This window comes from Hydra vulgaris, chromosome 13 (genome assembly GCF_038396675.1).
Source record: "Hydra vulgaris chromosome 13, alternate assembly HydraT2T_AEP".
Lineage (NCBI taxonomy): Eukaryota > Metazoa > Cnidaria > Hydrozoa > Anthoathecata > Hydridae > Hydra > Hydra vulgaris.
Window position 1 is genome coordinate 49888195 of NC_088932.1, and position 72089 is coordinate 49960283.

The following is a 72089-nucleotide window of genomic DNA, read 5'->3' on the forward strand; positions in this document are numbered from 1 at the left end:
TTAGTTTAATTGGCAGCTTATCATTAAAGACTTCCCACTTTTTAAGAATTTTTCGAGAAGAATTTCCATTAAAATTTCTACTATGCTTACCAGTCTTAATAATTTGCAACTGTTCGTAAATCTTCTTCATATTCATTTCCGGCCAAATCCGCTCCATGTTATTCATTACATGGTTGACAGTTCCCTCCATTATATAAAGCTCCGTTAAAACAAGTCTATCTTCAAGAAATTTAGAGGGGTTTCCATGTACTAATACAGAGTTTATACGATTCTTAAAATGTTGTGCACACTAAGGTTTTGAACCAGATTCTTTGAATTTTTTATAGTTGTTTTGACAGCTCTCGAAAGTTCTGTATGGAGCATTTGTCCAAGTTTCTCTTATATCCCACTCACATACATAACAGGGATAAATTGAACTGCTTCTTGGAGAAATACCTGTCAGAATTTGACTAAGCTTTATGTTGAATACCCCAATGTGCTCACCTTTTTCAAGATTTTATTTTTCAAATAATATTTTAATGTTTAAATATCTTTCTGGGATTTCTGGAGCTGCCAGAAGAAGAAATGAAGCATTTACTGACGAATCTTTAAATATTTTTTTAGACCATCTTTATATACAGAATCGGATAAAACATGGTGGACAAACTCAAATTTAGAACAAAAGTTGATCAAAAACTAAAAAAAACTAGTAAAACAATTGAACATATTATTTTTTATGTAGTTTATTAAGCTGTTAACAGAATTTAAAACTTTTAAATCATGCTAAAAATTATTAAAAGTTTTTAATTCATTTTCCCTTACAAACTACATTTTTCTTTGGACAAAACAAGGTGGACATTCAAAAAATCAACTGAAAATTCAAAAAATTTCAAAAATTAACATACTATTTTTCAAAAAACTTAAGGGGGAAGATCCCTCAAAAAATTATTTTCTATAGTAAAGCATTTACAAAGTTGTTATATATTTTAAATAAAACTATAATAGTAATCAAAAGATTCATAAAATATAGCACCCTGTTGCTATGGTAACCTGGTAACTAAGGAAAAAAGGGAAATTAGCTCCTTCACCCTGGCAGAGATTTCAGTCGATCAGAAAGGCATTAATAGGTAATTTTTTCCCATTTTATTGATGAAAGATAGATCTACGCAATAAGCTGACAGTTTTTGCTAACAACTTTTCTGTCAGGTGGTAGCCATGTTTAACTCTTGCTACCATTTTAAGCACAAAAATTATAAACGTTTTCTAATTTTTTTTCTGTTTAAAAAACGTTTTAAAAAAGTTGTCTGCTTATTGTATACATCTTTATGAGAGGAACATATCCTGAAAATTTCATATAAATCGGTCAAGCGGTTTTCAAGATACTTCTGCCGGGAGGTTAAAAACCCGCGTTCTGAGAAAAATGACAAATAAGAGAAAGTTCGGATAAAAAACATTATAAATTAACAGTAATAAAAGAAATATAATATAAAACAGCATATTGTTGATAATTTTTAATCATAAACACCAGCCCCATACGTACTTCCTTCTTTCTGTTCAAATTTGTCAGATATTTTATGTTTGCGGCCTCTTAAAATCATTCTTCGTTTCTTGATCATGTCTTTGTTTTTATATACTGACAGGCTGACTCTTCTCTGGTTCAAGTAATTGCATCCAGAAATGGTATGCTGTCCTGGTATCATACAAAGTTTTTCAAATACAAGGATACTAGACTTTAATCCTATATTAAAGACTCCAATAGCATCGTAAAGTCCAAATTTAGTTGTGTAAGCGAAACATATTTGGACTTTGGTATTCTGGACCATATCATTGCGTTGAAGCTTTCATTCTGGTTCTGTGTTTTTCCATGAAGTAATCGATTCAAGTAAGCATCTGAAGTTAGTTCTACATATATAGGCTTCAATCTAAGTACAATATCCATAGGAAGACCAAGTCCTGGTTTATACTCATTCGTACCATTAGCTTTATCACGATTGTATTTACACCAACTGTCTGTACCTGTGGGACAATGCGGGTAATGCCAATTATTTTTTCTGGAAGATGCTACATGAAATAAACTTGCTAAAGCAGATGATCTCATACCTTCAAGATTTCCAGAATTTTTCCTAATAGCAATTCCAAAATAATTTTGCAGACGATCAATTAAAGCGTTTGTTAAACGACCTTTACCATTTAAGCCCTTGACTTGTTTTTTTAATTGTCGACAACGAGATCCAAGACGCTTTTGAAAATGCCCAATACAATCCAGTTTAATTATTTGAACATCCTTGTATGTTCCTTTGACAGCAGTGTAGCTTTTGCTATCACCATCACCTAAGTATTCTGTGTATCGCAAGTTATATTTCTCTAGAAAGCGATTAAATATCTTAAAATTTGAATATCAGCAGTTTCCATCCCACCAGCTGATCCTTCATAGTTTTTATTGCAAATGTGTTTTTTTTTTCCTGCTGGTTGCTGGTTTGAATTAGCTGTATTTTAAATTTTTTCACATATTTTACATTTTCTAGATAATGGTTCAACATCTAAAACCTTCCCATTTGTTATGGACAATGCTGCGGTAACACCATTATTTGAACTATATCCCCTTTTTTGCCATGTTCCATCAACCGAAACTCCAGTATCTACTATTTCATTATGAGATTTGCCTTCTCTGAGTTCTTGCGCAGCTTCATGCATAGTATCATTAGCAACTGTTTGTGCTGCGCTTGTCAATTTCTGAACAATAACATTGTAGTTTTTTTTACATAATCTTTTTGGCATATTCATTAGCATGGCAAACCGATGTAGACCAGATAGGCCTTGACCCAGTGTTCTCATTGCACATATTACTCTTTTATTAATATCATACCCTGCTACATTTTTTGATGTTTCAAAGTCTAATTTAAAACCACAAATGCAGCTTAATAATAAATCTGATGCAAATCCTTTACAAGACTTTTCACTTTCGCTTAACGATAATAGAGACGGTTGCAAACATTCTGGACATGCAAGTTTCATAAATATGGAGGCAAGAATTTCCATGTCAATAAATCTGTAGCCACTAACACAATCTAATTTTCTACTAGGTACCATTACTGGCTTAACTTTCCTTTTTGATGCACTTTCATATACATATTGACTTTCAGTATTTACATAGTTTGTCATATTTACATCATTACTATATTATAATATATTATAATATTTACATTTTTTTCTTGCTTTCTCATTCCATAAAAAGAACTTTTACGTTTTCTAAGACGTTTAGTAGAAAATTTTACTCTATCAGTAACACTTTCATCACATTTTGCTATTATAGATTTGTTCATTTTAACTCAATTACAGTTTTTTAGCTTAAAAAGATGACTTAAAATCATACCCTGCTACATATGGCACGGATTTTTAAATAGGAGGTTTTGAAATATGACTTTAAAGCTTGCATTTCTAACAAAACTGAAGAAATAAAGTGGTCCAGAATGTGTTTTATTTATAATTTTCATGTAACCAGGGACGTTGCTAGGGAAGAATGACACATAGATGACCATACAAAAACGTAATTTATTTAACAAAAAGTTTTGCTTTTTAAAAACTGTTTTGACCATTCAATTTCCTAATAACTTTATTTTTCAGTTAGCAATAAAAAAAAATTCAAAAAATTCCTAAATTTTGAGGGACTTTCCCCCTTAATATAATTAACTTATTATCAATTATTTCCCAGAAATTTTCTATGGGATTCAAGTCAGGGTGGTTCATAATTCCATTAATTTTTTAAATAGGACCAGTTCCTAGTGCTGAGAAACATCCCCAAACCATAGCAGACGTATCATGCTTAACACTTTTCTTGGTATATTTAGTATTGAATCTGGTGTTCTTTGGTCTCCAGACTCGCTTCTTGCCATCGCTTCCAAAAAGGTTATACTTTGATTCATCACTAAAAAGTATGTTTTTTCACTGGTCTACAGTCCAACTTTGGTGTGCTTTTGCAAAGACAAGTCTTAGCTTCCTATTTTTAAAATAAGTTAATGGTTTCTTGGCAGGCATTTTTGTGAGTAAAATTAGTTGTTTTCGGAGTATTCTCAGATCCAATAGATAGTTTCAGTTTACTACCACCCGCTTTCAATGAAATGGTGTTACCACTTTCACTACATAGCTTTTCTTTAATAAAGCGACCCAGTAGGCACGCAACGTTTTATTCACGTTTCAATCACGTGTATTTTAGGTGACTTCGTCCAGGTTACTATTTTACTTGAAAGTTACGTGAAAGTTACGTGCCAAAATATCGCGTCTAACGGAACTTTTTTTATTCTTAATAAAAACCTGTGATAAGAAATATAAAATTATATTTTTTATTATATTATTTATTTTTTTATAGTATAGTTTTTGTATTCATTATATTAGTTATAATTATTTTACTTTTATGATGATATAATTAATTTTTATTGTAGTTTAATCGTAATTAAAAAAAAAAAAAAATTGGTCCATATAATATCTTATAACGCAATGCATTTAAAACAAAACTAAATAGTCCAATATATTTTAAGTTTTAATATCTGATATCCAAATTACAAATCAGCAAATCAAATCAAATCAATATATTTCACTTTAATGATAACTGTATATATACAATCGTGCGGGACATTTACAAACAGTTATAAACTGATGACGCGTAAAGACCTATAAAGGTATAAATATAGCATAATAATAATGATAATAATAATAAGTAATAAAAAATAAATAAAAATAAATAGTAATAATAATAGTAACAAATAGTAATAATAATATTAAATACAGTAATATAATAAGTACTATCTATATATTTTATTATAGGTATATATTTTACTATATATTTATCTATAATATAGACTATATATATTATAGTGATTATCATAACGATAATGCAAAAAAAATAAAAATAAATAAAAAATATAAAAATCATAACAATATCAATAACAAAAAATATAACAGTAAAAAGAAGGAAAGAAAGGAAGAAGAGTCAAAGAAGTAGAAGTCATAGGAGTTTTGTTGTGATCCAGCATTTTTCAAGCATAGAAAAATTGAATATGAATTAAAGAAAAAGAAAAAAAAAAAAAAAAAATTGTTACAGAGAATTAAGCGGGACGATTGCATAGAAAATAGTTTATTGTTTATTTATTACATGTTATATGGTTTAGTAGTGCCACAAATTTTAGAGCCATATAGCTTTACAGGATGATGAAAATGAGGGTACTTGATTGTGACTAAATGAACATTTATATATTTTTATGTTTTATTTTTAGTTTTATGTTTTTATTTCTATTTTATTTTTATTTTATGAATTTTATATTTTTATTTCTATTTTTGGTTTTATATTTTTATTCTTATTTTTATTTTTATTTATGAGTTATTTTTATTTATTTCTATGTTACTTTTATTATATTAAAAATTTAGTTATAGAGAATAACTAGGGGGTGATTGCATAACTGATAGTTCATTGATAATTTTTACTGAAGATAAATTTTTTTACATAGGTTATAAAGGCATTTCTATTTGATATTTTGGATAATATTTTTTTAGTTTCAACAGGGAGAGAGTTCCAACATAGAATTGATTGATACTTGATTGACTTTATGTCATACTTGTGTGTTTGTTTTAAAGGCATAGAAAGACTACAATAAGATACAGACCTAAGTTTATAACTATGAACATCATTTGTGAATTTAAAATAGCTAGTGAAGCAGCTAGGCGTATTATGGTGGACAATGTCCCATACAAGAACACAGTTTGATAAGTAGATAAGTTTGTCAAGCTTTAAAATTTTAGAAAGATTATACAGTATGTCAGAACAAAAACTGTTAGGTTGAAAATGAATTATTCTTAAAGATTTATTCTGGAGATTTGTAAGGTTTTTTTTATAAATGGATGGACTTTGCCCCCATATCTGACAACCATAGCGTAGGTGGGAGTTAAAAATAGCATGCCAAATATTCACAAGGGTTTCATAATTCACAAAATGCCTTATTTTGGTAAGCATTCCATTTGCTCGACTTAATTTGTTTGATATGGACTTAATTTGTTGAATGAACAAAAGATTTTCATCTAATAATATGCCCAGATATTTTATTATATCTACAATATTTAGTTTTTGACCACTAATTCTAAAATTAAGTTTTTTGGTAATTTTTTTGCCTTGAGGTTTAAAAAGAACTAATTCAGTTTTTTTGACATTCAAAGATATTTTGTTTGATCGCAGCCATTGAACCAGTGATGCCAGGTCATAATTTAGGTACTTATTTAGCTTTTTTAAAGACTTATTCACAATCAGAAGGTTAGTGTCATCAGCAAAATGATACACCTTTGAGTATTTAATACAAGTGTTTAAATCATTTATGTAGATAAGGAAAAGAAGCGGACCTAGAGTTGAACCCTGAGGAACACCTATAGATGTAAACTTAGTAGTGGATGAGATATTACCAATAGTAACACTTTGTGGACGATGGTTTAGATATGACTTAAACCAGTTCAGTGCAATTCCCCTTACACCATAATGATACAGTTTTGATAATAAAATTTCATGGTTGACAGTATCAAAAGCTTTTTGCAGGTCAACAAATACTCCACCAGCAAATTGCTTTTGATCCAAAGCCTCACGTATGGTTTCATTTATATCTATGAGTGCTTGGTTAGTAGAGTGTTTCTTTCGGAATCCAAATTGCAGACTATATAAGCTATCTGATAGATTTAAAAAACTGAGCAGCCTGTTATACATAAATTTTTCAATTAGTTTACCTATATTTGAGAGTAAGGATATAGGCCGATAGTTACATGGATCTTGTTTACAGCCGCTTTTAAAAATTGGAACAACTTCTTCAACTTTAAATAAGTCAGGGAATATTCCTGATTGAAAAGATTGATTTATTATAATACTCAAGGGGAAGCTCAATTCTTGAGATGCTAAGGTCATTATTTTTGAAGGAATGCTATTGGGGCCGGTGCTTTTTTTTGGATTCAAGAGGTAAATATAGTCATTTACTTCTTGAGGAGTAACTGGAGATATAAAAAAAGTATCAGGATTTTGATTTTTCAAATAGTGGCTGAAGTGAAATCTAGGAGGTATAATTTCTTTAGAAAGTTTATCTGCAATTAAAAGTGTTTGCAATTATTTTCTTGTTAGTTATAGTTTTATTATTGATATTTAAACTATCTATATTATTGTTGATCTTTGATTTAATATAAATAATACTCCTTATTCCTTTCCAGGTATTTTAAGGTTATTTAAGTTTTCATTAAAGTAGGTTGAATAATATGATTTTTTTGAGTATCGCAGTAGGTTACTAATTTGATTTCTGTAATATTTGAATTTTTGAAAGTATTGTAGCTTTAAATTCTCATTTTTACATTTTATAAACTTCTTGTGCAACTTATTTTTAATTTGTATTGACATAATGATTCCATTAGTAATCCATGGCTTTGATAAAGATTTATTAGCTTTTTTGGTTGACATTTTAAAAGGGGCGTGACTATCAAGTAATCTTTTAAGTGCATCCAAAAACTTTGAAGTAGAGTTATTAACACAGTAGTTTAGATGGTTTATTGAAAGCCAATCAGTTTCTTTAAGGTCTTTTAAAAAACTTTTTTCATCAAAATTTTTAAAACATTTACGATATAATTTGGAATGAGACTGTTTTAAGTTCTTGGATGGAAAGGATATGAACTGAAAAAGATGGTCAGCAAGACATACTGTTAGGTTGCCTGATTTAGTATTTGGAGTGTGAAAGTTTACAAATATATTATCTATGAGAGTTTTTGATTTTGGGGTAGTTCTGGTTGGTCGAGTAATTAATGGGAAGAGGGAGAAAGAGCAGATAAGATCTAGAAAGTTAGAAACATCATTGCAGGAGTCATATTTTAAAAGATTAATGTTGAAGTCTCCTAAAAGAGCTATATTTTTATTCTCTAGTGATAACTTGTCAAGTAAGGTTTGTATATAAGTGATATTAAACTCACTAGTGCTCATACATGGGTGGCGATAAATGCAACCTACAATAATATTTTTTTCTGATGGCAGTAAAATTTCAATAAAGGTTGATTCTAGTTCTTTGTTGTTCTGGATTATGAGGTCAGATCTTAAGTTATAATTTAATTCAGATTTTATATATATAATAGTTCCTCCTTTATTAGAATGTGAATCAGTATGTTCAAAGACATAGCCATTTAAAGCAATATCAGTTCTAAGTGTTATGTTACGATTTAAGCGAGTTTCAGATATAGCAATGATATTAGGTTTATTATTCATAAGGGAAAGCAGAAGTTTTAGATCATCAAGGTAATATGTCAGGGATGATATATTTACATGTAAATAGGTTTTTGAATCAATACTAATAGCTTTGTTATACTCTGTTGTATCATAGTATTTACAATTAATATTATCATTGTCAAGTTTATTTTGAAAAAGATTATTTAGGTTAGATGAAGTGTCATAAAATAAATTATGAGTAGAAGTGTTTGCACCATTTATAGTGACCTTAAAATCCTTATCTGTAAGGGAAGAGTATGGTAGAATGTTATTTAAGCAATTAAAACAGTACCAATAGCCAGTTTCAGTCATCAAAGAGTTGTAGAATTTTTTATCAACATTATTACACCTAATGTGGATCCACTTATTGCAAGAGTCGCACTGTATAGCTTATTGATTGCATGTTACGGTTTTATAACAAACACCACAAGGAGATTTAACAACTATATTATTCACTTCAGCATTTAAGATAATGAAGATGAGAAAAGGGTACTTGGTTGAACTAAATTTATATTTGTATTTTTATTAGGTTTTTATTTCTATTTTTAATTTTGAGTTTTATATTTTTATTTTTAATTTAAGAGTTATATATTTTATTTACAGAATTTTATATTTTTATTTATGACTTTTATACTTTTATTTTATACAAGTTTTATTGTATTATTGGTATCAAATTTTAGTCTATATTTTAATTACAGATACTAGTGAACCCTATGCAATACTGTGTGTGAGATTTTGATAAAAAGTGAGAACGTGACAATATTTTAAAAGTAAAGAATGTAATCCTTTTGAAACTTATATATTCAAACAGAAATAATGTATACATCAAATTAAGTTAAATAAATTAGTACCAAGCGTCCCTATTTGCCACACAAATAAGATTAAACTCAAATACAAGGTATGCTTTTTTTCTGCATACATTATTGGTCAAGAGTCGATTAGATAAAAATCAAAAATAGATTTTCTTCTATTATTTGGTTTTTATCAACAAGGTTAAAGAATTTATCCAAGATAATATCAATAAAAAAATGTGTTATGTTATTTATTATTGATATATGTATATGTTATTATTATATACTTTATCTTTTTGTAATATATGACATCTTGATCTTGTGCTTTACTTGTTAAAAAAGGTTAATACTTATTTATTTCATTTTTTTATATTATTTAAATATTGTATGATTAATATATATATTTGAATTGTATTTATGAAATTATTATTGTATATATTATATGACTTTTATTGCTATTGTTATTATGTACAATATAAAACAGGTTATTAACGCGGATTTGTTCAATGTTTTCCCCACAAAAAGATGATTATGATACTATTGTATTTGAAACTGCATTATACTTATCTTTCAATGTTGACAACCTACCAATATGTAAAGCAAATTTCTCTCAAATAAAGCATTGCTTTTTTTAAAAATTGTTTCATGATTTAGATCAAAGAAATAGCAACACCAGAAAATCTTGTTGCCAAAACAGTTGGCGACTCACCATGTAAGACTTGTGTTAAAAGTATGTGATTTAAGATAATTATTTAATAATCATATTATTATTTAAGTTTTTATTTGTTTCTTTTTAGCTAAATTTGGTGTCGCTAGCTATTATTAGAGAAAATATTGACTTATTCATTAGATAAAGTTTGATGCATGCTCTTACGCGGTTTCCTTCTTCACGTTTCAATCATGTATATTTTAGGTGACCTCGTCCAGGTTACAATTTTACTTGATTGAAGCATGAAAGTTACGTTGCCAAAATATTGTGTATTTTGGATCTTTTTTTATTCTCAATAAAAACCTACGATTAGAAACTTGAAAAGATATTCTTTATTTTATTTACTATTTTTTTATAATTGAGTTTCAGGGATTATTTTTTTTGGGATATTCCCGGAATACCGGATATTTTTCTGAAATTTCTCTTTTTTCAAATATCTGAAAAGTTTTCCATACATGCAAGTTAAAGTATATATTATTGTCATCAACTTGGCTGAATGCAAAATTAAGGGAAAAATTAGGGGGAAAATATTCTGAATTTTTTCAGGATATTTTCCGCAAACAATTTTCAAAATTTTTTAAATATAACGATTATATGAAATATGTAGTTTAAATATTCATTATTTTAATTACTTTTTATTATACTTTTATAATAATACAATTATTTTGCATTGTAGTTTTATAATAATAAAAAAGGTATAAGATATCTTATAACATCAGATATAAGATCAGGGTATAAGATATCTTATAACATCGCAATGCATTTTTGACAAAAATAAAATGTCACATATATAATATTTTATCTAAACATATTATATTATTTTGTATCTAAGTTTTATCAATTTAGGTTTAATAAATATATTACAAAGCTTAGTTCAAAATCGTGTAACGTTATGGCAGATAATTCTCATATTGCAACATGCAACTTATTTAATATTAAATTTATTAAACTACATAACAAATGATAAGTTCTGTATAAAATATTATTGACTTGGAAGATCCAATGGTATTGTTATATTATTGCCTAGGAATATCATTCTGTAGTAAGACATAATAACCTTTTAACTTTTAAAGTTTGAGAAAATTCACTTTTCCCTCTCTTCGTCTTTTTTTGTGATCGCACCCTGTAGCAGGAATTTAAATTAGTTCATATCTTGTTGGAGAATGCAATTTGATTCTGAGTTGAATTTTCAGCACTCGGTATTTATTGGTGACCTAATTTGACAATACTTTATTATACATACTTTTAGTTTTATACTTAATGTATTATATATAATTAGGGGTAGGTAGCTCCTTAGCCGTGGTGAATGTTTCCGCAGCAAAAGGAGCCTCAAGATGAAAATCTCACCATGGGTCGGAAAATCATGATATAAAATCCCCACTATAATGTTGTGTGGTTATGTGGTAACTATTACATTTTTAAAAATTGTTATAATTTTTCTTTGTGCATTCTAAAATTACATTTAATGTTCAAAACTTTGTAGATTACTCATTTAAAGTAACTTTGTGGGCTGTCACCTTTGCATCTAGTGAGTTAATGTATGAATAAGTTAATGCAGAAACAAGTGCAAATATAAGAAGATAGAAAACAAAGAAAACAAATTATTTAATCAGACGTTATCACATAAGGTGAGTACAGGTCTTTTTCTAATCCCGCGCATCAATTATTAACTTTATATATAGATAGATATTTATCTATAGACAGATATTAGGTATAGATATATATAGATAAACAATATATTTTCAGACTTGTATTTATTATTTTGTACTTTTTTTTATTTATCTGTCGACTTTTTTGTTATGTCTTTTTTTATTAAATCCTTGTTTATTTTTTAGCAATAAGAGTATAAAATTAGAAGGCAAATGACTTTTTTTTATTTTTCTACATTGTATGTAGTATTGTTTTCTTAAAATTATTTAATGATTTAGATAAAAGAAAACAACTAGAAAATCTTGTTGCCAAAATGGTTGGCAACTTACCAAGTAAGATAAAAGTTTGTGATTTAAGATAATTATTAAATAATCATATTATTATTTAAGATTTTATTCGTTTCTTTTCAGCTAAATCTGATTCATTAGATAAAGTTTGATGCGTACTCTTATAGGAGAAAATATCGACTGATTCGTTAGATTATGTTTGAAGCGTGCTTTTATGGGAGAATATATCGACTGGTTCGTTAGATTAAGTTTGAAGTGCGCTCTTTGTGGATCGAAGCGTGCTCTTCGTAAGTTGCAGATCTTTGACTTTGTACTTATTGGATATAAGGAGGATATTTAACAAAAGTGCAGCTTTTATTACAAATTCAAAATGTTTATGTCAAGAACTAATATACTAACTAATAAAACCATGTAATTTAATACGTATTAAATATTTCCTCGACGATGAGTTTTTTTTCTTTACACGAATCCAAACACTTCGTTTTTATAAAGCATAGTTATTGCTTAAATATTACGTGCCAAAATTAACGTAAAAAGCACGTCTTTTAGACAGTTCATGGGGACCAAAAGGTCACCTAAATATCACGTGCCAAAAGTAACGTGAAAAACACGTCCATAAATCACGTGAATTGGTCATTTCATGGGGACCAAAAAGACACCTAAATGTCACGTGCCAAAATAACGTGAAATTCACGTTTTTGTCACGTCGCTGTGCCTACTGGGGAGAAGCCATTTGTTCCTTGACATCTAAATAAATTACAAACCTATGGAGATAGAATTAAAAAGGTTTTGACAACTTTACATTGTTAAAAAGGTTATAGGTTTAAAAGCTTACAAAGGTTTTTTTAAATTAAAGTTATTATTTTTGATTTATTATTCTTAACATTTCTTTCACTTATCTTTCTATTAGTAACGGAAATTAATAAGGTTTTTTAAATACCTTGATGCAGCTGATATGTTATTTTTGAAAAAAAAAATACATTTACGAACTTGATTTCTATAGAACATGGTATATAACCTTTCACAGTCAAATAATCAAAGCTATAAAAACGTTTTCTACCTGAGCGTTGTTGCATTGCATTTAAGATGCAATGCTCTTTTAACTTTAGTCAGGCAAGAACTATACCGCGGACTAATAGCTGCCGTTTTAAAACTCTTTATACCAGATTTTTTCTTAGGTATCTTTTCCTGCGTTCTTGCGATTTTGCACATTTCACTGCTGAAAGTTTTTAGTTTCCTGAAATTATATAAAAAATTATAATTTTATATTTCTTTACAACAGATATACAAATAAAATAACATTTTACCGATTAATTATCACCACCAAATCAGAATTAATTAAGTAATTATATTATTAATTACTTAATTAATTCTGATTTGGTGGACTATATACATAGTGTATATAGTGTATATATCAGTAAAATATACTCTTTCAGAAAACGTTGAAATTAATTTGGACATAATTCAGAAAACCTAAATTTAGTTAAGGCTAACCGTGCCCTATGAAGTTTCACATAATAAAAATAGTGGCTCAAAGAAAATACTTTTGAGTCTACAGATATTGTCTTACCTTTTCTTTATTATAATTATAAAACTTATATATAGAAATAAATTACAAAGTAACTAACAATTTTTTTGAATTCTCCGAAAGATTTTTTTTTTATGTTGCAACTTACTCCACTTTTGGGCAAGTTGCAACTTTTTTTTTTCATTTTATTTTCAGCATTGCGAGATAGTTAAGATTTGTATTATATTATTTTTATTTTTTTATTCATTGATTAAAAAACAAAAAAACATATACAATAAATCTGTTTATAGTTTGAGGAAGAGGTGCTACACCAGGCCCTTCTGTACTGACAAAAATAAAAATACAGGCAATAAAAACAAAGCAGCAATTGTATCTCTAAAAGTTGTTTTGTTATGCTGTCTTTGAAAGCATTGATTAGTGGGGCGTTCATTGCTGCTCGGGAACAAAATAAGAAGTGCATTCCATAGGACAACAACTCTATTTAAAAAAAAGGTATGTTGTTCTTCACAATTTCGCACTAGCTGGCGCTCTAGTTTTTTGCTTATGCCCTCTCAAAATATACTTGATCTTACTGTTTGACAGCTTTTGCGGGAAAAAAAAAGTGACAAGTTCTAGTCGACGCGCGATTTTAAATTGCTCGAAAAGATCTGCTCTTTTAAAGCGTTCTTCAAGTGTTATTACACCGAGCTGTTGGAGTCAATTTTCATAGGTCAGGTGTTTAATAGAGGATTTTGCTTTTGTTGCTCGACGTTGGACTTTTTCGAGGATAGTAATGTTATACTTTAAATGCGGCGACCATTTTTGGTCTTGACTGAGGTTTGCACAGAAAACTCAAGGTTGGGCAAATGTAAGTGAGACACAGTGTACGCCATAAATAAAAACTGCAACTGCAAAATGTTTTTTTGAGTCACCCTAGCATTTTATTCGCTATTGATGCAGCTGACTCTGCTTGTGTTCTGATGTTAAGATCATTGGAGACTATCACACCAAGGTCTCGTTTGACTACAATCTTTTTGAGTGGACAATACGTGCCGTCAAGGTTAGCCATAGTATATTCGTACGTCGACTTGTTATATGCGCGGCAAACATGCATTACTTTGCATTTCTCAATTTTGAAATGCATGAACAAATGTGTTACAATTCCACTGCTCTGTCAATGTCAGCTCGGAGAGTGATGCTGTCCGACTCATTTTTAATTAAGCCAATAGTTTTACTGTTGTCAGGATATATTTTTATAAACGATAAACAATGCTGGCCGGTACGTCATTATTAATGAAGATTACGAAGAGCAAAGGGCCCAAGACCGAGCCTTGCAACACAACACTTGTAACCACTTGTCATTCAAATGTAATGCCGTTGATGACCACTTGTTGACTTCGGTTGCTTAATCAAGCTGAGATCCAGTCTACAAGCGTGCATTCAATACCGTAAGCTCTTAACTTATGAAAAAGGCGTTTATGAGGCACTTTGTTAAACGCCTTTGCAAAGTTTGTACATAACCCTGACTGCGTGGTTGCGATGAATCGCTTCCATCATGATGTCCCAAGTTTCTAACTGGTTTGAGACGCAACCCTTGCGATGAACAAAGCCATGTTGTTTTAAAGTAATAAAGTCATTAGCAGCACAGTTTTTCATTATGTTTGTTTGAAAATTACTTTACATCATTTTGCATGGAGTAGATGTGAGCAAGATAGGCTGGTAGTTTGATGCATTTAGTTTACTTCCCTTCTTAAAAATAAACGGTACACTTGATTTTCTCCACAAGTCGGTAACTACACCAGTCGCAAACAAGCACTTATAGATTAGCGAAAGTGGTTTGGCAAAAGTAGCTGCATATTTACCAAGGACCCGTTAATGTAAGCCGTCGTAGCCGGTTGGCTTTTTATCAAGGTGGTTAAGGCACTTTTGTACTATATTGATAAAAAAACTTGCTAAGTCGTCGACACAAATTTCTTCAGTATGACTTTCAAAAGCTGTCACTGAACCTTTGGGCTCCAAAACAAAAACCGATTGAAAATTGTATTTAAACAATAAGCATATATTGCCAGATTCAATAGTTTTGTAGCTGTTAGCTATTTCTAGCAGTGTAAATGTGTTCTTGACGCTCTGTTTGCTTTGCACATGTGCATGTTAGAATTTGGGGTTGCTTTCGGGCTCTCTGGTGAGTTTCTCCTCGTAGTTGTTCCTTTAGCAATGTAATTAAAAAAAAAAATTTGTACGTATCGCAACCTGCATTAATGTACTCGGCCTAAAAGGTGAGTTTAGTCTTGACCCCCTTAAAAAGATCTGGTGTTACCCATTGCTTCTATTTCTCAGTGAAGGGAGTAATTGTTGATGGGATGTGTAGTTTTATGGCTTCATTACACACGTTTACTAGGAACTGGTAGATTTTGCTTGTATTTAGACCAGTGAATTCTGTTTCCCAATTAACAGCTGCAATGTGCGCGGACATTGCTGCGTAGTTTGCTCGGCTATAAATAAGTTGAGGTCGTTGCGGCAAAGTAGGAGAGTTGTCAAGGCCCACATCAGTGAGTTGATCAATGAATCAGTGTGCCCAGCTCATTAAAGTGTTGCCGAAAGTTTTTGATGAAAATGCCCAGTCTGACTCAATTTTAATGATCATATGCTAGTGGGCTCGACGTCTCGACTACTACGGTACGTTGTTATGCAATAAGCTAAGTTAGCTGACAATCATCATGGCAAACTCGGAACCTGATATCGTCCTGAAGCTTATCTCTCACGTGAGCAACTGTTGCAATGCCACCGTTAGCTTCAATAAACTCATAATATGTATGGCCAGAATTGAAGTTGCCCGTTGGTACCATTGCCAAGCAGTTTATATTAGATAGTATTTACTGAGCGGCCGTTATCGATGTGATACACTGAGTTAGAACCTGATTACTAAGGTCGTGAAGGCGATATAAGTAGCCGAGGAAAAATGACTCTTCACCAATTTAAATTTTTTGCCAGATTTGCGTTAAGTTGAATAGAATTAACTTCGTTGGCTATGGTATCGTCTTTTGTGTAAATGGCAATTCCGCCGCCCATATTTTCTCTGTCTTAGCGATGTGTTTGATAGCCGGGTATGGCAACGTCTGATAAATCTATGAACAATGCTTCCGCAAAAAATATTACGTGTGGCCAACTAGATTTAGGCAAAGCAGATAGTCTGGCCAACAGCTCTTGGCGTTTGTCATTATTGAGTGAGCATGGCTTATTTGCCCAGTAGAGTAGATGGCTAGGTTAAACGGCAGAAGCATTGGGCTAGATCAGTTTCACTTTTGCTTTAGTTATTGGTCTAGGAAGTCTAGTTGCCTCCAGCTTAACAAACTCTGTTCTCTTATTGAGACTTTTGAATTCTTTTCTTGAGACATTCGAGTTTGACGTGATTAAATGATCTTTTAGATACAAGGTCTAAAATTTTTTTTTTTTTTGCTGCAACAAGATCATGATTACTATCTAACTTTTTATTTACTTTGTGCTCAAAACATACTCAATTATGATTGAATATACTTTGTGAATGACTCAATAAGAGAATTCGAAAGACTCAATAAGAGAACAGAATTATGTAAGAATGTGCTCCGCGATGGAGATCTTAAGAAAACTATATATTTATGTTAATGTAATTTTGTAAAAGATTATTATATAGAAGTAAGCGATAATAAAGGTTGTTTTACTTCATCAAAAGTTAGTTAAGCTGGAGCCGATAAGTATTCTGCCAGTTCTCTCAAAAGTGTTTGAAATTGTTATTTACGAGCAAATGCGGGTTTTTATAGAGCCAAGCCTTAAAAAATTACTGAGTTGGTTTCGGAGAGAGTACAGTGCACAGCACGCACTTTAATTTAGTTAATAAGTGACAAGAATACTTAGATAAAGGAGGTATAGTTGGCGCTATACTTATGGATTTATCGAAGGCATATGATTTAATTCCACATGATTTGCTTATATCTAAGTTAGAAGGCTATGGGTTTTCTTACGATAGCCTCAAACTCTTATTATCTTACCTTTCTGCTCTCAAGCAGAGGGTAAGACTTGGATCTTTATTTTCTGAATACTTAGATATGGAATCTGATGTACCTCAAGGCTCAATTTTGGAATTAATTTTCTTTAATATTTTTATCAACGATTTTTCTTATTTACAAAAGACTTTTAAATTTGCAACTATACTGATGAGAACACTCTCACTGTAAGTGACAACAGCCTAGAAAGTGTAATTACTCGTCTTCAAATAGAAACATCAAATGCGATTTCATGGTTTACTTTAAATACAATGGTTGCAAATCCGAACAAATTTCAATTCATTTTAGCTGGCTTAAAAAAATGTTATGATAAATTTTTAATGGTCGGAAATGTAAAAATCATGGTTTTCCCTGAGGTTAAACTTCTCGGGGTTACAATTGATAAGGATTTGAAATTTGATGGTCATATTAAAAGTCTGTGTGGAGAAGCGAATAGTAAATGCCTTGCTCTCTCACGAATAAGGAGCTTCAGTAAAACAAGCTACTGTTTCATTCAATGCTTTTATACTGTCAAATTTTTCATATTGTCCTTTGATTTGGATGTTTTGTTCAAAGTATAATAATAACCTAATTAATAAAATTCATCAAAAAGGACTTCGCAATGTCTATAAAAGATTTGATCTCCCATTAGAAGAAATTCAAAAAATAGAAAATAACCAAAATAACCTAAGAAATTTAGGATTTTTATTACCTGAAGTTTTAAATCTATAAATGGTTTAAATCCAGAATTTATGTTAGATCATTTTATTAAAAAATCCCAGCCGTTAAGTCTTCGCTGTAGTAAAAAATTATTACTCCCACCCATAGTCTCTAAACATAAGTTCATGAAAAGCAACTTATATAGAGCAACCTCGCTATGGAACTCCCTAGACAATAAAACTATGTCAATAAATTGTCTAAAGATATTCACAAAAAATATGGAAAATCTTGTTTTGTAAAATCTGTCAAAAAATGTTTATTTTTTCATTTTTTCATTTTTACGTCAAAACCCAGTAAACACGCTTTAGTTGGTCCATCAGACGGGCCAGTTGGCTATAGTTGGCTAACTGTTGGCATTCCGTGCCAACCATTAACCGACTGAATACCGCGTGTTTTTGAATCGTAAAAGTTTCCCGTAAGTTTTATAATTATATTTTAGTTCATATTTATATTTTATTTATAATTATAAGTTTTATAATTATAATTAATGTAAATGTTTAGTCGCGTTAGCATAATAGGAAGCAATTTATAAATTTTTTACTTTCAAACGCTTTTTTACCTTTTAATTAAACTTTTAAACTAAAACTTACCTTCACCTTTTAATATAACCGTTTTGCTGATAAGTACAAATATTTTACTTTTATTCATTAGTTACACATTCAGGTATAAAATTTGACATTTGTTAGAGTTTTTAATTTAACTTTATGATGATTTTATTATGTATTACTAATACTATTATTAATACTATTAGACATTTTAGCCCTATTTTAACTATTAATAAGAGTTAAAATACAGCTAAAATGTATATGTGCGTATAAATATTATGTTTACGTGTGCATTTCTGTGTATATATATATATATATATATATATATATATATATATATATATATATATATATATATATATATATATATATATATATATAAAGTAGTATGCTTATATATATATATATATATATATATATATATATATATATATATATATATATATATATATATATATATATATATATATATATATATATATATATATATATATATATATATATATATATATATATATATATATATATATATATATATATAATATATATATATATATATATATATATATATATATATATATATTTATATATAAGCATACTACTTATATATATATATATATATATATATATATATATAATATATATATATATATATATATATATATATATATATATATATATATATATATATATATATATATATATAAAGTAGTATGCTTATATATAAATATATATATATATATATATATATATATATATATATATATTATATATATATATATATATATATATATATATATATATATATATAAAGTAGTATGCTTATATATAAATATATATATATATATATATATATATATATATATATATATATATATATATATATATTATATATATATATATGTATATATATATGTATGTATATAGGTTATTATATTCTAATATATAAATATATATATGTTATAATATAATAATTTATATGTATGCATTTTGTGTTTGAGAATGACTGAATCTATAAATATAGGTATAGCTTATATGCTATTATTTTTAGCACTTCCCTAAATGACTTCTTCTATGCCCTTATTGCTATTGACAATAATCTATCAATGCATTGATTTTCGATTCATATATGATGTCTTTTTCTTTGTGTTTACTTATTTGTTACATTTTGTCATTTGACGTCTAAACTTCAATGTTGCATATGTCATTTCTAAGTAGTTTCTAGGCTTTTCTAAGCGTGTTTCTTATTCACACTGTTTTACAAGCAAGGTCTGCAAGCAAATTTGAGCTGAAAATTTTTTTTAGCCTTTAAGGAGAATTGATGTTGTTCTTTGTTTAATTTAATTTGTTTAAATATAGTAGTTTTAATAAATAAATGTTTGTTTGTTCTTGGTTTTTTACTTATTTGTTTCCAGATTCTTAGGAACTAGGCAACTTAGCTAAGCAAGTTTTGTTTTATTTTTTAGTGCAATTGGAAAGAGCTGAAAGCTATTTTTTAGTGCAATTGGAAAGAACTGAAGTGTTTTTTAGTCACATCACACAGTATAACTGGTACTGATTTGAGTAAGTTTACTATTTTTTAGTTTATTTTATATTGGATTTATTTTATATTAGATATATATTTTATGTATTTAACATGGAAAATTGACTGTAGTTTATTGACACTAAAGTGATCAACAAATTACAGTCAGTAATTTGTTGATCACTTACTTAAATAATTTTGTGCATTGTAGTCTAGATTCTTTGTTAAATTAAAAATAATTGATGTAAATATTGTTTAATATTTTTAATAAACGACTTATGTATATAAACATAAAAAGATATGGATTTCAATAAATCTTAAGTTTAAATGTAGTCTTAGATTAGAAAAGATCACAATTTATAAGATTCTTTTACATTTTTTTATTATTCAGCTTTAACAATAGTAATGTTACTGGCAGAGGCGGATTTACAGTTTTAGGGGCCCTTGGCCAAAAAAAAGCCTGCGGCCCCATATTTAAAAGTAATATGTTAGTTTAAAAAAATATAATCTTAGTTTAACGTAATTAAAAGTTTTATTTCAACTTTTTAAATATATTTTTTAAAATCTACATAATCTTTTTTCTGTATTTTTCATTAACAAAATCTTTAATCAATGAGTCTATAATAATTGACTTCATTTTTTCTGCATTGCTTGATAATAATGCAAAATTGTTTAACATTTTTTGTGACATAGTTGATCGCAAATCATTTTTTGTTAATTTTAATTTTGAAAATGACCTTTCTCCAGAGCAGTTGGATATTATGATACATTTGAAAATCCTAAGAATGATTTCAGTATTTAGAAATGTAGCCTCTATTTGTTTTTCCTTTATATGTTTGTACAAAAACAAATGGGACAGTTCAGTAACTTGAGTATTAAAATATTTTTTCAAATACAGATGTAGATGTTCAATTTCTGCATATAAATTATCATCAATATCTTCCATATAGTCTTCCACCAGACAATTAGCGCATGTCTTCGGCTTATCTTTGTTGAATCTTGTGTCTATTAAAAATATAAATTTTACATTTAGTTCCTGATAGCATTGAGCTCTTTCTTTTAAATTTGTAGTAAGATTATTGATAGTTTTTAAAAATACGTTTTTCTTAAACTCTTCACGTGGACTTAATTAAGGTTCTTCTGATCAGTTTTCACCTAGTAGCGCTTTCTTATTATGGTGCCTCTTTTGTAAATAATCTATGTCTGGTAACAGTAATTTTGCATCTTGTTCTATTAAATCAAATGTGTTAGTTAATCCAAGAAGATAATCTCCAAGAGATAAATAAAGTTCAGCTCATGTATCTAGAGTAATAGTTGCACTTTGCAATGATTTGGAAACAGCATTCATTCGTTGCAAAATTTGATCCCATATTATTGTTTGTAAAGCAAATTCAAAAGTTTCCATTTTCGATAGTAAATTTCCAGCTGCAGCTCTTGTTTTATGTTTCAAAACTTTCACACTCATTGATTTTGACCAATCCTTCCATTAATTTATTGAAGTTCTGGTGAATGGTTTTGACTGAGTCAGCATGAACGCTCCACCGAGTATTCGATAGTGATTTCAATGAACTACTTGCAAACTGTTCCAAAACACGCCACAACTTTGTAGAAACAGACAAAAAATTGTACAGTTCTCGAACAAAACCAAAAAAATTGATTCCCTCGATGCAGCAATCTACTGCAGCCTCTCTTACCAAGTTAAAAGAATGACCTAAACATGGTAAGAATTTTGCCAGCTTATTGAACTCCAAAATTCTAGTTTTCATTCCTTTATATTTTCCAGTCATATTGCTTGAGTTATCATAAGACTGGGTTCTGCAGTTGCTGATTTCCAAGTTCAATTTTACGTTTAAAAAGTTCACGGTTGCATTTGCTAAATTTTCCCTGGTGTGATTAACGATGATAACGAATGAAGTTGACAAATCTTTTAATAGGCTCATTAGAAATTTGATCGATGTACCTCAAGATCCCATATAGTTGATCTTTGTGACTCGCATCAGGTGTTGAATCTACTGGTAATCCATAATACTTAGATTTTAAAACATTGTTGCTGATTGATTGCAAAACTTTTCTTGCCATCAATACAGTTAATTTATTACATGTATTCTTTGAGAGGTAGTTTATTTTTCCAGAACCACTGTCACCATAATTTTTTATGTGTTTGGCAAATAAAAGATCAAACTGAGCAATCAGCTCAAGCCAAATTTTTCATTTGAACCTCTAAAAGCTAAGTTTCCTTGCGTTCAATGTGCAAATTACAGCTATAACTCTTCTTACAACCTCTTTCCAGTAGTTTTTTTTCTTTGCAAATTTCGTTAAGAAGTTGATCATTTAAAAAAACCTTGTTATTTTTTCTGTGAAAGTATGCGAATGAAGCTTTTCTGTGGTCTGATGAGTGTTAATGCCCCTGAATTGATGCCACTGAATTTTTCCAATCTTTATATCCTGTTGAAGCTAAAGCACATTTTGAGGGTTCAAAAAGCTTGCAGACAAAACAGAATACACAACCTAATGCTGGGGAATATATGAGCCATTCTCTATTAAACGTTTCACCATTTACTTTTTCCCCCATTAACAAGCTTTTTGAGCAATATCGATCGCCATCTTGATACATCATTTTAGAGGATTTAAAATCATAATCTGCATTTTGACATTTTAACAGACCATTCTCTATCCAAAATTGTATATCCTCAGCTGAAAGAATTTCCCAAAGTCCTGGATCTTTTCCTATTTAATGGAAAATCGATAGGGAAACATACTCTCTCCTTATTGAGTTCCAATTGCTTGTTTAAAGTTTGAGTTTCATTAATTGAGTCCTCTAAAAAATCCAATATTTTACCTCTTTACTTATGCCACAGTTCGCAAGATTAGCTGAAGTAGGTGAATTACCACGACATTCTGCTTTTAATAAAAAACTATCAAGTTTTCGATGTTTCTTTATGTTTTTTTCTATTTTTTGTTTTGTTTTGTTTTTTTTGCAGCTCCACTTTCATAGCTTCTTCCCATATCTGTTAAAAGGTTCTGAAAATGGACACATTTAATTAATTTAATTGCTATTGTTTACAAGCACTGATTTTACTAATAGGTAACACTCCACTATTTTATATTATTAAAATTAAGTAAAATACTTACATAAATAAGCGAAAGTTTGTTAAAAATAAACAGGAAAACAAACGTGAAAAATTTATGATTACTTTTTTCCCAGCACGCTTATTTACTTCACTTAAGCGTCCAAAATATTGCTTGTTTAATTAGTTATTATTAAGTTTAATGCAATTTAAAATTTAAAACAATTACTTTCTTTAATTACTAAGATATTTTACTTAAAAGCGTTTTCTTAAAATGAACACATTCATTTTATTTTAAATAGAATATTTTAAAACATTATGCACAAATAATAAAAAAACAAATTTATTAACTACCGTTTTTAATATCAATCTGGAAAATTAATCAGGTTGTTTTGCAAATAAATAATGTTTACTACTATTGTAAACCTTAATTAATTAGAAAAACAGCCCTAATTATAGTTATTTTCTTGGTTTGATAAGTTGAACCAAGTAATTCTAGAAAATAATATTTTAGAAGGTTCTTGGTTGAACTTTAATAAAAAAACATAATGTTATTAAAAAAATGTCAAATGTTAAATAAAATTGTTGAGTTATTATTTATACTAATGAACAAAATTTTGCAAAATGCTTTTTATTTAATTTTCGTCTCAAAATATTTTAATTTTTTTTTAATCATGAAAATATTTAGAAAAAAAAAGTAAAATTTTCGACACAATTACTTTCTAATGAAAATGTATGCACTTTCCAAAAATTAAAATTTAATTTTGTTGCAATTCGATTTTGGGGCCCCTTCTTTTGTGGGGCCCCTAGGCCATGGCGTATTTGGTTACTGGCAATATGTTTAATGATAATAGTGAAATTGAAGTGGATAATATTAGTCTCAAAGAAGTTATTAATGTAAATATTAATAGGCAACTTAAAAATAGTTGTATTTAAGTAACGATTAATTTCATCTAGGCAAGATGAAATTAATCATTGTGGAAATGTTAGAAATAAAAATTCTGGCAAGTAAGTTTTTTACTCAGCGAGCAGAAAGCTTACTTGCCAGAATTAAGTGTCAAGCAGTGTTAATGTCTGTTAATTTGATTTTACTTTAGACAATTTAGAACAAAGGAAAGTATGAATTTTACTATTTATAGTAACAATTAATAACAGTTTTGAATTTAAATGATTTTAAATTTTTTTACAATTTCAAATATAATTATGTTCTTTTTTTTTTAGTTGCCTTTGTCATCACTTGATTAGTTTGCTTACTGTTGAAACATGGTTTTAATTTTGTAAATTTAATATGATGTGAAATTTACTCTATTAATCATTATTCAACAGTTAGAGAGAAGCTGGAGCTTAATTAAGAAATGCTGGAAATTAAAACAAAGGTAAAAATAATTTCGTTTACTGGTAACATAATAAAATCAGTTACTACTATTTATTGCGTTCTTTTACTTTTTTAACATGCTGCTTTGCAAAGACTTTCTCTCTCTCTCTCTCTCTCTATCTCTTAGATGAGAGGGAGAATTAATAAAACTTTTTTCATTACTTGGGAGACAGTATTGTGTGCTTACAAATATTTTATGCTATGCGCTATTGTTGCTGTGTTTTGTGTTGATAGACCTAGGCTGTTATAGCTATTTTTTATTCTTTATATTTTCTGTTATATTATCCTAATTCTACTAACAATAAAATGCAAATGGTACTTTTTTAATTAAGAATTGTAACTTTTTTTTTATTTCTTTTATTAGGTTTTTGCAGGCTTTACTTTACTTTCTTTTTCTGGTAACTTATGTTAATGCGGTCTTTATATCGTTAACTATAAGCAATGATATTGCTGATAGGGAGTCAAAGGTAAAATATTTTTTATAGATAAATTTTTATTTAATTTTTTAAATAATATATCAAGTTATTAATGTGTTTTTGTTATTAATGATTTAATTACTCATAACCCCTATTAAGGGTTGCAACAGTAGCAATAACAAAAAAAACTAGCAGTAGCTAGTTTTTTTTGTTATTGCTACTGTTGTAAATTTCTACTGTTATTATTATAGTTGTCGTTGTTGCTATTATTAGTGTTTTGTTGTTTTAATAATAATAATTTTTATCAATGTAATTATTGTTGTTGTTATATCATTATTGTTACATTATTATAGTATAACTTTTTATAATTACTACTATTATTGATATCTATATTATATTTATTGTTGTTATTATCACTATTTTTATCATTATTGAATTTGACAAGTGTCTAATTAATATTAGTACTCATTACTATTTGTAAATATCCGTGATGTAAGAACTTTTATTCAGAAATATATTTGATTTGATTTTGATTTTAAGTAGCACTATTCGTTAAGCAAATAGCACTATTCCTTAAGCGAATTTCCTTAACGAATTTGCTTAACGAATAGTACTAATCGCTACTATCTAGATCAAACTAATCTTTAAATCAATATATAAGTTGCATTTATTACTTTTTCAAGCAATAATTTATTAAAATAATAAAAATTAAACTATATATAAACAACTTTATTGAAATTAAAACAAACTTTTTTTGTTATTTACAAAACAAGATTTTTTGACATTTAAAACTATAAATTTGAAACTTAAATTTAATTTTGGGTTTATTTAAAAAAAAGAAGAAGTATTTTGGTAAAGTGTTTAATGAAGCGATTTGATTAACGCTTAAACTCGGTCAGGCGTAGCATCTTTTACAAATTCGATTGGATAGTTACTGTGAACTCATTTATGTTGCTTCATTTAATTTAGAAACTATATATCATCATTGTTGCTTAGTTTTATTTCAAACTCAATAACAATTTAATAATTCCAGTTTGCAATATTACAAATTTTTTTTCATACTTGTTTTGTAAAATAGATTTAGTTATTAAATTTTTAAAAGTATTTCAATGATATATTTTCTAGACACGTTATAAAAATTACTATGGCAGCTGTTAGGGTAGTCATTTTATCATTTATGTTTGGTTGGGCATTAGCTGTAATGGAACTAAATGATAACAACTTTTTTGACTATGCTAAACGAAAAGAAGTGCTTTTGGTGGATTTCTATACTCCATGGTAAAATTAGTATTTATGGTATGATTATTTAGGTCAGTAGAATTAAATATGGTATATGGATAAATGTCTCAGAATTAAGTACAATTTGTTGTATACATAGATGCGTTTGCTAAACCAATACCTTACTATTTTTCAAAAACTATATGTTATTAATTATTAAATATTAGGGAGCTGTGACGAATTTTATAAGTTAAAAACATATTTTGGAACCAATATATCAATTTTTACCTTACGTATAACAAATCTTAAAGTTTTATCTGAAACGCTGGTTGTGCAGGCGTGTTTTTATCCATTCGTTTAGATATACCTTACATATATTCTTGGTATCAGTTTCCCAAATTTTCATATCCGTTGCAATAACTCTTCAATGATAACCCTTATTTTTTTCAAAGTATACAAACACAATGAAAAGCGCATTTGCCTTCGCATATACGTCTTTACTAAAAATGTTTTAGTTTACTCATTAGTGTCAAGTTTTCAGCCAATTGAATTTGAGATTAAATTTTTTGCTTAATAAGTTAAACGACTTACCTCACTATAAGAACCCACACGTCACCAAACCAACCCACTACACGCCAAGCCTCTTTAGTCGTCTATTTTAGCACACTAAAACTGTTTTTGACCTCTAGATTCATTTGGCAACTACTAGATTCATTTGGCTAACCAACTGTCAATTAATTTCTTAAACGTATATGTTATTATATCAAGTTTTCTTAGGCTTTCAAAGAACTTATTAGACAAAATTCTTTTTATCAATGCCTGACAACGACCTAAATCATTTGAAATAATTAATTCTAGACCATTTTATTAACCTTCAAAAGATTTCAGAGAGTTTTTATATAAAATACATACAGAACCTGCGTGGTGACTAAAAAAAGACTGCATTTCTGGCATATCATCTATGTAACAGATAACTATATCTATTAAAATACAACCATTCATTTTAAATCCATGTAACATTTAGTATAAATTTATTGAATAACTTTTTTTAGTTAACATTGTTAATTATTTATAAGAATTGAATGTAGTCAAAAAAAAAAAAAAAAGAAAAAAAAAAGTTAATATATTCAATCATTAATCATTTTTTTATATTACAATGAAAGAAATCAAAAAAGTGATGCATTGCGTTACACTAGGTACGTTTTTTTTTTAATATAAATATGCTCGTCGCTAATTTTAATTGTGATCTAGCTGCATAAGTCTACTAACCACAATAATAAACACAACCTTTCAGACTAAATATATGTTATTTAGTTTTACGATTGTAAAGTTTTCTCTGTTAATCACTGTTTTCTTCCTCCGTAGTAAAGTTACTTCATACATTTGTAGCCATATGCAAAGCACGCATGCACTAAATTTAACACACACACATATATATATATATATATACAACGCATATACATATACATAAACATCTTTAACTCACAGGTGTAAAGAATCAAAACGTCTTGCGCCAGAAATGCAATGGGCAGCATTAGAATTGGGTGTTCAAAAATCAAAGAACCTAGCTCAGGTATTATTACTCATAGTACATTTCTAACACCTTATGTTATGCAACTTTAGGTGTAGCGACTGTAAGAGGTTAGCTCCAGAGTTCGAAGGTGCAGCAGCACAACTTCAGGATAGAAGCGCTGATTTGGTGAAGGTACAAGAATCATATTTATATTTATTAGTGATTTAGGTTTAGAAAAATAATTTTAAAATAAAAAAATATTAATTAAAGCGCTATAGAAAAGAGTGCGCCATCTGCCTCACACAACCTTTAGTTGATCTGCATTGCACTAGAAACCTCTGTTGTAGACACAAACTGTTATATTTTGAAGTAGTAGTAAAAAGTGATTTTAAAGAGATATTTTTTATAAAGTAACAGAACACTATCCTAATATGTGAACTTGATTTACAGGTTGATTGCGAAGGTGCGGGAAAAGGACTTTGTCAGATGTACCAAATACGCAGTTGGCCACAGTTGAAGAATTTTCATTATGGAACATATACAGGGGATTACACTGGACCACAGAGTGCTGGTAACTTTGATTATTTTAGGAGAATAGAAAACAAGACTATTTAAAATATGAATAAAGTTAATAGATTTTTTGTTTTTACAAATTCTTTGCAAAAGCAAAAATTGAAAAAAAATTATAGCAACAAATACATAGTTATTAATGTGTTTATTATTTTCTATATTTTTATTTACATTGTAATAGAGTTTAATTTTGATTATTTTGAATATTGACTACTTATAGATTTAAAGTTGTTTTATCAAGCTACAAAGCTACGATATGTAGCTACTAATATATGGATGCCACTGTCCCGGGTTTTAAGTAGGAGAGCGCAGAGCTAATCTAATTAAAACTGAAATTTTCTTTGCGTTCTCCTACAGAAAAACCGGAACAATGGCATCTAATATCCATAAACTAAATAAAAAAACCTTAATGCTGGTCAAAAAAAAAGTAAAAATTAGAGACTCAAAGCATGTAATTCCTGAAGCTCCTCTTCATATTTTGCTACAGGTGGTTCAATGTTGGAATCTAAAACAACAGCGTACAATTTTTAAAAACACACTTGAAGAAAACGTTCCTAAATAAAATGATACTTTTTTATCTCTCTTAGTTTATATTTTTACTTTAAATACAAACTAAGAAAAAAGTAAAATATATTTTATAAATCGCCCTCTGTAAATATATTTTACAGAGGGTGAACAATAAAATAATAATAATAATAATAATAATAATAATAATAATAATAATAATAATAATAATAATAATAATAATAATAATAGTAATAATATATATATATATATATATATATATATATATATATATATATATATATATATATATATATATATATATATATATATATATATATATATATAGTAGTATATTTTTTTTAAATAGCTGTCTAAAAACTCGCGATATGTATATGCATATTGCTATAGTGATAGGTGGCTATAGTTACATAGTAGAATTGTCGTTATGTAGTAGCTTGCGAAAAAAAGACGGTGTGTAGCTATTAATATTTTGTTATAATATCGCTAGCTACAAAGTTGCGATATGTAGCCATTGACGAGCTACAGATTTGTCGTTAGGTTGTAGCTAAAATATGTAGCTAACCATATATCGTAGTAATATCGATAGCTAGATTGCGACATGTCGTAATGAAATTGCAGTGTTACAAGTTCAATTATTATAATATAAATATTAGATTCAATACTAGAAATCGAAGGTGTAATCTAGATGTGTTTGTTGTTAACTTTTACTGGCACCAAAACTTGTTTGATAAAAGCTTTGTTGAACTAATCAACTTCATGAGAGATAAATGCATCAGTAATGAAGATAGCTACACTGCCACCTCGACATCCGTCTTAGCACTTTTTTTTATTACTTTATGCTAAGATGTCCCATATGTTTTCGATGGATTTTAAATCGAGTGAGAGCGCTGGCCATTCCATTTAAATTTTCTTGCTTTGTGAATTGGAGCATTATCATTACTCCTCCATAGCTCTTTTTTTTTAAAATATTTTCTTTTTTCTAATGTCATGGCAAGAATAATAAGCACCATGCACAATTCGTCGCAGTTAGCGAGCTTTTAGCATCGGTCTTCTACCATTTCAATGCTCTGTGTAATAATTCCTTGGATAATTTATAAAATTATTGATCAAACATGGTCTCAGCTTACAAGCGAATATCCTATTTGATAAACGCAATGACCTGTAGGCTTCAATATTGTCTAATTTTCAACGGAGAGTGTAATTCCTCTTGACATTCAATATAATGTATATAATTAAATAAATTTAATTTGAAAACGGAATTCCGTACTATTTATTTTAAAGCTTTTGGTGTAATTTAGATAACGAGGTTATAATAATGCACCACGGTTTTAAACGATTTTATAATTTGAATTAATTAAATTATAAATGAATTCAATCAAAGTATTTCGTTTATTTCAAAAAATGGTTTACAAATAGAATTTGATCAACAAACTTTGAAACTTTGCTGGGAAGTGTTACATTATTATGTCTACTCGCTTCACTTAGCGTCAATAGATTATACTTTTTTTGATCACCAGAGAACAGCTAGTACAATGAAACGTTTGTGACGAGGAGGCGCACCACCAGCACCTCTTAACGTTTTAAGAACGTCCTACAGATTAGTAACGTCAATAAGATGTCGAATAAACATCTTACGGACGTCTGTGCCCACTGGGATTGTTTCTTTTCTTCAAAGCCTAAAGTTTTAGGTTTGCAACATTCGTTAATATTCTATGCGTTGGTCATAAACAACAATGTTGCATATATATTTGAAGATTAGTTATGGAATCAAAAATAAACTTAAAAAATTTCTCTTGAAAAAACACTACTTTTGTCATCAAACTCGCTTAAGACTAAGGCGGACACCAAATCTCAAACCTCTCCGAAGCCAGCACTCTAACCATTGCTCCATGGCTGCTCGTATCTTAACAATATAAATATATAGCAGTATTTTGTTGGTAAAATGGGTTAATGTTGGTGTCATCATAGAAGCATAATCTTAGCGATGTTTGTTGTTAGAAGATTAATTTAGTAAGCTTATACTTAAACTTATTTTTGAATGTTTAAAACTAAAATTGTTGCTGAGTGAAAAACTAAGATTTTCTCCGAGTTATTTGACTTGGTGTTTAACTGTTTCATTGTTAATAATATGGGATATGCATATACATACAGTTATTTATATTACATTGAAAAGTTCTGAAAACCGTGGCACAGTTTGTAAAACTTTACCTCTATATTATCAATACCGAAAACAAGATTTAAATTTTTTTATTTTGTTTTGTGAAAACAGAAAAATTAAACAAAGTAAAATAAAATTTTTATTCAACTTTCAATTAATTTCCTCAAACTTATCAATTTAAAATATGAAATGTAATTTATTATTTTTAATTTAGAGGCAATTGCTTCATACATCAATACCGTTGAACAATCAAGCAGCAACTTTGTTCCTGGTTATTATCCAAACGTCGGCTACGCCATGGCACCAAAAGATAGTTTGGTTGAACCAGCACCACCAGTAGTTGGGGCACTCAGCTGCGCAAGATGCAATATTGGCAAAGGAAGTAAGTTTTAATCAAAATAATTTATAACCCATTAAACAAATATTTATTTAAATTAAAATTGTTTTAAAATTATATTTATTTTTACAAAAAACTCGATTTTGCCATAAATAAATATTTCTTTCCGCAAAGTGGAAAGTGAATGTTGCGCATTTTTTGTTACTAATAAATATTTTTTTGTTAACATTATATTAATATATAATGTTATAATGTGGTACTACAACAATTTTTATTACAATAACTTATAATTTAATACATTTTTCACGTAATGTGTATTTTTAGTATAGTGTTTATGCCATTATGGTAATGCAATGTTGTTACTGTAATGTTGTTTTTGCTACTCTAACGCAATGTTTGTTATTATAATTTGTTGTTTCTAGAGATAGAGTTTATTCATTTGATATGGCATTTGTAACTATAATCTGCTGCTTGTAACTTATACATAGTGCTTTAGCGTAATGTATTATGTTAGCGAAATTTGTAGCTTGTTTATATGATTTTTTACTTTTAGCTAAATGCACTAAAGTTGTAAAGAAAGCTTGCGTCGAATTACAGTTGAGAGAAAAAGCAAAAAAAGAAGAAGCAAAACAAAATGACGATGATAAAAAAAGAAGTGTGTTAGTGAAAAAAGCTGATAATAAAAAGAAAACAAATAATTAGTAACACGAACTTTTCGAATGTACATGTTCAGATTATTTTCAAGATCTAATAAACATATATGCATGTTATATATATATAAATATCTATAGTAAATTAAAATAATTCTTTTTTTTTAGTTATGTAAAGTAAAATGTATTTTAAGAAAATCTGATATCATAAGCTCTTAAAAAAATAAGGTTTGCTATTTAAAAAAATCAATTACTAAGAAAGACAACCTTAACAACAGTCCGTTGAACAGAGGTCAGATTAACAGACGCCTGGGGTAAAGTCGCACTGTAATAAAACAGTTCTACTATTTTGTTTTAAAAGGCTCAAATTTAAAAGTAAAAATTTGAAATTATTAACAAATATTCCGAATGATTTTGCAAAATTTTAATTTTAGACAAAAAATGAACATTTAAAACTTTATCAAAAAGTAAGATTTTTTGATAAAGATGATACTTAAGAAAAGAATGCTAAGTTACTAACAAACTCGGCCTACAAAAAATTTATAGACATATTCCTAACTCACTACAATTTATAGACATATTCCTAACTCACTACAATAAATTTATAAACATATTCCTCACTTACTGTAATAATCACTTTCCAAAAATAGAACAGAAATAAAAACAAATTTAATTTACCTGTTCATGAATTACCGGGGGAATAAAAAAAATATCATAGTAAAACAAAAACTCTGCATTAAGTATCTAAAAAATCAAAGTAAAGGAAATACGAAAATATATTTTAAAAAACTAAAAAAGAAATCTAAAAAATTGTCTTATTTAAAAAAAATTGAAAATTATAAGAGAGATAATAAAAAAACCAGTAATATTATGAAAGGAATAATTGGTAAAAGTAAAACAACTACCACCCAAAAATACTCATAAATGAAAAAGAGTTTAAGGATAAATTATTTCTAAATAATTTAACAATTACATTGCAAATGTTGACTCTGAACTTGCTTTAAAAGTACAGTGTACAAATAGATCATTTAAAAGTTATATTAGAGATTTTCACGGCTACTTAGTTTTTGGAGAATTTAAATACAAAGAACTTATAATGGAAATCAAAACATTAAATAAATAAATAATAATAAAGGTTTAGGTATTGATTATTACCCAAAAACTGCCTAATCATATGTGTTAGTAACTAGTTTAAATTTGTGAATTGTTAGAAATGTTTTATTTAAACATGAAACGTATAATGTATTTAGAACGTTATCTTTGAAACAGAATTCAATTTTTTAAATATTACTTAACATTCAAACTTTAAGATAAATGAGTAAAGAAAAGTTTGTACTGAACATGAAAAAAGTGAGCTATTTAGAAAAAAAAACTTCAAATTCTGCTTCAAATACCACATTCTGAATATGTTCATTTTCAAATCTGCAAATTTGCACCCCATTATCTATTTTCCAATAACCTATTTTTTTTCTGTTTTAGCTTTGTGACAACCTTTTAAGTTGTTACAAAGCTAAAACAGTTAAAAAAGATATGTATCGTAATTAAATAACAAACAATTTAATGTTGATCATAGCTATATTTGTCTCTCTCTACAAATTTTTTTTATTTTTCATTTAAGAAAATCTGCAGATATATGATCAGATTGTTTGACACGAGGAATTTTTGTATTTTGACCTCCCTCAGCAGTATAAAAACCACAAAATACACTTAGTTTGTAATACTCTAGAAGTACTTCCTTAGAGCCCTAATTGAGCTACTGATATTTCTAACATACTGATCTCAACATAAACTCAAATAAGTAATTTTGTCGCTCTGAAATTAATCCAGGTTTCAGCTGTACAATGGCATTACTGATATTATTACCTTTTTTCCGTGTACCGGCATAGTAGAAGTAAGATGGCGTAAATTTTTAAAACCAGCTAAAGCCACGTGTCAAATAATATCCAAATAAATCTTTCCAATATATTACCGCTATGAAATAAAAATAAAAAAAAGTGAATCGAAGTCAATTAATCAACCTATCTATATAAAAATTAAAATTCACAATGTCGATTAATCAAGAAATATCGATAAAATACATTAAAGCACTATTAGATGCACAATAAAAAGAAATTACACAAGCATTAAACATAAGTCCTTCTAAAATAACAAGCGATATAGGCTCAACTAAAAATTGCATATACTAATATTAAATCTACAGTACAAAAAAATACTGATGATATTAATGAAATACGACAGAAACTGCTCAATCTGACCTCAGATAATAAAACATTTTTGGAAGACATTATTAAGCTTAGTGCGGCATTAGATGACCAAGTAAACAGAAATTTAAGAAAGACACTGTTTTTTAAAAACATTCCTATTAACACAAACAAATCCAAGGAATCCTGGTCTGATACCAAACTAATTATTGCAGGTACCATCGCAAAAGCGGCTAACATAGACCCGAAAAATGCCCATGACATGATCGAACACTGTCGTCGAGGAAAAGTTAACGAAAACAGCGCCAAGTCAAGCCATATTTTTGTTAAATTTCATAAATGGGCTAATAGTGAACACACAGAAATTATCTTTTTTATGTCCAAAAACAATATACGGGTTGAACAAATGTATTCACCATCACTAACTCGACGCCGCAATGAGAAAAGAACATCGTCGCCTTATAGAAAACAAAACAATAGTAAGCGGGTACCTCGAATACCCAGTTCTACTTAATGTTAAGAAAAATAAAGAGGATCCCAGGTATGTTTTACTAAAATCTTATTGAGTCGACATAAATCGCTCATAGCTTTGGAGTTCGAGAAATGGTACCTTTGATTTGGACGTGTTTTTCTTTTTTTCTTTTGTTGGTTTGTTTTGTTTTATTTTGATTTGCGGCACTATATTTGAACTTCATTCAAGCATTTTATATTATATAAAAATTTAGCGATATAGTAATAAAAATTACTTTTCGTGATGTTTATTATATTTTTACTTTCTATTTTTATTCTGTTTCTGGTGTTTTTGAGTTGAAGACGTTGCAAAGGATAAATACCATAAAATTCTTTTGTTAGAAAATGTGCGCTTGGTTGGTTTCGTTGAAAGATCAAAAGTCTCAATCCTTGTGATTTTTTTTTGGTTCTTTTTTATTTGGAAAAAAAAATAAATAAAAAAAAATAACAAAGAAAGCTTAACGTGTTTAAAATATAATGTAAATAGCTCGAAAACCGAAAATTGTATAATTTTTGCATATATTTTTTTTTTGTAATTTTTGTTTGTTTGTTTGTTTCTATTTTTGCATTTTTTCGTAATGTTCTGTACTTCTTTTTTTTTTTTTTTAATTTTTATTATTTTTTGATTTCTAATAGATTGCAGTTACTTACATTCATATAAATAATCTTACTTTTATATTTTATCGCCATATCAATTCACCGTAATGAAAACTACACATAGCAAATGTGCTGTTTTTCTATAAAAATCAGAAAGCTATTTTTTGTGATAACTGCCTCAATTGGGTCCACTTAAAATGTAACAACCTCAATGATATTGACTACCAATTACTAAAAAACTCCTCAAAAATTTGTTCATGGTTTTGTATAAATCGCTTAGCTAGTACATTTCCCTTCAATAACGAAACTATAACTGACAATGAAAATCTTACTAATGGTGACACTAAAATAACAAAAATTATTAAGTATCAGGTTTTCCCATAGAGAGTTTTCACTCAATCTTCAACACATTTAATCACATATTGATAACAACAACAAAACTCGAAAAACCTCAATAAACAGTTACTACACCAATGTTGATGATTTAAAATATATAGCAGCTAACAAATCCTCATTCAATGTCCTTCTTATCAATATATCATCACTCTCTAAATATTTTGATGACCTTGAAAATCTACTCCAATCAACAAAACTTGAATTTGACATAAATGGTATATCGGAAACCAGATTGAATAAAAAAAGCCCAAAAACTAGCAACTTAACACTTAATGGGTATTCCTATGAACACACACAAACTGAATCACATGCAGGTGGTGCATTATTATATATAAATAATAGGCTTGCCTATAAACCCAGAAACAATCTCCACATCTATAAACCAAAAAAACTAAAATCTAACTTCATTGAAATTATAAATCCAAAAAAATTGAATATTATTGCTGGTTGTGTTTACAGGCATCCAAAAATGTCTTTAGACAACTTCCTATCATTCATTAGGTTTTTGAGTAACGGATTAAGTAACATCTTAATCCGTTACTCAAAAACCTAACAAAAAAAAAAAAAATCCATTCATTTTATGGGATTTCAACATTGATCTGTTAAAGTATGACACAGATTCGTATACTAGAGACTTTTTAGTTTCACTCACCTCAAATTACTTTCTACCTCACATTGTCCACCCTACTTGTATCTGTAAAACATCAAAAACACTAATAGACAACATCTTTTCAAATATTAAATAAAATAAATATAAAGCAGGGAATCTTACCATCATAATCTCAGATCACCTTCCCCAATTTCTGATAGCTTATAATATTCTCAAACCACCACCTAATAAAAAGTTCTTAATCCAGGAAAAAAACTGGAAAAGGTTCATTGAAGTTGCATTTAGAAACGATTTTCACAATCTTAGTTTAGACAGAGAATCAAAAATATACCCTGATAATTATACCCAGTCTCTTGAGAATACTATTTCCAACAATTATCCATGCGCCTTTGAAAAAGCTTAACAAACAAAACATTAAATTCAAGACTAACCCATGGATATCAGATGAACTCAAGCACTCTATACAGCACAAAAATTATCTCTTTAAAAAATATATTAGGTTTAAAAATCAAACAAATAAAACCATATTTCATAATGAGTATAAAACATTTCGTAATAAGCTCGAATCTAAACTCAAAGAAATCAAAAAAAAAGATACTACGATAATTATTTTACTGAAAACATAAAAAATATAAAAGCAACCAGCAAAGCCATTAAAAACATTATTAATATTAAAAATTAATATTTAAACATTATTAATATTACATTATTAATATTTAAAGTAACTCTCAAATAACTTCTAATGTAATCATACATAACAATAAAACAATGACAAACCCCTTTGATATTTGTAATGCTTTCAACAACTACTTTACTAACAATGGTTAGGATGTCCACACAACAATTCCTACATCCATGAATCATTTTACATATTACTTATGAAATCCTTTTCAAAAATCTATCTTTATAAAACCTACTGACGAACATGAAATTTCAAAAATTATCAACTCTTTAGACGCAAATAAAGCTTCTGGACCAAATGGTCTGCCTGTTAAAATTCTAAAACTATTAAAAACGGAACTCTCAAGAATTCTTTTTAACTTTTTTAATATCTCGTTCTCAAGTGGTATTTTCCCAGAAAACTTAAAAACTCCCGAAGTTGTATCTATTTTTAAAACTGATTCAAAACTATTAACCTCAAACTATAGGCCAATTTCCCTCCTCTCCAACATTGATAAAATAAACTCAACAAAAATTCTTCAATGAAAATAAACTGTTTTGTGAATTACAATTTGGTTTTCGAACGAACTACTCTACATTGCTTGCTTCATTAAGTCTAACAGAAAAAGTTAAAGATTCTCTGGATGAAGGAATGTTTGGATGTGGCATTTTTATTGACCTTCAAAAGGCATTTGACACTGTAGATGTTGACATTTTACTTTATAAGCTATCCTACTATGGTATTAGTGGAGTCTCAAACTCTTGGTTCAAATCTTGTGGTGGACTGATTGTGCAAAAATATAATACAAAATCCTACGGCAAACATTCCTTTAAATAATCTGCATTAATGGACTGGAATCAAATTCAAAATAAATTAAAATCAATTTTGTTCATGGTCGCTCTCTTCGAGAGAGCGACCATGAACAAAATTTTTTTGTTCATGGTCGCTCTCTCAAACTGTACAAATATTTTTTATAACTTATAACATTCTTATGTAAAACATCTATATTTCTGGTAAATATATTGCTTTCTGTTGTTGTTGTTGTTCTTATTCAGGATCATTAAAAATAAAATATTTTTAAAAAATAGCAAAAGTAAACAATTCTTTTTATAATAGTGTCAGAATATTTCACAAATGTGTGAAAATTTACAGTAGATAAGACATTTATAACTTTCTGTAATTTAGTTTTTGCAAAAGTTGAAGTTTTGTTAATTTGAACATTCATTTTTGAAGAGTCTTAATTGATGAAACACAGTGTTAAATGAAAAAAGTTTGACAAGTGATTTTCTACTAATTTATCATTGCTCTGTTCTTTATATATACAACTTTTTAAAATATAATATAGCTTAATTAAATTGCGGTGCATATGATAAAACCATAAAATGTGAGACAAATCTAACATAAAGTTATATATATATATATATATATATATATATATATATATATATATATATATATATATATATATGATGGCAAAAATAAGATATAAATTGAGAAATTGGGCAAAAAAAGTCAACAAAATTACAAAAATTTAAACACCCAGTGAACTTCAAATACAAAATTTATGCAAAATGAATACAAAATTTAAAAACAAGCAGCTATCATAATCATCCTAACCATCTAAAGTATAAAAAAAAAATTACTCTAAAAATTTAAGTTTTTTTATTTCTAATAAATTTGTGTAATTGATATTTAGTGTCATTACTTAGTAATTGACACTAAATATCACTTACACAATTGTCGCTAGACAACTCTTGAATTATAGTTTATATATTATATATTAAAAAAACACTTAATTATGTATAAATCTTATTAAAAATTATTTACATTTAAAAATCACTTAATATACAATATAAAAAAATAATATTTTATGTTGTACAAATACCTTAATTATAAATAATTTATGTATTATGCAATAGTGGTGGTCAATCACACCCAAAAGTTCAAAAACTGACACTAGTCTATTTATAAAGTTTAAAAAAGTTAATATGATGCGAGTAAACAAGAATAGAAAAAAACAAGAAAAATATAAAATAACAGCGTTAATAACCAGGAAGAAATAATTAAGAATGGGAAATAATGAAAGAAAACAGAAGAATCGAAGAATAAGAAGTATAAACGATATATGTAATAAACTTTCTCAAGTTTACATAATCAAGCAAACGCTACTATTTGGATTTTGTTTTAAATTTTTTCCAGTTTGCTTATTTAAGTCACCAGATTCATTCCATACTAATTGATCATTATACTCTGAGTTTAATAGACTTTTTTTATTATAACTTTCTATATAAATTTCGTCGCCTTGTATTACGTCTGCTTTTTTTTTAATTGGCTTTTGTTGACTATTTTTTACATTATCAAATGATTCAGCTTCAGTAAATTCTATGTGATCATCTTCTTCCAAACCCTTTGCTACTAAAGTATTCTGTCTTTGATCTTTTACATACCTTGGTCTTCCTTTAGTTGAAAAATTCTTGCATTTTTCATTTTTATTATCGAGATTTTCATTAAGTAACTTACATTTTATAGCATCAGTAAGTTTATTTACAATACGATCAGCACAATCATCTAGATTATCACAATTATCGCTGCAAGATGTATACGATATTAAACGTAAAGCATTTTTGTATGTAGAAATTGCTTTGTCATAATCATTTAAGCGAAAAAAAATGGCAGCCAAACCTAGATAATAATAGTAAATGAAACAACAATGACTTTTTTTTTATTTATCCGTTATCATTAATACTTTATTATTTATAAAAGGTAAAAAATTGGCATGTTTTATTATACAAATACCATTAACTAATATTAATAACTGAAATTTCAACATAAAAACATAACAATAAAAACATTTTAATAAAAAAAGTACAATATCCAAAATTTAAAAAATAAAAGTACAATATGCAAAAAAAAAATTTGTATGTATATATGTATGTGCGTGTGTAAGTATATATGTATGTATTTATGTATGTGTGTATATATGTATGTGTGTATATATGTATGTGTGTATGTATGCATGTATGTATGTTTGTATGTTTGTATGTATGTATGTATGTATGTATGTATGTACGTACGTACGTATGTATGTATGTGTATGTATGTATGTATGTATGTATGTATGTATGTACTCTCGAGTCCCTAATACAAGGAGGGGGTGACGTTTACTAATTTTTGGAACATTTTCCTACCCACCCCAAGCTTATTTAGAGCCCTCGCCCTCCCCGTTTATTAATTTATTATATATATAATTTTATAATACATATATATATATATATATATATATATATATATATATATATATATATATATATATATATATATATATATATATATATATATATATATGTATATATATATATATATATATATATATATATATATATATATATATATATATATATATATATATATATATATATATATATATATATATAAATATATATTAATTTAATAAAAGGTGAAAATCGGCCTTAAAAATTAGAAAATATTTATTACAGTCACTGATAAAAACAAAATTTTTCAGTGTAAATAAGCTTTAAAAATCACCAAGTAAATCCCGATTTATCGAAAATGAGCTTTTAATTTATTTTTCACAAAAGTATAAAACATATTAAATCCTATTGAAATTATTATAAAACAGCTGTTAGAAAATGCACATTTGACCGCAAACCACACTAAATTTAAATAGTTCTATGGGTGTTTTTTAAAAAATATTAGTTTGGATTTATAAACTGAAATTTTTTATAAAAAATACTTATATTGTAACATAAAAAAATCCCCACCCCCCATTTTTTTAAAAACCTCCGGTTTATTAAATCTGGACTAAAATTCCCCCCTTCCTTTATTTCCCCCTCCTCCCTTGTCTTAAGGATTCGAGAGTATGTATGTATGTATGTATGCAAGCATGTATGTACTTATGTATGTATGTATGTATGTATGTATGTATGTATGTATGTATGTATGTATGTATGTATGTAAGTTTGTTTGTATGTATGTATGTATGTATGTATGTATGTATGTATGTATGTATGTATGTATGTATGTATGTATGTATGTATGTATGTATGTATGTATGTGTGCATGCATGCATTTATATTAAGGTGATGACTTTTTTACATTCTCGTTTTCCTGTATCATAATTTGATAAGCTTTCATTAAAGATTAGATAAAATCTTACTTTCAAGGTGATTTGATAAAAAATGTTACGCACAAAATGATTCACTGGTTGCTTTGAGCAATTTTGATTGGAGATTCGCACTGCAGAAAGTTCATCAAAATCTTCAGCACAGAACAATTGACTGCTAAACCAATGGTAGGCCCATGAGTAGGAAATGAATGAACAGATTTTACGCAGCCTGTTAGAGGTTTCAGGCATCAGCATAAATGCAAGAAAAGCTAGAATGGCTTGTGAGTTCCAGTGTGCATTGCTGATGTTTGGATCTGTTGAAACTTTATGTCTCATCTCAGTGTGGCAACAAAAGACATGAGTGGGATGGTAAAGAAACTTTATGTCGTTTCTTCAGCTGTCTGTTTCCTTAATCTCATTTTTACGATTGCTGAAGGCTGATTTCAAGTTATCACAATTGCTCGTCAAATCTTTTACAAAGAAGTACTCAATGTTTGGTGATTTAGTCAATCCATTGAGCTCTTCATTCATGACAACGCAAAGAATGTGATTCAGCACATAGTGTTGGTAACTAATGAACTTGGGTTTGTGGTAATCTTTCCCTTCAAAAATTTGGTGCAGCCGAACAACAATGCCTGTCTTCTAGCAAGTATTCACACTTGCTGTACCATCAAAAATCATCACAATTGATCCCCACAGGTTGAATTCCTTTAACACATTATGAAGTCCTTCTGCAATTGTTTTCCACCTTTTAATTTGAGCGTAGTCAACTTAATTTTTTTTGCTTTATTTTTGAGGTCTACTGCCTGATATTCGAAGCCATCAATGTGTTTGCTGTCAAAGTGTATACTCCGTTTCTCCAGTTGAAGCGTGCTCACCAAGTGTTTTTTCACCTGAGCAGGTTTTATGTATAGAGCTTTGTACATTGTTGGGGTTGTATATGGGGTATGGGGTTGGGATTTCCATGCAATCTCATCTTCCCAAAAGGGGTCTTTGCTGTTTTGGGATGAGTCAAGTTCATGCTACTCTTAAACCAATCAGGTGGCGCTGAGCGAGCTGTTGACGATGTCGCTTTGATTACCTTCATTTGCTTGGATGGAAGGATGGTCTTGGCACTAACAGGTTTGCCACTGGAATAACCAACCTGGCCTTTGCTCTCAATTTGCAGTTTATACAGGTTCTCATCCACTTTGCACAACCATATGCTTTTAATCTTAGTGATGTCAAACAGTTCATTCAATGCATTAAAGTTTTGCTTCTTTCTGCAGCGCTCGTAGTCTTTCAAAAGTTTTGCTAATTTTGCACAAACAACTTGATCAGGTACTTGTGGCCCTTGAGTTTAAAGCCCTATGAACAAAACATCAATGTTTTGCTCATAGGGCTTTAAACTCAACAACAATTACACTGATTCTCTCTCTCACTGTACTTTTGGATTCAAGAAATTTGAAGCATCCAATGACTTGGTTTTTCTGGGGCATGCAACTCCTTTCACTCAAGAACGCTTATAAACATTTAAACTTCAGCCTTTTTTATTTCGACCAATGTTTGCTTGAAGTCCGTAGTCTAAAAGTTTGTTTGTCTAGACATTGCTTTTGTAAATTAAATCAAAAGTAAATTGCTTTCTTTTGCCTATTTTTGATAGCGCTTGAAACTGGATTAAGTTCTTTGTCCAAGTTTCCTCGTTCTTCTCAGTTTTAAAAGGGCTCCTTTTAACTGACATGTATTCTACACAGCAAATAAAATTGAAAGGGCATAAATGCAGATATTAGGCGCATAACAAATTAAAAAAACTGTTACTGAGTTTTTATATATTTTATTTAAAAACAAGCAATTCAAAACTATAGAAAATAAAAAAAGTAAGACACAAAATATTATATGCACAGTTATATGTTTGTATATAAAGCACAAATACCAATGTAGCTCAATAAATAATACGAGACCTCTTTTAATTAGACAACAATAGTGTTGACACAAAATTAAGCTAATTTAAACTTAACTATCTGCTTTAAACAGCTCACTTATATATCAGTTTATAGCACACTGCAAAACAGCTAAAATTTTTACATCTCTACAGGAGCTCCTCAAATGCACAACGTTCTACAATATTCCTACCCCCTGGTACAAGCCTGTCTCAATAATAATATTTAGTATATAAATTATTATACAAGTTGATTTAATGACTTATATTATAAATATTGTTGAAACAACTATATATTACGCTAAAATGGCTTATATTACATTTCCAATTGATTTGTGCAAGACTTTTTTCAATATTTTATTGGTATTAAGGTCATTTTAGTCATTAATAGGCAAAGGTTCATCCATTCTTACTACAGAAAATGATTTTTGAGAAAAAAAAGTTAAAAAGTCATCACCTTAATGTATATTTATTCAAAATTAACATTGACATACTCTTGTAGTAAAAACTTTGTTTTCAAGGTAAATGCCAACAAAAAAATGATTAAGAAGACATGATCTGGTCATGGTTTGCTATTTTAAAATACTTACAACAATAATGCCATAAAACATAATAGTTTTACAGCCTGCTAGAAGGAATATTTTTGTTAAACAAAACTTTCTCACTTTAAGAAAAAACAGTTATGCAAAAGCAATGTCTAGACAAGTAAACTTTTAGACAACTAATTTCAAGCAAACATTGGTCGAGGTAAAAAAGGCTGAACTTTAAACATTTATAATTAAATTAAAGACATTTTAAAAATATATTTAGTAGAAGATTATATTAAATTTCATGAAAACATTTTAGTAACACACTCAATTATTGGCATCTTGGAAAAATGCTGATCAATGCTAACAATGTTTCCAAAGCAAAAATAAATAAATAATAACTTCATATTTATTTATACAGCTTTATAACACAGTTAAATAATTAAAAATTTCATTTTAAGAAAGTAAAAGTATCAAGCTAATTTTGCTGCAAAAAAAAAAAAAAAATTAATTCCTTGAATCTTTTGTAGGTCAAATTTACAAAAAAGGTCCATATTTAGATTGAGTTTATTATTTATATAGTGGTTTTACCTATGGTGTTTAATTTATCACAAAACTTGTTTTCCTGAGCCAAATATTGGCACACCTATTGTCAAGAGCCTAATACCTGGGAGTGGATGTTTATTGGTTTTTGAAAAATTTTACCACCCACTTCAAGCTTATTAAAACCCCTTTTGTAGAATAATTTTTACTATTTATCATTAGAGAAATTGGATCTCAAAATTAAAAAATATCAGCCTTAAAAATCAGAAAATATCAACACACTGATAAAAACTTTCAATGTAATCAGGCTATAAAAATCGTTGACCTCTAAAAAACTTTCAATGTAATCATAAAAATCGTTAACCTCTAAAAAAAATTTTGTAACTTTGGATTTAGTTGAAAATGATCTTTTGGTTTCACCTATCAAGTACATAATATTCCTCCCCATAAAATTTATATAAGCATATTAAACCCTAATAAAATTATGATAAAATTTTTTGGCTAAAAGCCAAAATCAATACAACAATAGACACTCCCCCCCCCCCCAATTATTAGATATGAGAAAAATATTCTTTCCCATCCTTTTATCAAGCCCTCCTCCCCTTTCTATTAGATCAAGTCAAAAATTTCTACCCATCTTTTTATTCCCCCCCCCCCACCTTGTATTAAGCACCTTAGAGTACTGTGTCAAATAAAAAAAAATTAAAAAAAATTGACACATTAAGTAACTTTTTGAGTAATAATAAGTGCTGTATCTACTCATTCATACCCATATTACCAACCCATGGTTATATGATAAACCACTGAACAGTATATAATATATAATATTATTATATGATACTGAACCTTCAGTAGCTCTAAATTCTGCATTTTTATCTCCACTGTTATTTGCTGCTTGAATAGCAAGTTGAAAAGAATTTAATGATTTAACGTCATCATGAATCTGTGCATATGCAAAAGCCATATTACAAAAAACTTGTGCTTGCTTGCTCAAATCACCTAATTCAACTAATAATATAAAACAAGAAATTGATAGAAATAAAATTATTTGATAAAAATAAAAGTTAATTTTTATACATTAGGATTTTTAACTCACCATATATATCAGCAGCTTTTGTGTGATAGCTTATTGCCTTTTCATAGTTAAATGTAGAATTTAATAGAGCTCCCAAATTTTGATAAACCATTGCAAGCAATATCTTGTCTTGATTACTTTCACATTCAATAGATTTTTTGGCTTGCTCAAAACATTCAACACCAGATTCTAATAAATTCTCAGATATGTACAAAAGCCCAATTTCATGATAGATCTTAGCTTAAAAAAATATAATAGATTTACAGAAATACCAAGAAAATAAAATAAAAAAAAACAAACAAAAAAATAATGACCCAATAAGTAGATAAAAAAAAAAAAAGGAAAATAATTTAACAAAGAAAAAGATTTTTTAAATTGATAAAGCTAAAAAAAAACCTTGCAAATTTTTATCATTCAACTCATGACAAAGATCTAATAAAATATCAAGTATTTTTGCACATTCTTCAATCTCTTGCATTTCCGCTGCAACAGTCGCAGCATTAACCAAGTTTAAACATTCATTACTCCTATCATTTAAAATACTGTAACTGTTTCTTGCATTTTTATACATTTCAAATGAATCTTGTAGTTGGTTTTGAAGATGATAACATGTTCCCAGTTTTGATTCACATTCTGCTTGTAGATTTAATACCTTAAGGTCACAGTAAACTTTACGTGCTTTTTCATATGCTTCAACAGCTTGATCAATATCATTTAGTGCATGATGTGCTATGCCAATGTTGTACCACAAATCTGCATAATTTTCAGGCTGAATATTATCAAAGGATGCAATTTGTTTCAAATATATCAATCCATTTTTTGGTGATCCAGTTGCTATATAACATGCGCCAAGATTGAAACTACAGCTCTGAAGAATGAATACGTTACTAACTGACTTTGACTGATTATATGCTTTTAAAAAAAGTTCTATAGCTTGAGTAGTCTGCCCCTTTTTTAATGAATCATGCCCAAGTTCTGTAAGTTGTTGAATTTGTTCTATTTCACTACCATTTATTAAATTTATTTTGTCATCTGTCATTGCAATCTTTAATTAAAAGTCATATTTTATTACAACATTTATTTATGTAAAGATTGAAGTTCACCATTTATCAAATAAAAATATTAAATTATATATATATATATATATATATATATATATATATATATATATATATATATATATATATATACGTATATATATACATACATATACAATATACATATAACATATATATATATACATATACATATACATATATATATATATATATATATATATATATATATATATATATATATATATATATATATATATATATATATGTATATATATATATACATATATATATATACATATATATATTATATATATATACATAAAAAAACTGCATTTTCCAGCGTAGTAAATTTTTGTTATTGGTTCAATAATTTTTTTTTGAAGGTGAAAAACATCCTCTTCAAAAAAAAAATTTACTTGAACCATTAACAAAAATTTACTATGGGGAAAATGCAGTTTTTTTTTAGTTTACTGAAAGTTTACATTATTGGACTTCCGCCCTTTTAACATTCACCAACAAAAAAAAATATATATATACATATATATGTATATATATATGTATATACATATGTAAATATATATATATATATATATATGTATATACATATGTAAATATATATATATATATATATATATATATATATATATATATATATATATATATATATATATATATATATATGTATTCAGAGTTTGGGCTGGGCAGCAATTAAAAATATAAATATCATTTGGAGCAAAGTGACAAAATCAGACACAGAGGAATGATTTTAATGAAAGAAAACTGAAGAAGTGGTATGATAAATACCAGCTGTTGAAGGTGAATAGGACAAGTCCTAAAAATTATTGTATATTAAGCATTATAAAATTTTTTTCTAGCCCTGGCTATCAACCCCTCTTAAATCTTATAATTTTGCTGAGGCCTGTTATGCAAAAAGCCTCATTTTTAGCCATTTTTGGCATCCGCCAAACAGAAAACTTCCTAGTTAAAGGTAAAGAAAAATTTTTAAAATGGATACAGAAACTCTTTGAAAGGAGATGGTTATCTTTTACAGCAGAGCCATAGGACAAAAGCAGCCTTGGGAGGATTAGCTTCTTTGGCTTAGTAAGTAACTGGGGCCCTGGCTAAAAATGAGACTTTTTGCAAACTCCGCCCCAGCAAAATTATAAGATTTAGCAGGGGTTAATAGCTGGGACTAAAAAAAAATTTATAATACTTAATATATAATAATTTCATGCTTACATTTACTATTTATTAAATACTGGCATACATTTATATATTTTTAAACTCTAGTTTATTTCCAACAAGATTGCAAGCAACCGCTAATAAGTTATGAGTTACTTTAAAAAAGAGAGTCAGTTAAAATATTAAGAAACATATAACTAAAGACTTAAAAAAGTTGTAAGTTGTATAAAAAAGGAAAAAATGAAGATGGGTAAGAGTTATTAGGTTTTTTTGACGTGCAAGGAAAAAAACTAGATTAATAAAAGTTTCTTTAGTGTCAAGGGACAGAATTAGTAAAAGGATGCACCTTGTTGAATAAAAAGCCAAGCACGATTAAGTTTTGGTTTATCGTTGATATTGATGATAGTTCGTTTGAGCATTGACCATGACTGTATGACCATGACTGTATTTGCAGAAAAAAGAAAGAAATGCAGCCTTACAACAATGGGAGAGTAGCTCAAGCTTGGCAGATAAAGCAGGTCTTATTACATTTACAATGTGCTTTTAGACTTTGTCTGAGAGTAAGAGGGTTGTTATTTGTCAATATAGGCCAACGGTATTGCAATATCATTTTTCCAGTAAATAAATGAGTTTGTTGTCTAACAAAAATTGTGGATTTTTAAGTCCAGAATTTAAATCTATAAGCCACTGCAAGCCTTAGGCTGTTACTGAAAAGAGATCAGATTTAAAATCAGCTGCCTGTTCTAAGCAGTTAAAAAGTGAAGATTTTTAGTCAAGACAAGAGTATAAAGTTGAGTTGTCAGCAAATAGAGTAACTTTAGATTTCATGAAGATTGTTATTGTAGATAAGAAACAATACAGGAGCAAAGATAGGACCTTGTGGTACCCTTAAAGTTACTTGAAGTATAGAAAAGGGTAGGCCTTCAAGAAGTACATTTACTATTGCAGTTAGAAAAAAATAATTTAATAACCTCAAAACCTTTATATAAAGAAACAGAATGAAAACTAATCATAGGATAGTTGGAGAGGTCAAAGTGTTTTGAAAAATAGAACCATTTATTTAGCACTTTTTAAAAATTTAGCAAAAATTTAAGAGAGTTCTGGAGAACACTTGATTGATGGAAATCTATTCTGGAGTACAAACTGTAGAAGTCTTTAATTGAGAATTAACTTTAGCATTAAAAGACAGAGTGATTTTAATGTTTAAGAATGGGTTAATCTGTTTAACTGCCAGGAAGAGTATAGCCATTATAATCAAGAGTCAAAATAGAGTAAGATTTCTTTGCAAATAACTCTGCTTTATTCTGGGGAGAAGTAAAAAGATCAGACCCATGAATTAGATATTAAATATCAGACTTACTTTAGTTAATGACATTGTTGAAGACTAACCAAAAGTTTCTAGGAACTAACATCTGAGATAAGATACAAGATTTAGTAAAATGAGAATAACAGAGCTTAATATCAGACAGGACTTTTTTATATTGGCTTCATGCAATAATAACAGGACATTTGTTCTTAAGAGAGATGCTCTTGTAAAAAAGATGAAAAAAATGATTAATGTTTAAAAATGCAACTGCTCAAAATGTTGAATAATGTTGAGTAGAATGAGGCTTGACTTAATGAATGAGGCTTGACTTAATGAATGAGGCTTGACTTAATGAATGAGGCTTGACTTAATGAATGAGGCTTGACTTAATGAATGAGGCTTGACTTAATGAATGAGGCTTTACTTAATGAATGAGGCTTGACTTAATGAATGAGGCTTGACTTAATGAATGAGACTTGACTTAAAATTGAAAAGTAGTAATAAAAGCTTTCAAACTTTTATTTCAATAAAAGTTTCCACATCCACAGATGCACTTTATGCATACATATTATGGATATAAACATATATATTTGCTATTTATTTAGATGCTGGCATACAATATTCTTTCATTGTTATATAAACTTTAGTATTTATATTGTGAAGTATTTGCTGAAAGAGAAGATGATCAGATGGATGTGTAGTGTGATTCTAGAGTCACACTACACATCCATATGCTTTTTTCTCAGAACACCTTGGACTTTCTTTGACAATCGAGTACCTCTAAATGTCAATAAAGCCAACCTCAAACTTCAAAGACTTGGAAAGCTCTGGAGAGAATAAGTATCTGTGGCACAGCCTTTAACAGTCTTAAAAAGTTTGTGACCCAAAGAATACTCCATCTCTTCAAAGTGCTTTGTATCAATAGAAAAGAGAATGCCATGAACTTCTTATTAATGATGTTTCAAAAGATTTTAGCAAATTAGAATAAAAGTTTTTACTACGCACCTTAAATGTCATACTTTTGAAATTACATTTTCAATTTAAATAAAAACTTTAATACAAAAATACCAAATTAAAGTTTTCCTTTTTGACATATGTTTGTATATATGTGTGTATATATATATATATATATATATATATATATATATATATATATATATATATATATATATATTTAATATATATATATATATATATATATATATATATATATATATATATATATACACACACATAGGGTGCGGAAAAAGTTCTCGCACAAAAGTATAATTTTAAAAAATTATCTGTATGGTGTTTTCTTTCAATATATAATGTGATTTTAGTATTCTTTTGTATTCCTTCATATTCTTTTAGTATTATTTTGTTTTAAATTAAAGTGTAATTTGTTTCTCATCTTGCACAGGAACTTTTGCATCTTTGCTGTTTATATTTTTGTACAGAAACTTTTTCCGCACCCTGAATATATACACACACACACACACACATATATTTATACTTATACATATCTATATCTGTATATCTATATATCTATATGTATTTCTCTCTCTTTATATATATATATATATATATATATATATATATATATATATATATATATATATGTATATATATATATATATATATATGTATATATATATATATATATATATATATATATATATATATATATATATATATATATATACATATATGTATATATATATATATATATATATATATATATATATATATTATATATATATATTAAGGTGGTTCTAAAAACAACTTTTTCTGAAAATGACTGCTGGCACCCCCTGAATATGTTGTATATAATTACAAAAATGCTAGATTTAAGAAATTTTTGAATAAAAAATATTTTAAGGGGTTGCTACCGACCCTCGAACATTATATAGGTCCCTAATATTATTAAAAAAAAATTTTTTCAAAATTATGTCATGTTGGGTCTCAAATGAAGGGAAATTATATAAAAATTTTAAAAATATAAATCATTTTATAATTAAATTTTTATTTTAGATTTTAGTAAACAAAAAGTTACGTTTTTTAACTAAAAATGAAAAATAGGAAATTTAACAAGATTTTTTGATTATAATTTTTTTTATCTATGTTTTTTTTATAAAATGAATATTATTTTTGAAATTTGTATATGATTTTGCTTTGTTTGAGACCCAACATGACATAATTTTGAAAATTTTTTTTTTAATAATATTAGGGACCTATATAATGTTCGAGGGTCGGTAGCAACCCCTTAAAATATTTTTTATTCAAAAATTTCTTAAATTTAGCATTTTTTTAATTATATACAACATATTCAGGGGGTGCCAGCAGTCTTTTTCAGAAAAAGTTATTTTTAGAACCACCTTAATACATATATATATATATATATATATATATATATATATATATATATATATATATATATACATATATAAAACATATATATAACACAAAAATGTGCTCTACTGAAATAGAGAGAATAGATAGAATAGAAATAGAGAGAATAGACTAAAATGGTCTTCAGTAAATACATCAACTGACATAGGGTAAGCATGTAAGGAAGTTGCTGCTAAATTGACTGAGGGTTTGGGTTGGAGCAGCAATAAGTCTTTTTCATTATTCTTTGTTTTCTTTTTCTATCTCTGAAAAAAACTGTATGGTTTAAGGTCAGTCAGAAATGTATATCCTGTATAGTGTGTATGTATATAAGGAAGAGGGAAGCGAAGAGTGGTGTTTCCCCATATTTAGTTTTTTTCTTTACATATATTTAATAAGATTTCTAATATTTATTGCAAACAACACCAAAACATTCTGCCCTCTTATTAATATACATTTCCATTTCCACCTCAAAACAATATTCATGTTGGTTGACTGGGCAACTGAGTAGGGAAAAAATTTTTACATAGAAAAATGTGCAGTTCATAATTTAGCTAAAACTTGATCACAAAAACAAGTACCATATTTATTCTTTGTGCGATCCAGTGCAAAGATGAAGGTTCAATATTAAATTTACTCAGAAACTTACTTTGGAACATACAGAAAGTAACTTGTTATTCTCCAAACATTTCATGGAAGCTAATAAAGCAATGTAATTGGTAAATCTAATAAGACTTTTCTGCTATCCAAACTCATTATGTTTAAGATTATTCTCAGCATTATGCCATCAAAAAATTATAAAGATTATTAAAGAATAAAATGACAATCATGGAATACAGAACTATTCAAGAAGTTTTAATAAACGTCTCCTTTTTGGTACAAATCTCATTCTAAGTTTTGAAAAAAAACTGTGAAAAAAAAAAAATGAATAGAAATGGAATTCCATTAGCTAAAACAAACTAAAGGTACTTCGCACAAGTTAAGCACAAAATCTAAAAGTTTATATAAAAGATAACATAAACCAATAATTATATTAGTAAATCTAAATTTAAAAATTTTTGTAACAAGATATTTATTTATAACTTATAATGAAGCGCTTATGTGTAAAACAAATTAATTGTCATGTAAAGAGTTTTACAACTTCTCTGATTTTGCATCACGTATATTTTTACGTCATATTGCTAAATATGATTTATAGTTACCAAGATAACATTAAAAACCCGTCACGTTCCAACTCGATCACCCGATAACTCGAACTTTAATTGTTTTTTAACAACAGACCGGGTGAATAAAAAAAGCAATAACTCGGAAGCAATTACTTTGAGTAAATGTAAAAGCTAAAAAGCAAATGCTCGTAGCAAAAGCAATTGCTAAAAAATACGTGAATAAAGTAGGGATGTACCGGAATTCCGTTCTGACCGGAATTCCGTTCTAGCTGGAATTCCGGCCGACATTTGTGATTTTTAGATCAATTCAGTTCCGGCCGGAATTACAATATTTCAGGCCGAAATGCCGGATTTTTTTTACTTTTTTTAATGATTTACTTTGTTCAAGTGAAGCTTATTTTTTAAATTATTGAAATTTAAAAAATAAGCTTTACTTGAACAAAATAAACATATTTTATACCAAACATTAGGCAAACAAAACAATTTTTTTCAGACTTATCTTAAAGAATGTGGATTTTCCTTACAAAAGAGCCCTATATATATATATATATATATATATATATATATATATATATATATATATATATATATATATATATATATATATATATATATATATATGTATATATATATATATATATATATATATATATATATATATATATATATATATATATATATATATATATATATATATATATATATATATATATATATATATATATATATATATGTATATATATATATATATATATATATATATATATATATATATATATATATATATATATATATATGTATATATATATATATATATATATATATATATATATATATATATATATATATATATATATATATATATATATATATATATATATATATATATATATATATATATAGGGCCGGGTTAAGTACTTCTTAGGCTAATGGCGCTATAGGCCTTTTGGGCCCTGTTGACCTTATAGTATTCAAATTTAACATCGGTTTAAAATAAAAAAAAACCTTTGTAACTGTTGCGCTATGGTTTTATTATGTATTTTCTTTTGTATTTAAACAAGCATTTCGCGTTATTTATTATTAAAAATACGCTCCGATTAGTATAGGTTTTAAAACACCTTTCGTCTGCATTTTAAGCTTGCAAATGCAGATATGATACCTTTCAGGTCAATAGAATCCAATACCCCTAATAAAGATAAACTTCCATTTGAACAACAGATAGGTTTGATAGACATTCCTGAAAAAATGCTCCAAAATGACAAATGTCAAAAATTTGACAAATAGACACAAATGACATTTGACAAATGTCATTTTGACAAATAGACACAAATCACATTTGACAAATGTCATTTGTGTCTATTTGTCAAAACCATGTTTACATTTTTTTTTTTTACTTGGATTTTAATAAATTTGTTTTCAAAAATTGTTAAATTTCTCGTCTCGTCTCGTTCTCGATCTCACGAGAAGTACTAACTTCTCGTCTCGGTCTCGGCTTGGTTTGAAAAACCTAGTCTCGCTCATGATTAACCTTATTAAAGCTTTATTGTAAAAAAATAAATTTTTGTAAATAAAAGTTCTTAAAATTGCTCTTTTCTAGCACTTAAGCTGCGTTGTGATGGAAACAGTTGGAATTGAAGTTGGTTAGGAAATCCTTGTAGGCCGGAAGAATAAAAATAAGCATTTGCTTTTACTCCGAATCATTGGAGCAATTATTTAAATTACGTGAATAAAAATTTTGAGCAATTGCATTTTTTTTGTTCGAAAGCTTTTACTCTCAGCAATTATTCATATAAGAGAAAAAGGCGTGAATAAAAAAGCTTTAACCTATGAAACGGCGAGCAATTGCTTCAAATTTTACAAGCACGTATAATAGTTGCTTTTTGTTTTATTTTTTGATAATGGGACATTCATTTTATTATTTTACTACTTTATTTTACTATTTTTTGACTATATATATATACATATGTATATATATATATATATATATATATATATAAATATATATATTCGCTATAATTACATAATTACACAAATAATGTTACATTTTGTATATGTCTTAAATTAATTTATTTCTCTTAAACTCATTGTTTCATTAAATATGCCAATATTACATAGCGTAGCACGCAACCTACAAAACTTATAAAAATACTTAGTGTTCAAAAACTTATAAGAATTATAAACGGGAAGCGAGGGTAGCACACTAAACCCTCGATGAAAGACATGAAAAGGATGAATGTTTATGAAATAAATATTTATCAACACCTAATATTCATGTATAAATATACAAATAAACTTACTCCAGCTAACTTTATTTTTAAGTTTGAAAAAAATACAAATGAAAAGTATTACCTAAGAACAAATTAATCAAGTTTCTTTAAATTGCCTAAGAAATTAAATAAATATACAAAGTTTTCTATAGCATTTCGAGGACATGGAATTATTTTCAAAAAAAATCCTAAATAGGATATGGCAAAATCATTAAACTCATTTAAGTTTCAAGCAAAAATAAACATTAATTCTGAGGAATAATAATGACTCCGATGAGTTTTTTCTAAATAGTTTTACTTTTTATTCTTTAAAGGAAGTAATTGTACACTAATTCTTTTAGTTATATATCTATTGGTTTATCATATATTTTAAATCTTTGACTATTTAAATTGGAAACTTTACATCTTACAATTATCTGCAGACTTTTTGAACGTTTTGAAGATTTATTTTTTAAAGAGCTATATGAAAATATTATTATATATATTGCACCATCCATATCTTCTTTGAGTACCGGTCTGTTTTTTTAATTGTCTTTTTTAATTGACTTTTTTTTACGTGCAACTCTTATACAACATATTTTATCATTAAACAGCAAAATATATACTGCTAAAAATATATACTACTAAAAAAAGAAAAAAAACCCTCAAACTGTGAGGGTTTAACAAAAATAATATATGTATATATAAAGCGATTGCAAAGTTTTGTTTGCTAAATGTTAGCATTTCTAGCCAGCGATCATCGTGGCCAAGCTGCTGTTTTTATCGTTAAGAGTTATCACTAGTTGTTAGCTAATGTAACTAGCGATCCTCGTTACTAAATTGTTATCTTTATCGCTACGAATATCGGTAGCTAGTCTTTAGCCGATTATCCGCCGGGTAGGGCTTAAGGATAAAGAACGCAATTAAGCTCAACAAAACTTTAAATGAAAATTGTTTCAATAAATTATTAGTTATTAATTGATTATACAACTTTTTTAGTTAAAGTTCAATTAATCCAATTAAAGTAATGAAGTGAAAACGTAGCAATAAAAAATTCTTTCTAAAAATTATGACCAAACTATGACAGAAAATCAAACTTTGACCTTTTTTCTAAAATAAACCAAAAAAATTAATAATAAATAGTTCAATAGTTTGCACAGTTTTCTAAAGAACCAGACAACCACACAATTGCCACATTGTACATGTTACAGAAACTTAGCTATATAAATTAACAGTGGTAGGCTGGCTCATTGGGATACTGGAAAATTTTCCGGTTGGCCTATGTAAAAACTTATAACATGTGGGCTGGTGGGCTAGTTTAAAAACATAAAATAATTAATTTTTACTCGACAAAATTTTAACAATTATGTTTTAAAAACAACACCTCTGCCAAATTTATCTACAAACCAGTGGTTTAGGTTACATGGAAGCTAATCACATCGAAGAAGAACTTTTGAATCCATAAAATTTTTTTTTTACACAATTCTGAATTTATCAGCATCGCTGCAAAACTGCATTTTGGCTTCCAAAATAAATTGATAAATGAAGATTTAAAAGAAACTCTCAAAAAACTTCAATTTAAAGTTTTTCTAATATTATAATAAATCAGTCATTGTAAAGTATTAAAACAAGATTTTTCAAGTATGTTGAACCTTATTAAGCAATGGCTGTCTTTGATCTCAGAAAATTTCTCTTAGTCGAAAATACCTTAGCAAATCTGGATAAATTATGTTCCTATATCAGTTAGTTTGTGTCAGAAAAAACCGCGGATTATGGCGGACCTGAGCAATTAGCGGAGCAATTAAAAAATGAACTGTTAAGCTTTGTAAAAAAAATGGAAATGCTTGTCAATGAGATTAACAGAACATTTGGAATTAAATCACAAAGTTGCTTTGGATCAGATTTTTGAGGAGCAAGAGATTGGAAAAGATTTATTCAATATACCTTAATGGTTGTATCAAATTGTGTTTGAGTTGCTTAAATTGTGTATACTATAGCATTTATGATTAATTACAAGTTTCTTCTAACCATCTCTGTCGATCAAGTTGAGTGTGTAAGATTTTTCTCAATATTATATCTCTTTAAATCGAAAACAAGATCTTGCTTTACCTGCACTAAGTTAGAGGCATTCATTTTCAAGTATAAAAGACAAGAATTTTATGCTTTCACAACGACAATGCTAGCAGAACTACAAAAATAAAAAACTTGAGCAAGATAGTTTATATAACTACCTTGTTGTACAATTCTAAGCGAATCATAGCAAGTAACATTCAAATAAGATGATTCTTATAATAGTGATTTTTAGAAGTTTACTATGCAAACGACGTAAATCAGCTTATATTCAAAGATAAAACTTAATAGATTTATTATTAACTAACAACAATAATAATTTATTTGTTGTAGAAACTATTGCTCCATTTACAAGCAGGTACAAGCACTTGCTCAATTAAAAAAATAGTTATTTAGGAATCACGATACTAAAAAAAAGGAATAATCAACTCAAAATTTTGCAGAGCAGTAAGTTAATGCACCTAACAAAGCAATTCCAAACCCACTTCCCTCTTATATTAACAACATTAAAAAAAAAGATTAAAAAAATCAAATTGATATAAGACCAAATTAATTTTGTTCTCAGTGAATGATTAGTAAAGAATACTGCTTAATCCATAAAAAAATGAATATTATAAATGAATACTTATTAAAGTACTTAAATAAAAACTAATTTTTAATTTTAATGATTATTGTCCTTCCATTGTGGATCACCACATGCAGATTTAGAGAGATTAAGGAAGCGTGTAGGGTTAGAGGTAGATATTTTGTTAAGATTACAAAAAATATGAGTTTTAGCCAAAATGAAATTAAAATATAATAGAGAAAAACACAATAAACTATCTTTTTGATGTTATATGTATCTCAGAAACTTGGGAAGATGCAAAACTGCCTTTGTCAGAAAATTCTTTGCACAATTTATCATCTTATAAAATAATGTCAACCACGTGTTGAAAACATGGGAGGCGGTGTTGCAATCTCTATTCTTGACAAGTTTGTATTTAAAGCAAAAAAAGACTTTTTGTAAAGCAAACATATTTAAACATTATGTATTGAAATTCTAGATAAAACTAGTAAACCTTTTTTAATCTCGCTTTATTGACCGCCATGCGGTAAGCAAATTAACTTTCATAATAGCCTAAGAACAATTATATCGCAAATGAGCATTTAGAATAAGCATATTTTTTCACTGGTGATTTAAACTTGGATGCAATGTGTCATGAAAAGTTTGTAAATACAAAAAACTTTTTTAACTTATTACTGGATTTTAACATTATATCTACCATTTTTAAGCCTACGCGTATCACAAAAACTACTTTTGTCTGCAATTGATAATATTTTAACTAATAATTTTTCAGATACTCATTTTGAATCAGATATTCTTATTACAGATTTCTCTAATCATTTTCCTATCTATTACATTGCGCACGGAGTTTCATCTAACGACGGCAATAAAAAATAATTGTTACTAAAAGAAATCTTTGTTTTAAATACCTAGATAAACTTAAAAAGAAGCTGTACGAAGAGCGATGAGAAGATGCCTATTCCTCTGCAGACCCCAATTGCGCGTTTGGCAATTTTTAGAATATTTTTCAAAATATTTATGACAATGTCTGCCGAAAATTAACCAGTAAAATAAAAAACAAGCAACTTAAAAACCCATGGATGACAAATAATTTGATAAAATCATCAAAAAGAAAACAAAAGCTTTATATAAACAAAAGCTTTATACAATATTTCTAAAATCTAAAAAGGAAAACGATGAAAATGCGTACAAATCATATAAAAAGTTTTATCAAAATAACTTAAAACAAGCTAAAATAAAGTACTATTCTAACCAGCTGGATAAAAATAAATTTTATTTCAAAAAAACTTGGTCTATTATAAATGAAGTAACTGGAAGAGAGAAAAAGAAACTCTCTTGCTTACCAAAAAATGTAATTATTAACAACAAAACTATAACAAGTGAAAAAAAATATGTCAAGAATTTAACAAATGTTTTGTTAGTGTAGGCGCCTCTCTTGCATCTAACATTGTTCAGTCAACTAAGCGTAACAAGTCATGTGGATATGACGATTGTTACATTACTGGTAATGTCGACATTACCAGTAATGTAACTATCTGTGTCATGGATAGTATAAGTAAACCGTTATTTTATTTAATACCATTTTTATTTGAGAATAGTAAATTTTTTGATAAATCGTCCTATATCACTACTCCTTGTCTTTTCAAAAATATTTGAAAGGGTAATTTTTAATAGAATTTATGATTACATGACATTAAATACGCTTTCATACAAAAATCAATTTGGATTTCAGAGATACTGCTCTACTGAACATGCTATAATTGAACTTCCCAATAAAATATCTATGTCCTTTAATAAAGGGGGACAAGTACTAGGAGTATTTATCGATCTCTCTAAGACATTCGATACTTTTGATCATGGAATTTTTCATTACAAAGTTAAAGCATTACGAAATTAAACATATTGCCTAGCATATAAGTGGATTAAAAGCTTCTTTTTAATAGAAAACAGTTTGTTTTCCTGGAGGAGTCAGGAGCTCTTGATATTGTTTTCGGAGTCCCACAGGGATCAATCGCAGGACCTTTATTATTTTTAAAATATGTTAATGATATTAATAAAGCTTCTCATACAATATCGTCAATTATGTTTGCAGGCGATACAAATTTATTCTACTACTATTCTGATGTAAAAATATTGTTCGAAACAATGAACACTGAACTAGAAAGCTATCTAAATCTATTAACCACTAAAACTTTCTGATACATTTAGAAACAAATTAAAATAAGAGTAAGTTTTCATAATCATTGAAAAAATAAAAATAGAAAACATAATCTCTCTAACTCTTTGGATGATTTAAAAAAAATAAATTAAAAAAACACCTTTTGTTTATAAAAAATTATTTTTCATAAACACATTGATATATTAACTATTGCAAAAAGGTGTGGGCAAGTAATCAATTATTTTTACAAGAAAAAATCTATACTAAAAAAAGGCACGCAAATCAATTAATCTTGAACTCTAATAAACATACATTCGCTAGACGATAACTGAACTTAAAAGTTATTATTGATGTTTAAACTTCAAATATTTTCAGCGCAATTTTCTTACTCCAACAACGTTGTTTTAAAATTAGATTGTTTAATTAAATATTGAGAGAAACGTATGTGAAACTTGATTCTGAATAAAAATAATAAAAAACATTACCTCAAAACACATGAAATAACAAAAAAATAATATTCATTAAATTTAGCCAAACAAAAATTGCTTTATATTTAATTCAAATACAATAGCTTGTGTTAAAAAAATTTTGTATCCATTTATTTTACCAAAAGTTGAAAAATTACAAGTTTTTTATAATTTAACAAAATTAGGTTAAGTGTCACTCATATAGTTAAAAACTAGTCATTGGAGTGACACTTAAATAAATTAAACAAACAAAAAAATTAACAACAATAATAAATAAAAGTATGCGTAAATTAAATTAATTTAAAAAAAATAATAATAATAATTAAGCTATAATAAGTTAAATAAAAAACAAAAAATATGAAAATAATTAAAAATTTTGTTGAACACTGTAAAATATATATTTATGCAAAATAAGTTACTATTAGAGTATACCTAATTAAAAATCTTATTTGAACTACAGCATTTTGGAAAAGAAGAAAAGTCAAAAAATTAGTAACTAAAAACTTTTACGAATTCATTTGGTTTAATTTAATAATTCACAAAACTAATGTCTTTGTTGTTAAAAATATTTTTAAGTATTGTATAGGACCTTTTGGCTTGGGTCAAAAGTCAGAAAGACTCAAGAAGCTTGGTATAAAAGTTATTAAAACGAAAAAAACAGTCTAAAATATAAATAAAGTAGAAATAGGCTTTTAGGACTTCTCTGTCTGATTGTGCTAACTTTCTGTCTATTTACTTCCTATCTTTTACAACTTACGTTTCTTGTTTTTTCAAACTTCTTACTTTTGATCCGCAGTTGTTATTACTCTCTTGTTAGAGTTGAGCCTGATTTCGTTAGACTTGGTTTCTGTGGTTTTTAAAAAGCAAGCTGGAAGAGAATAAACCACTTAGAGAGAAACGAATTACGCCAGTAATTAGTTTTGCTGTTTAATGACTTGCAAGTTAAATCTTTTGAATTAGCTTTGTTTTTAAAATGAATTTATTTCGTAGGAAAAAAGCCTTTTAAAGGTTGCAACGTTATGAACTGCCACGCCCAGTTAGTCCAATAGTAGCTCAACAAAACGTCAGACTACAAATGCATTCCTGAAAGAAACGTTTTGTTGTTTAACGTTTTATTAAGTTAATCAACCAATTATCTATTTTTTTATCTCTTCATTTGAATAATATGAAATAGATCAAATTTTCTTATTTTTAATAATATTCTTATTCAAATTTTCTCCTCCTTTTTTTTATATTGTTTATCTAATGAAATAAATACTTTCTATTTTTATTCTCTATCTCATTAACTACAACAGTGAAAGACTTTAGTTTAAAAAAATGTAATGTAACTCCTGTCAAAAAAAATTTCTTGTTAAGTTTTTTGTAAGAAATAAATTTTTAATAAAATTAGTTTTTTTTTACAGAAAAATAAAATTCTTTATCTTTTGAAAAAACTTTCGAAAAATATGTTTTTCATCAAAAATAAATTAAATCTTCCGATTGGTGACCAAAACTTACCCGATAAAGATATAACATTTCTATAAAGAATAATAAATATTTTTAATAAAGAAATGGAAATAAATAGTATAATGTAAAATGTATATATAAAAAGTATATGAATAAACAGTAAGGTCTAATTTAAACTTACTCTAGAATTCAATGTTTGATTAAATTTTTTTTTTTTTACATTAGTTGGTCGTATTACAATTATATATTGCCAAAAACGAAAACAATAAACTTTCATAAATTTTTGATAAGCGATATAACAAATATGAAACAAGGTATCTGAAAGATGATCAAAGGATCTTGTCGCCTGAACCTTAAATAAGTTCAAACAAGCATATAACAAAGGCAAACATATATAAACAAACAATAATATTAAACTTCTACAAATTTCCAAAAGTAAATGTTATATAATCAAAAGAGAGTTCACGCGGATCAACTCACCGATATTTTATATAAACGTATACGTACCAAACTATAATAAAGTGTTAAGTAAAAAGTATAAAAATTGACAAAATAAGTAAGATAAGAATAAACGTTTTATTAATGTAAATAAGTAAAGGCAGAGTCATTAATTCATATTATTAATAATAACATTATATGTCATTCTGAAGAAAAAAATTATGGTTTTTAATTTACTTTTAAAAAATTGAAAAAAAATGGGTAGTTAAAAATCAATATTCGGCAGAACAATTTTATTCCAAAGGTGTGGTGCCCGACAGATAATACAAAATTAATTAAAATTTAAGCAAAAAACGCTGGAAAGCGGTTGGAAAGCAAGTGGAATAAGATCCATTCTGTTTTATTAGTATATAGAGTTAACTTATTACACTTAAACCAACTCGATGCATATTTAAGTTATTTTTTGATTAATTTAAAAAGTTCAAAGATATCACTCTTAGATAAAAATAAATTAGTATCATCTGCAGACATTATACTTGTTAGTTTAGAGGCTTTATTTAAATCATTAATATAAATTAGGAAAAGAAGCGGTCCAAGAATTGAGCCTTGTGGGACTCGACATGTTATAGAAAGACAAGTGGTGGGATAACCGTCATTACTCAGAACAAATTGTTTACAATTTGACAAATAACTTTCAAGCCATTTTAAAAGTTAATTTTTTATTACATAGTGTTTAAGTTTATAGATTAAAATTTGGTGAATGACCGTATCATAAGCTTTTGATGGGTCAATAAAAAGTCCTAAAGTATATTGTGATTTTTCAAATGACTTTGCAATTTCACGTACAAATTGGATAATTACACGTTCAGTTGAACTATCCTTTTTAAAACGGAGTTAATTAATGTAAAGTAATTTATAATCATGAAAATATTTCTATACTCTGTTATATGTAATTCTTTCTAAAATTTTTGAAAATGTGGAAAGAACAGAAACAGGGCGATAGTTACTAATAATTGATTTGTTTCCGTCTTTGAAAATAGAAGTAATTTTGGCAATTTTAATTGTTCGGAGAATTCACCTTGATGTATAGAAACTTAAAAACTTTAAAAGGAACAACTTTTAGCTGTTTAAAACAGTATAATAACGTTTCCATTTAATTGGTCTGCTCCAGTTGCTTTATCTTTTTATAAAGATTTAAAGTCTCTTTCAAACTCTTCAAACAATAATTTAGAAGACAACTCATCTGAACTAAACTATCATAAGAAATGTTGATGTTTTATATATATTTTTGCTTGTGAGTTTATAAAAATTCGTGAAGTATTATGTTTGCATAATTGACCAAAAAAACGTAGAGTTAAACGGAATATTTCGTACAATTCCGGAAAAATAAAATTCTTTCGAAAGGATATTGAGAATCAGGAATTTTTTTTTTTGTACAAAATTTTACGAAACAAAAAAACCCGTCGATGTTCATTTCGCAAATGCTACTTACGAAATGTAGCCTTTCGCAAGTTGAATTACAAAATAATAGTCGCACTTGCGATACGAGCTCTTTTGCTAAACGACGTTTCGAAGTCTATAAAAAAACTTTGTTGGTCAAGCGGATATAATTGTGAAAAAGAAAATTTTTATATACCTCAATTATATAATAAAATCCCTAAAAATAGCTCTTAATTGTTTTCAAATAGTATAATTTTATGTATAGTCAGTTTCAATTTTTTTATTTTTGAGATGCTCTGTTATATGCTCCTTTGCTTTCATTACCTCAATAACAACAAGTAAATTAAAAAAAAGTTTAAACACATTCTTGATTTAACACATCAATGATTTTTTCTTAAATGTTTTCCTTAATAAATAAATAAAAAAATTCAGGGTGGTTGGTTGGGAAGGTGGGAAGGGCATTTGTCGTCCCTTGTACCGTTGGCCCTGGAAAATGCTTTGATTTTCAACATCCCAACGTTATTGGGACTATACAACTGCTGAAAGTTTTAAAGCTCTAGCTGTTTCAGAGAGCAGTAGCAAATTAGTTGCAAGATTTTGTAGCATAGAAATGGGCACGTACAATGCGACCCTTCCCCGGGTCTTTGCCCCTGGAAAAAATTTTTACATAGAAGCTCACCAAGACTATACATACAATAAAAGATTCAGAGCTGTAGCTAGTCTGAGAGGTAGTGATAAATTAGTTGCAAGATTCAGTAAGAAGTAACAACGGCCAAACAAAGCTTAAAATTCAATTAAAATTTGTAATGGAACCAAATATTTTACTTAATACTTACTTTAAGTAGTAAACCTCCATCTCTGCTTAGCCAAAGGCAATAAACAACCGAGTTGGAAGTTAACTAAAGTCGGTACTTGGTAAATATAAATATATATAAACATTGGCATAGAGATATGTTGCGGAGGAAGCGTTACCGTTTGCCTTAAAACTAACTCAAAGTTTCATTTTTTCTATTTAAATTTTAGCTGCGTTAAGCCCCCTTAGTTTCTGATTCAGCCCCCCCCTTCCTCCCTGCATCCTAACTTTCTCAACCTTTCTAAGTCACTATATATATATATATATATATATATATATATATATATATATATATATATATATATATATATATATATATATATATATATATATATATATATATATATATATATATATATATATATATATATTTATATATATATATACATATATATATATATATATATATATATATATATATATATATATATATATATATATATATATATATATATATATATATATATATATATATATATATGTATATATATATATATATATACATATACATATACAGCAAAAAAATAAAGTTATCGATTACTTCCATCAAAAATGATCTATGGTTTTTCACAAAAACCAACGCGTTAATTGGTATTTGAATTTATAATAAAAAATAATAAGGCCTGCTCTTATAGATTATTTATATGATTGAATATCACATTGACCATGAACCAAAGTAAAATTGAAGGAATTGATTAGTTCCGAGGCTTTATGAAAAGCCTCGGAATTTTATTTTGGTTTAATTCATTCAAAAACCAGAATTATTTTTTTAGTTTAATTCATCTCCTCAAGTTGTTAAGTTTAGTTCCGAATCTCTATAAAAAAACGTTGGAATTTTATTTTAGTTTAATTCATTCATAACCAAAACTATATTTTCTATAGTTTAATTTTTCTTCTTAAGTCTCAATATTCATTTCCCCAAGGCTCAACATTCGAGGTGGCTACTCTTTTTTTTTATTACTTTTTTTTATTAAAACTTAAAGTAAATATAGATGAAAGTTTTATTAAAAGTAAAGTAAACGTAAAAATTAAAAGTAAATTTTGAGCTTTTTACCTTTAGGCCCACCCTTTGAGGGCCATCCTATTTCTCCAACAATTATAGGCACTGAACCAGCTCCAATCTTTTTAAGTGCTTCTCGAAAACCTAACAGCATAGCTTCAAATAAAAGGTTTGTCTTTACCAAGAGCTAAGTCTAATGGAATGTTATTATCACTAATATAAGCAAAATAAGGGTAGATGTTAATGCTGAACACTGATCCAGTGTTTTTGATCGTATTGACTATGTCCCTCATTTCCCCTATTACATCGGGAAGAAATCATAGAATAACATCGTGTAAAAAAATTCTTTTTTATTGTAATACTTTTTTACAGTACTCTTTATGAGAATTAATTTTTAACTAGAAATTAAAATACACCTTAATATGCTCTTTTAAGCCATTATCGTTGAGAAGTTTTACCATACTGTTAAAAGCAGGAAGAAGATGTGGCATAGCCAAAGCATGGTTATCTTCATGGAACGGCTCATTTCCAAAAGACAGTAAAACGAATACAATTAATTTTGACAAATCTCCTGCGAGGCAAAAGAGAACAACATCATTTTTATAACAAATAACATTAGGGTAGAGAAAAAAACGAAAGGATGAAAGGTAGACATTTAGAATCACAATGCGTGACAAAGGTTTTTATGATTTTGATTTTTTTCTTTTTGATGCTTATTATTAATTATAATTTTTTTTATGTGTGTTGATATTTTACCAATTTATTGTACTTTCCATTAAATTAGCCGTTTTTTCCTGACATTTACTGTTCTTTTTAAAACTAATGTGCCACCTAGTCTAACAGTGGAGGTCTAATAGTGTCTAATAGTGGCAAACAGAAAAAACCAACTTTGATAAAAAAGAACTTAACAGTACATAGGTATGTAGGAGTAGCATTAGTTATCAAATTAATCTCAGGGGTTAACTGTCATTTTATCTATTTAAACCAAAGCGGTCTAGTACCATTTATCTGATCTCCGTCGGACGTCATTTTACTGATCTCGGCTCAACGTCAGCGGGCCTACATCATTCCAATAAGAAAATACTACCATTTACTGCCGTAAAAAAAACGTCGTGTCAACGTGCACACTAAAAAAAAAGGTAGAAACTTCTACCTTAGGGTAGGATATGTGATATACCCTTAGTAAGGTATAGGGGAGAGTGGGGTATTGGCGAACACCTAAGCGGGAATGCGAATTAAAGACACCAGTTATACAAAATTGATCATATTTATTGCTTATCAATTAGTTTAACTACTCAGTCACAAACCCTCAAATGGAATTTTTAAAAATCTTATTATAAAATAAAAATTTATGCCAGAAATAAAACCATTGGTGTTCGGAATTACCCTGCCTACGTGGGGTAATTCCGAACACATTGGGGGGCAATCACAAGCACTGTTGTGTAATAGCGAATAAAAAGCTAATTGTAATAACTAAGTCTAAAAACTATATTATGCAACAAAAACAAAAAAAAGGAGTGACTTTATTTCCATAGAAGCTACAACAGAGTGTTACTCAAGAAAAAAGTTGCATAAAATTATCAGAAAAATTTAAAATCAAATTATAGTGAACAACATCCGCAGCTTCATTACACTACTGCACGTCTGGAACTGAGCATAGGATCCCTTCTCAGCAGGTAAAAAAAAATTGTCGAATTTATTTTTTTACAATGCTGTTTTGACCATGTTCGGAGTTACCCCGCGTTCGCCATTACCCCACTCTCCCCTAATTTTCTACCTTTTAAGGTAGAAAATTATATTAAAAACAATTATTTGTAATACAATTTTTTAACTTAAAGGTATAATTTTCTACCTCATAAGGTAGAAAATTATACCTTACTAAGGGTATATCACATATCCTACCTTAACTAAAAATTTCTACCTTTATTTTTTAGTGTGTAGGTCCGATGTTATCTGGGTAGTTCGTTAGTAAAGTTTTTAAAAGGCCTGAAATTTAATAAATAAATGCATAAAATAACACATTTTTTACTTTTTATTTTGACAAAAAGGAGTTGTCGGTGAATAAAATAGTTACAAAAACTGATACATTCAAAAGAGTTGTATATGTGTTCCTAATAAACCCATTCACTATTTCATTCCATTGTGAAGCTTTTAATGCCGTTTTAATAACGTTAAAAACCTGCCACAAATGGAATTTTTAAATGAACAATCATTATATTTTAATTAGACTAATAGCTTTGGTAAAATACTTTTACCAAAGCTATTAGTCTAATTAAAGTATAATGCTTGTTCATTTAAAAATTTGCTATAAAAAGTTATCACGTGAAACATACGATTTTCTTAATTTTCTCTTTTTTTTAGAGTTCTATTATTTTCTTAAATTTTTATTATTCAATTCCTATAGGACAAATTAATTTTTATGTATTTTGTAATTTGTATTTGTAATTTGTATTATGTAATTTAATTCATACAAGAAAATTTAGTATTACCCTATTGCTTTTATAGGATTATTTTTTAGGTCATTTCACGTTAAGTTGTCCAGAGGACCCCACTCAACCATCTCAGGTTTTGATAAAAGTTTGTCAGCATGTAGTTAAACATGTTTCATGAAAATTACCAAAGTTTCAGGTCAAATCTTTGTTATTTCGGATTTTGTAGTACTTTTTGTCCCATCTTTAAATAAAATGAAATATAAAAACAGACTTAAAATTTTTTACCAGGAGTTATTAGAGAAAAGAAGAACTCGCGGAGACCTTATTCAAATGTATAGAATAGTAGATGGCTACGACCAAATTTTGTTACAAAAACCAATAAATTTTATAACCAACAGAGTATTAGACGGAAAAAAAAGCAGAAATCACAACTTCAGACTCTCAAGGGAATACATTCCAAAATGTAACGCAAGGCATGACTTTTTCATAAATCGAGTCTGTTATAATTGGAGCAATTTAGATTATGAAACTGTTAATGTGAAAACGATTAACTCTTTTAAAAAAAATATTGATAAAAAAGATAAAAGTAAACTTCAACTGTTATAAAGTAATCTCTTATGTGATTACTTTCCGTGTAATTTTCACACTACGGTTTTCAATTTAATAATAATAATAATAATTTTTGTAATGCTTACTCAAATTTCAATATCAGTCAGTAGCTAAAAATTGTATTTTTGGGATCTTATATTTTTGAAATGAAAAGGTAAAACGTGGGTTCTTTCTATAGTGAAAGTGCAGATTGCAAATTATTGAATACAACTTTTATATCATGCCTAGAATTTAGTGTATGGTTCAACAAATAGCATCTTAAATTCAACACCATAAACTTTTATTGTTTTTTTGTAGTGTCATATCTCCAGAACAAAAGGTTTTTCAGTATTATATTTTTAATGACGATTCTACGTATTAATATAATGATATGGATAAAAAATCAGCTTTTTTTAAAAATACCCATGCTGAGTTGTTCTGAAACTAATATGGCGATAAAAGTGAAATACCCTAAAATAACATGTATTTGAACCCCTAAAACTTAATGTGAGCAAAATTTTTTTTTTTATTGCATCATCTGAAAGAGCTTATTTTATACTTCTAGAAACAATAAAAATCATATTGGAGAGATTTTTTATATGAACAATAAAAATTAGGTCAATATATAGACTTTTTAAGTGTACGATTTTGTACTAAACGTTAGAAATAATCATACTGCATTAAAAACAAAGCTGGTTCTATCAAAAATCAAAATACTTTGATATTCATAAAATATACTTTTAATATTTACTTGAATTATTTCAGAAAAATAAACAAATCAGCAAAATGTGAGGCACATTATTTAAAGTGACTCGTAACTGCAAATAAGTAAGTTTTTTACCGTAATTAAAATTTAAGATTTTTTTTGTAATTTTCTTCTATAATCATTTTATTTCCGAGGGGCTGTCCATTAATTACGTCAACAATTTTCTGGCAATATTTACCTTCTCTCTCCCCTTGTCAACAAATTGTTTAACTTTCAGAAAAAAAGATTATGTTTTAAGTTGTTATATTTCGAATAATAATTGAAAACTTAAAAAATAAAAACATATATAATTAATCATCTGTAAGTTATGAAATATAGATATTGTTTTTACATGGATAACGGTATCATTTGGATAATTTTGAATAAAGGGTAGCATTTAATAATGCTACCCAAGTAGTGAGCATTGGGCGGGTACCCGCGTATCCGTCGACAGTCCTAGTCCTAGATAATGTTAAATATTTATCATTATTTATAGGCAGTGCAGAGTCACAATCCACGAATGTGCTAACCCTCCTTACTTTAACTTTAGACCTAATCCAATTTCACATTGAAAGCAAACTATTACTAGTAGAGTCTAGTACAACAAAATAATGCATTTGATAATTTGTATAAACCAAGAGTTGGCAATCTTGTTCATACAAATTATCAAAAGACGGAAGAGCCAACGTTTACAATTTATAAAAATTTTCCGGTTTTTAAAGAGCACCTAAAATCTTGTTGTCAATATTATAAAAGTGATTGGGCATGAGGCTAAAGAGTTGCATTTTAAAATCAATATTTTAACATCAAATTCGGCTTGTGAGCAGCAGGTTGCCGACCCCTGGTACAAATATTTAAATAATATAATGTAGATTATGTACTTATATAAATCCAACAAACACAAACTTTAAAAAAAGTAATTGCTAAAGTCAATAAAACCCATTTTTCATGAATAAGTACTTAAATGACATAAACTTGTTAAATTTTCCAATACAACAAGTACTTAAGTTTTGTTCAACAGAAATATCAGATTGTAGATATATTTAAAATAGCTCTTATTTTCAATTCTAGCTTTCGTCTTCTCATAATTCTAATTGATGTTAGTGATAAACTTATGCAAATTAAACTTTTTAATTTAATTTCGAGAGATTTGTCCGTAGAATTTTCAAACATTTCCCTAAAATTCATTTTGTAATTTAAAAACTTTTTTTTAACAGTTGAAAATTATTTTTACAAAAAGTACAATTATTTTAATTTTTTTTTTTTTCTTCTATTTTACCTGTACTTAGCTTTTTACCTGTACTTAACTTTTTACCTGTACTTAACTTTTTACCTGTACTTAACTTTTTACCTGTACTTAACTTTTTACCTTTTTTTATCTATATATTTTTTTTCTTCTATCTTTTTTTATCTATATATTTTTTTTCTTCTACCTTTTTTTATCTATATATTTTTCTTTTTTTATCTATATATATATATATATATATATATATATATATATATATATATATATATATATATATATATATATATATATATATATATATATATATATATATATATTTTTCTACCTTACCTTTACTTAACTTTTATGACTTAATTATAACTTTTGTTAATATCCTATCAACTTTTTTTTTGTAACAAATTAGTTATTATTAGATGTGTAAAAATAGAATTAAAAGTTAGTTTTTATTTAACTCTTTTCAGTATTGAAAAAAAAAATCGATAACTATGATAACCAACGATAAAAATCGATAAAAATCGATACACCTGCAACTGCACAAGTCTTGTGGACCTAAAATAAAAAAAAAAACTTAAGCAAAAACTCTCAGTTAATAGTTCAAAGCAAATTTTAAACAAATTTTAATTTCTTTATAACAATGCATCTTAATTTGGCTGTGAATATTATGACCTCACCCGTTGTATTTACCGAGATATTTATGTAAATGAAACAGAATTCTCAGCTTACCTGAGAATTTAAAGATAAGCTAATTAAGTGGTTGCGGAAAATCTGAGATTTAAAATTGCTCCAAAGAAGACTAATCTGGTGTAACAGCTTTTTTATTTGTTTGTTTTTTTTCACAACTTTTTTGTGGTTTTTAAGAAACAGTAAAGCAGAATGTCAAATAAATTAAAAAAAAAAAAAAAAACTTGTGGTTTATATTTCCTAAAAAGATGACATCAATATCACTAAATATCTGATAGAAAGTGTTTTACACATTTTTAAAGTTTATTTTAGCTTTATGTTAAATTACTTAGTATAATATAAATATAAGTATGTTTTATGCTATTTTAATTTTAAATAAAATTATAAATTATTAGACTTAAAGTAAATATAGAGTTCATTAGGGTATTATGAGGCACCTCAAGCAATAATTGAAATATTTTCAAATAATAATTATGCTGGATCCAAAATTTTTGCGAATAAACAATTTTTAGGGAATACTACTCAGGATCCAAATAGACATTTGGGCACCCGAAACTGTTTCTTAAAAAACAGAGGTTTTAAAAAAGTAGCAAATGAGCTCATACTACCCAGACCACTTTTTAAATTGAACACTTAAAATTAGCTCAAAAAAAAACATTAACTAATATAAGTAAAAAAATATCATCTTAACAGTTCAAACTAATTTGTTGAATATAATGATTCGTTATTATTTTAATTAATAATTACAGAAAGATATTTAGTTACTAAATATCTTTCTATACAATACTAAATTACTATTGCAATAATATTAAAAACTTTTTCACTATGTTTTGATTTTATTCAAAAAGAAATTAAAACCACTACATTTTTACGATTTTAAACTAGGTAAGGTAAATTCAATGAAAAACACTGGGTTTATATGAATCGCCAAATGTTAAAAGTCCAAAAATGTAAACTTTAGAAAAACTAAAAAAAACTATTTGCCCCGTAGTAAATTTTTGCTTATGGTATAACGATTTTTTTTTGAAAGTGAAAAAATCAACCTCTTACATCTATTACACAAAAATGGTATCTTTAAGTCAAAACTAAATGTTTCTATGCATTGTTTTTCAAACAAAAATGAAACGAATTTTTAGTTAACATATTTTTTTTAATGAAAAACTAAATTTATTTATTTTTGCATCAAAAAATCGCGCCACAGAATTATACATGCGTGATAATAATATTTTAATAACGTAAAAAATGAATAGCGTATTACTTAGATTAGAGCTCCTAATAACTGCATATAAATTTATGCTATTTATACATAAAGTTGATTCAAAAAATACAAATCAACTTAAACTTTACTGCTTACGTCCTAGAAATCTTTTACTATGCTTATTTTTAGGTGCTCATATTACCCTAGGTATCATATTACCCTAGTTTACCCTAAATTATTTTACATTTTTGATTTAAATACTCTATTTTTTATATGGGCGTCCATTTCATAGGCGTGAGATCAATTACTATTATTTTATAAGACTATGAAATTTCAAATGAAATATTTGTTATGTGTTTAAAATGAAAAAAATTAACAAAATTTAACAGAATTAACAGAGATAGAAAAAAAAAAGCTTTAGAGAGGTTTTATAATGGTTTTA

At 27.5% G+C, this 72089-nt stretch overlaps 2 protein-coding genes and 1 long non-coding RNA gene across 5 annotated transcripts; 2 read left to right on the forward strand and 1 right to left on the reverse strand.

Annotated features, from left to right (window-relative positions):
• The first annotated feature begins 7202 nt into the window (after positions 1-7202).
• On the forward strand, positions 7203-12099 carry LOC136090276 (uncharacterized). 2 transcript variants are annotated; one of them, XR_010643307.1, is made up of 6 exons: positions 7203-9143; positions 9691-9963; positions 10592-11148; positions 11229-11373; positions 11674-11727; positions 11806-12099. It is a non-coding gene; the product is annotated as an uncharacterized LOC136090276 (long non-coding RNA). The 2 variants fall into 2 exon arrangements; XR_010643306.1 differs by having other exon boundaries at positions 9691-9748; positions 9834-9963; positions 10592-11373.
• A 13853-nt stretch (positions 12100-25952) lies between these two features.
• Positions 25953-31948, forward strand: LOC100200357 (probable protein disulfide-isomerase ER-60). Of its 2 annotated transcripts, none has more exons than XM_065816552.1 (5): positions 25953-26132; positions 27561-27645; positions 28036-28156; positions 31056-31223; positions 31732-31948. In XM_065816552.1, the coding sequence occupies exons 1-5, from the start codon at positions 25999-26001 to the stop codon at positions 31878-31880; spliced, it is 657 nt and encodes a 218-aa protein (XP_065672624.1). In that variant the 5' UTR covers positions 25953-25998; the 3' UTR covers positions 31881-31948. The 2 variants fall into 2 exon arrangements, with proteins under 2 accessions (XP_065672624.1, XP_065672625.1); XM_065816553.1 differs by lacking the exon at positions 27561-27645 and adding an exon at positions 27696-27777 and having other exon boundaries at positions 25955-26132.
• A 6874-nt stretch (positions 31949-38822) lies between these two features.
• On the reverse strand, positions 38823-46073 carry LOC100211205 (tetratricopeptide repeat protein 24). The gene is made up of 4 exons (XM_065816554.1): positions 45389-46073; positions 45014-45232; positions 44764-44925; positions 38823-39485 (listed from the first exon to the last, which is right to left on the reverse strand). The coding sequence occupies exons 1-4, from the start codon at positions 46029-46031 to the stop codon at positions 38950-38952; spliced, it is 1560 nt and encodes a 519-aa protein (XP_065672626.1). The 5' UTR covers positions 46032-46073; the 3' UTR covers positions 38823-38949.
• Positions 46074-72089: the final 26016 nt, after the last annotated feature.

Coding starts and splice junctions, on each gene's coding strand:
- LOC100200357 (XM_065816552.1), top strand. CDS start 25,999: ATGGCAGCTGTTAGGGTAGTCATTTTATCATTTATGTTTGGTTGGGCA. Junction 26,133..27,560: donor GTGGATTTCTATACTCCATG/GTAAAATTAGTA, acceptor TTTAACTCACAG/GTGTAAAGAATCAAAACGTC. Junction 31,224..31,731: donor ATGCAATATTGGCAAAGGAA/GTAAGTTTTAAT, acceptor TTTTACTTTTAG/CTAAATGCACTAAAGTTGTA.
- LOC100211205 (XM_065816554.1), bottom strand. CDS start 46,031: ATGACAGATGACAAAATAAATTTAATAAATGGTAGTGAAATAGAACAA. Junction 44,926..45,013: donor AAAAGCTGCTGATATATATG/GTGAGTTAAAAA, acceptor TTATATTATTAG/TTGAATTAGGTGATTTGAGC. Junction 39,486..44,763: donor AGAATTTAGAGCTACTGAAG/GTTCAGTATCAT, acceptor ATTATTATCTAG/GTTTGGCTGCCATTTTTTTT.